Source organism: Sminthopsis crassicaudata, chromosome 6 (genome assembly GCF_048593235.1).
Source record: "Sminthopsis crassicaudata isolate SCR6 chromosome 6, ASM4859323v1, whole genome shotgun sequence".
In the NCBI taxonomy this organism is placed as follows: Eukaryota; Metazoa; Chordata; class Mammalia; order Dasyuromorphia; family Dasyuridae; genus Sminthopsis; species Sminthopsis crassicaudata.
The window spans coordinates 238,370,112-238,442,200 of record NC_133622.1 but is presented as its reverse complement, the minus strand read 5'-3'; the positions used below and the strand labels follow the sequence as shown (position 1 = coordinate 238,442,200).

Sequence of the window (72,089 nt, the reverse complement as noted above, 5' to 3'; positions counted from 1 at the left end):
AAGTACAAATCACTTGCATGCCATGATATCATTTCCCTGATATAATGGTCCTCTTTGAGAATAAAGCCCAAACAATAACAACACAATCACAATGAGCAGAATACTTCTGATAATAGTAATATAAGTGGTAAGAGATGCAGTAAATGATTTTCTGCAGATTTTTTTGCATCTTAGGATTCTACATGAGCCCCAATAAAACAAATTCAGGGATATTCTTATATGCCATCTGACCTTTACACAAATGTTCAATTTAGTTATAAATTCCAGATGTCTTAAGTACAAATAGATGCTTCTAAATGTAGGTGCCTGCTGATGATTTCAAGCATTTTAATTGTAGTGATTCCTTTTTATAATAAACCTATGAAACAGTCAAGAAGACATATGTTGTGGTGTCTACTTCACATAAATGCATAAAAATCAATATTGCAACAAGCATTTATTAAACAAATATGTGATAGATAGTGGAGACACAAAGATAAATTATTATCTGCCTTTGAAAAGATTACATTCCATAGGAGGAGACAACATATAAATATACACAAAATATTTAAATAATATATATAATATATATACATATATGTATATGTATTTATATATGTATGCTAATTTTATGCAAAAGGAATCAGCAGCTGCTTTTGCAAGGAAATGAAACCCAACTAGTATATTATGACATGACAAGGGGATGGTGTTATAATTTTATTAATTAAAAGAATATAATTTATTTGAAGGAATTGCTTCTGACTTATAAGAATAATATGTCTTTTTTATAATAGAAGTCAATGGAATAATATGATTTGTGTTCTAGAAATTTGCTTTGTAATCTTGTTAAAAGCCTTTATTTTTATGAACTAGAATAACTATTTTCAGGCATTTTACAAGAGATGTTTATATGGTATTTTCACTTCTAAGTAAATTTAATTTACCTTATATTTACCTTTGATTTCTATTTATTTTCTAGTGATCTTTTAGGTACAAGATTTAAAAGACTGCCTATAAGTTTGCTTATGTCTCAGTCCTGTCAACATTTTATCCTTAAATGAAATAAAAAAATGTGGATATGAATGAGCTTATTAATTATTCCTTATTAGGAAATATAACCATTTATGCTTCTATAAAATCTACCAAACCAAACCAATTAAGCATTACTAAAATTTGGATTAGATAAATTAGTTGCCAATACATGGAGATAGGTTGCTTTGGTGGCAAGCTTTTTTTTTTTTTTTTTTATGGTAGAAATGCTCAACCATTCTGGAAAGAAATTGTGAGTTATACCTCAAAGTTATTACATTGCTCAAACCTCCAGCACCCAGCTACAGTACTATTAGGCATATCCTTCAAATAGATTGTATACCAGTAAATCACAAGAGAGAAATCCCCAAATTTCCAGTTAGAAACTTCTTTCCATGAAATTAATTTGAAATATGTGCAAATTAGTATTATTTCATTACAGGTAATATGTATGCAACAAAACAATTAACTATTTTTTAAAAATGCAATCAATCTACTAATAATAGGACCATAGATTTACATTTTAAGACAATTCAGGAATCAATTCTAATCAATTACATCATGGAATATATGTTTTAGAGTACTTTAAATTTTGCTACACAAAAAAATAAACACTTAATTATGTATAATAACCATAAATAGGTAAAGCAAATATTATTCTCATTGTAGAGATGAGAAAACTGGAAAGATTAATTAATTTTACTGTGGAGACACATTAAGGCAGAATGGTGATCTACTGGGTTACCACTTGAGTAGTATATTACAATGGAAATTCATGAAGTTATAGGATCTATATATCCTGTACCAGATAGGCTATAGAGATGCCCTACAGTTCACAAATTCTGTGAATTTGTTTGTAATAAAAGTCCTGGTTTTAAACTCAGATCATAATTCTTTTTAATGTTTTGCATTTGCATCATTCTTTTTTCATCATTTTAGATTTGTCTGACTCTTTGTTACCCCATTCAAGTTTTCTTGCCAAAAATACCAGAGCAAATTTACCATTTCTTTCTCCAGCTTTATTTATAGATGAAGAAACTGAGATAAACAGGGTTAAATAACTTTCCAGAGTCACACAACTAGTAAGTGCCAAGGCCAGATTGGAACCCAATAAGCTGAACTTGCTGACTACAGACCAGGCACTTTATCCACTTAAGACCTAGTTGTCTTATGTTGCTATTGGCAAATACTTTAAGTTGTCTGAATGTCAGTTTATTCTCTGACGGAGTTATTCATACTCCACTTTATTACTCAATTTTAGTGCTATGTTATGGTAAGGAATTTTTTGAAAAGACAGCTAAGAAGTGGCAGGGTCAGGAATTAACCCATAGTCCTCTGACTCTAAGTATATTATTTTGTTATTGTCATTGTCATTGTTGTAGTTGTTGTTGTTGCTTTTCCTATTATAACATTTCTCAATCTTTCACAGAGTTGTGGAACATCACATTCCTTTCAAATTTATATGTACCTGAAAGGAAATCTGGGTTTTATAGAATTCTGTTTGATCACTTGTACAATATTTACATACAATACCAAAAAGACTCTGAGGCATGACTATGCTGTGTAACTGGTGAGATCTCTTTCTTCAAATTTGGTAGAAAGAAAGACTTATGCCTACTGAAAAATAAGCTTCAAAAAGAGCCACAAAAACAAAATATATTTATTTTTAATGCTTGAATACCATTTGTTGTAATCCATCAACTAACTGCTGAGTCTATGATGTACACATAAGCTCCCTTCCTGTTCTAACACTCTTTTGTTTGGAAAGTACGCAGAAACCAATAAGGTATTTTTCTTTTGGACCCAAGAAATATACTAATCTACACTCAAGAATACAAATAGAATGACATACAAAGGAATGACTATCTCTTAGATTCTAATGCAAAATGCTGATAAAGCACTTTTGACAAAGTGTTCGGGAATAAAACTAAAGATATACAATGGTTAAAAAACAGTAACAGCAAGTGAACACTTATTGTGTTGAAAAAGGTTATGTAATCTATTCTAGGCAATCTTGATTTTAATGTTGCCAAGAGAGCATATTGCTATATAATTTGTTTTTCCCAATAGTAAAAATGAGAGGAAGCCCCAGACTAGATTTCCAAATGATGCTAATGTACCTGCTGCCATTGTAAATTTCCAGATATAGTAAAGGAAAACATACAAAATTTAGTCATATCAAAAATAATGAATAGATATATTTCTTCCTACCATCAAAAATATTCCCAAGAAATTCTATTTATCTGCACATAGGAATGAAGCATGAACTCATTCCCTTCACTCTTTACCTACCTTTATTCTCAGATGAGAAAGTTGAAAAAATATAGTTTCAGAAATGTTTTGAAAGAATATTACACTCCCACTCCCACACACACCTAATAAACTTTTGAACATAAATGTGTACTGAAGGAAGAGAAACATTATTAGATAATGAAGAGGGAAAAATATTAACTTTTAGCTTGCCATCAAACTCTTCTCAAAAGAAAGGATCTACTTTTTCAAATGCCTGTGATCTGAAAGAATGCCTGCTCTTTTTAAAGCATCAGACTCTCTCTTAATCATCTCCTCCCTCATTTTCCTCCTTTTCTTCAGTCCCTGATTAAAAGTATTTCTTCTCTTTTCAAAAGCTAGCCCTTCTGCTTCATCTCTTGATTATACCCTCTCCCATTTCCTCTGGAAGTTTGATGCCTTAATTATTTTTCCATTTTTTTTTTCTTCTCTTCAATTTATCTTTAGAATTAGTTTCTTCATTCCATTGGAAGATATATTTGAGACTCTTATTAATAAACAAACAAAAAAAAAGCACTTGGAGACTTCATTTATTCAAATTATTTCCTTAAAACTTTCTTACTCTGTATAGCTAAAATTTCTAAGGAATCTTGTTTGTATGGGTTTCCCTCCTTTTTTCATCATCTACTATTCTGAAAAATAGTTATTGGTATCATCAGTCAGCTAAGACTCAAGTGTTGGTTATCAACATATTTTAACTTCTAAATGTGTTTTTTTCCTTCACTCATTCTAATTTATTTTCCAGCTTTTAGTATAGTTTACATAGTTTTATAGTTTAGTTATAGTTTTTAGTACAGTTTAGTATACTTCTCCTCTATTAACTTAATGTCTGTGACATTGATCTTCTTGTTTTCTTCTGACCTAGACTATTTTGTGACATTGATCATTCTTGGTTCTCTTCACATATTCTTGCTCTACATTCCTACAACATGATTCTTCTTTTCTCCACTGTATGTACATTGTAAAAATGCTTGATCTGGGACTCTCCTCTCCTCTCTCTAAAACCTCTCCTGAGTATTTCAACAAGTTTTTATCATTTAAATTATCATCTTAAAATTGCTACTCCAAAATATGTGTAATCAAATTCCTCTTTTGAATTTTAATTTATTATTATGATATGTTTGCTGGAAACCTCTAATTTGAAGTACTATAGCCATTTGAAATTCAACTTCCTAAAAATAAAATACATGTTTTCCCAAAATTTTCCTGATTCAAACTTTTATTTTATTAAAGTCATCATCATCGTCTCTCCAATAATAAAAGATTTATATCTTTAGAATCATTTTCAGTTTGCTCTTGCCCCTCACCACTATTATCAAATCCATTGTTAAATTGATGTCTAAGTTCACAATATCTCTTCTATCTTTCTCCTATTATTTCATTTTTACAATATATAGGAAAATTCATATCTTCATCACTTTCTTGCATTATTGGGAGTAACATTCTAATTAAGCTATGCTTCCTGCTCTTCACTTTTCCAATCCATTTTCACATAACTATAAATCACAGATGGCTATACCATCATCTACTAAAAAATCTTCAAGGGTATCATTAATATTGATGTAGAAAAATATAACACAACACAATAACCACAATAAAAATATCTACACATTATTATTCTTAAGATATTTACTATACTTGTACTTCTGGTTTAAAAAAAAGCATCCTAGTTATCTCCTTTAAATGACTTTCCATCACTATGCTTCATGCCTTTGGCTAAGAAGTTCCATATAGTAGAAATATACTCTCTTTTCGTGTCTGGTTCATTAAAATGCCTACCTTTTTCAAATCAAATTAAACATTTCTTTTTTTAGGTCTTATTAGATCTTTCCTCCTTATGTTTTTGGACATCTTTCTTTCTAGATATTTTTTTTTTTGCATTTTTGTAGACATTTTGTACTTATTTACATTTTAATTGGTAGTCTTCTAAACAAAATATGAGATCTTTAAGGTCATGTACTGTTTGATTTATAATTTTTCTATTCCTAGCATAATTCCTTAGAAAGAGAAGGCATAGTTTGAATATGCATTGTTTTATTTATTAAGAAATATGTATCTATAAGCTTCTCAGATTTCCCCTGTTCTAAATCTTAGTTTTGGACATGTGACAAGAATCAATTCTTCCATAAAATGATGGAATTCATTCAAGTTGTGAGCTCCAATTATTTTCCATCCTTTTTTCCCCAAAGTTCCTTTAGAAAAAAAAAAAATTCTGTTTCATATAAAAGAGCACATTTTTAATCATTTTTTTTTTTTAAATCTAGGGATATTTTAAGAATATTTCACTACCCCCTCAGGTTTTCAGGTAATTCTCTATCTCCATTATAAGAATGATCTGGGACTAATATGCATTAAGTTGGTAAAATATTTTAGAAAATATTTATGTGTTTTCAAGTTAATGATTTTATCCTGTGATAAGCCAATTTAGAAAAAAGCTTCTGATTATATTCATGCTAAGTAAGCACTTTATTTGGGTGGAAAGACCATAGGACAAGGAAATAAATGGTTTTGGCTAATAGTTCTTACTCTGTTGTGAATTAGCTATTTATCCTGTGGGCCACTCAACTGCCATAGGCCTAAGTTTCCCCAGTTATATAACCATAATAGGAATAGTAATATTTATATTTTCTTGTATTAAGAGCTGTTTTGATTAAACTATCAATGTAAACAAGAAAAATATATTAGAATTTGCCTCTGGCAAATGACCCTCCAGACATTAGAACCATTAAAATTTTGGTGAGGTCTGCCACAAAGATCTCTGGCTCATTATTCTGAGAACTGCAATATAAAACTCATTTACTTCTGAGGAAAGGCCCTCAATATTCCCAGTAAAATGACTTAGGCTAAAAATGTATTTTTTTTTTTAATTTTATACAGAAAACATTTGTTATCAAATGTAGTCAAACTCATATTTTCTACAAGTGCTTATAAAAGTTTTTTTTTTTTTTTTTTTTTTTTTAATAGTCTTTCTTTTCATGGCTTAGAAGTACTAAACACTCAATTTTTTCTCTTTGGATTCACATGATATACAAATTTCATACTACTAGTGTCAGGGTCTAGATTTGCTCCTTTATTGCATGATACTATATAACTTATAACACTTAGTTTTTTGTTGTTTTATTTCTCGCTTCTGTTTTTCCTTTTGAACTTTGTAATTGGTCAAACATTTTTGTCAATTATGGGTTCTTTCTCAATGGCTAATTATGAGAATGCACTTTTTCCAAGAGTTTCAATCTAGTACTAGTCCCTGTTAGATCTGCCCATGCTACCTTAAGTGGATACTGTTTATGGCATTTAGTGCATCCCTTCCTGCAGGTCTAAATGTGGTCCAATGGCCTTTAAAATTCCCTAATAGTCCTTTTTCTGTCTTTTCACAACCCATGTTTTCCCTTTTATATGGAAACAGTTTCTGCGTTGGATATCTTCCAAAGAAATGATGAACAAACCATGGGAGATAGAACAGATTCCTCAGAGTACTTTCATTTTTTTGTTTGTTTGTTTTTAATTCAAGGAAAAATTATAATTAAATCTATAAAATTCAGTTATAACTTTATAATTATAACTGCAGAAGAATTAAAACTTTGTCTAATTTAAGTCTCATTACTAACAAGGAAACTGAGGCCCAGTAATTTATTTTCCCATTTTAACAAAAGCAGGGAAGTGGATAGAGCACCAGCCTTGAATTCAGGAGAACTGGAGTTCAAATCTGGGCTCAGATACTTAACACTTCCTAGCTGTGTGACCCTGGGCAAGTCACTTAACCACAGCCTCAGGAAAAAAGAAAAAAAAAAAGCAGTAAACATCTCTGGAATAATTTGAAAATAGAACTTGACCCTTGACAGTGAGTGTTCCTCTACTGTATCATAAGACATATGCTGTTTCTATAAATATATCCTTTATATGAAACAAAACATTCATGCATGTATATGTTTAGTATTATACTCATTGGTCTGATGCTCATTATTATTGTATTTATATTTTTGTTGAAGTTGTTGGAAATAGTACATTAAACATGAGATTTCAATGGTACAGAAACTACTACTAAAGAAATATTTATATTAGAGTAGTGCATGAGTAACTCAAGAGTTTAGTTCGATGTCATACATGGTGTATGGGTCAAAACCAGCACTTGAGTTCGCATCTTCTTCCTACTGAAGTGGATTTTTCTTCTCAAAATATCCATGCTGGCTTTTACATCATTAAAGGCAAAAATGTAATCATTATGTCCTACTGACTCCAATTAATATGTACCTGGAATTTGGAATGAAATAAGTTCAAGTAAATAAAGAAATAATATCATTTATTCAGTAAGAAAGTATATTCCCACAAAAACCCTCCCCATCTATAATCAGTTCTCAACACCACATTTGATATCTGTTATAGATTATAATTGTATTGTTTTTGTAATCATTAGACCCATTTCTTGTGAAAAAAATGCCCCAGCACAAAATGAATAGCAGTTTTCCTAAGGAGTTTATAGTTCCCTTAGAGTAATGTTTTCATCAAAGTCAGCTTTGGGAAACAAAAGTGATGATAAAATAAATGTTTGTATATTGATTGATTGATAGAAAAGATGTTCTTTCTCTTCCTTAGCCATCTTCCCTCCCAGAAAACAAAACTGAAGTATGAAATATCTTTTTATGTTTCCCTTGGAGGCCATCAATGTATAATTGAATCATTTGTTCTGTTCTTGAGTTTCTTCATGGCATTCTTCATCTCCTTATTTCTCAGGGTGTAGATTAAGGGGTTCAACATGGGAGTGATAATAGCAAAAACTACAGTCATCGTTTTATCAATAGAGAAGGTACGGACAGGTCTGACATACATGAAAATACAAGGAACAAAGAATAGGACAACAACTGTAATGTGGGACAAGCAGGTAGAAAGAGCTTTGCGTTGGCTTTCCAGACTATGGGTCTTCAGGGAGCGTAGGATGACTCCATAGGAGATGAGCAACATTGTAAAGATGACAACACAGATAGCTCCTCCATTAGCAACCACTGAGAGTCCAATGATATAGGTATTAGTACAGGCAAGTTCTAATAAGGGGTACATGTCACATATGAAATGGTCAATGACATTAGGGCCACAAAAGGGCAGCCGTAAAATTAAAAGGAGCTGAACCACTGAATGAATGAAACCTCCAATCCAGGCTACAACCAGCAATAGAATACATACACGGCGTCTCATGATAACTAAGTAATACAAGGGCTTACAGATGGCCACATAGCGGTCATAAGCCATTACCACCAAGAGGAAGACCTCTGAACCACCAAAAAAATGGGCAATGAAAAGCTGGCTCATGCACGCTTTGAACGAAATGGTCTTCTTCTCATAGAGCAAGTCTATGATCATTTTGGGGGAAATAGCTGTGGAATAGACAGCATCCATAAGAGATAAATATGCAAGGAAGAAGTACATGGGGGATTCCAAGGACTGACTGGAAATCACTGTTACCATAATCAAAAGGTTGCCCCCAAGAGTTATAATGTAGATTACTAAGAAGATAACAAATAATACTTTCTGAATATCAGGATTCTCAGTGAGTCCTAGGAGGACAAATTCAGTCACATTGTTCTTGCTTTCCATATTTTTTTCTTTCTTTCTCTAATGTATGAATTCAAAAGTCAAAATTGATTTACCTATAAATAAAATATGATTACCATTTAATTAGTTTTAGAATTGAGGAACAAATGATCAGCTTTAAAAAGTGGTCTTTCATCTAACTATTTTGTTTTCACAACAATCTTTTGGAACAGGAAAGTTAGTGAATGGAAAAATAAGGCATAGCAATGTAAACCCATTTTCCATGTTCAGATGATGACTAACAAGTATTAGGAAAAGTAGGTGGGACTATTTACCCTGGGATGATGATTGTGGTTCTAAACTTCAGGAAAGAAATTCCGCTGGTTCTTTAAATCATAAGTTCTGAGCCAGGAAATTAGCAATAGGAAGCACAAGGAACATTTTTTTTAGAGATATATGTTCCTTTACAAAAAAGCCATCACAGATATGAGAGATATTTTGATCCAAAGTGTTCTTTGCATCATTATATAGCACACACACATTTCCAAGCTAGTCAATGTCATTCAGATGAATGTATTCATGAATAATTTCATATACAGTATCATTACACTTGTTGTTAATTAACAACATGACTAATATTGATAAGACAGATGTAATAGTCTTTTAATTCTCATTGTCAGTCAATATTAACTATAAAATAATTATAAAATTTAAATGATCAGAAAATATATAATCCAAACAAGTTTATCATAATACTAATGCTAATCACCACAAAATACTAATAAACGTTAGCAGCAATGATAATAATTCTAATGAAATTTTATACTATTATGGTATTGAGGTGATCCTATGTACTTGAAGGTTTTTCCCACAGGAAAGTCAAGAAAGTAAGAAAACTTAGAACATGGAGTTTAGGACTGATTAATTGTATGCTATTTCATGGTGAACCATTAAGGATTGGTAAAATTCTACCCACTCAATTTTATTTTACGAAGTTATAAAAAGGAATGTTATTTGCATTAGTGAATGGAGCACCTACAAAGAATGCTGCTGATGTGCAAAAGTCAGCAAAACTTACAATAATAATATAATATTTTATAAATTGCAAAATGCTATCCTAAAATTAGCTATGCCAAATTTATTTCAACATTCTATAAAATATATCATGAATTTAATGAGATCAAAGTCCAACATCTCTTCATACATAACTTAATGAAATGTATTAGCCCCTGAAATAAATGTTACTAAATGTATGCACATGTGATATGTGATATCAGCAAATATTTATACAGAAGGATTGAAAATATCTATAATATACAAATATATGCTATTTCAAAATGTCATCAACCTCCACATATAAACACAAACATTTACACAAATATAGATTTATGTGCATACATGCATGTGCACATGTATGTATATATATGTAATATATCTAGATACATTCATTTATTCATATGATTGTGGTTCTGTCAAGTAAATTTAAATGAAATCCCAAATTTAAAATTATATTAAAAGATTAAATGATTAAAGGATTAATTAAAAGATCTCCAGACAAAATTATTGGACAAAATTCCCTCAGTAAAATTGCACACAACATAGAGAATGATAAGAAGTATGTCATCATACCATGCACTTATTATTGTGCTCACTTACCTCATGGGTAGGAGATGATAATGAAGTTTTTGTTTTTGTCCAATATTCCACTCTTCCCACCTGTCTCTTCCAAGATCTTTATTAAGATGAGAGGTAAACATCTACAATTTTCTTAAGTATTTAGTTGTCTGACTTTTTCATTTAAAATATACATCATAGAATCCTCTTCCAGATCTTTGGTTGTCTTCATTTTCTCCAGAAAGCATTTGACTTAAAACTTTATGTGCCTCTGTCTTATTTTCCTTCTAGACTATATTTTCTTAGTAAACAATTTGTTTTTTTTTACATAAGCTTTATACCTCTAATAATATATCTCACAACCTACTGATTTTTTCAAAAATCTCTTTTCTTTTTATGGTATCAGTTTCTCCTGCAAGTAATATTCTTTATTCATTCTATTAAATTATATAAAATAAAAATCTATCTTCATTCTATTACCCAATATCTTCTCACTAATAATGATAAATTGAATTTGCATATTAGTATGTTATATGTTATATATAATATTTTACAGGGCAGTGAAGTAAAACAGAGGATAAAGTACTAAATATGGAATTTTCATGAGCTTAACTCTAGCCTCAGAACCTTACTAGTTCCATGACTCTGAGTAAATCACTTAATTCTTTTTTAATTCAGTAAAACAAGGTGAAGAAAGAAGTAGGAAGGCACCCCAATATGTTTGCTAGAAGAACCACAAATAGAGTCACTTTGAAGTGACTGAACAACAACTATTTCTTAGGCTTTTGGTTTTTCAATAAATCTACATCCATCATATTAAAAGGGGATTATTTAAGTGTATTAGAAATTTATCAGCTCTGGAATTAAAGGAGAATTGAATAACTGTAATCATACCAAACCCTCTATAATCTGTTGCAAATAAGATTTTCTAGTCTTAAATGTAAATAAATGCAACTAGAATAAACAGATAAACATATGAACAAACAAGAAAAATTATTCAGAATTAATAAAAAAAAAACCCATATATATTTGTATATGTATAATTTGTGAATGACTTAGGAATATATATATATATATATATATATATATATATATATATATATATATATATATATATATATATATGTAATTTATGAATGACATTTTTCACTCACACTTTAATTTTTGAAATTAAAATAAATATTTTCTTACTTTTGCATAATAGAATAAAAAAATACTCAAAATAAAAATGTGGAAAAAATTCAAGACCTGTGAATGATGGCTAATTCTTAAGTGCCCATATTTTAGCTTTTTCCAATTCTAACTTATTCAAATTACATCCAAACACATATAAAGAAAAAATTAAATTATAAAATCATGTTAAAGTAAATTTGAAATATGTACAATTATATCAATAGTGAATGATTTTGTACAATAAAATAACAGTGAGTTATTTTATATTTATTCATAAATTTATTACCTGAAATATATTCCTCTCTCTTGAGAGCTCAGCTATTTGGTCCTGTTTTTGTCTTGGATATCAATACCTTGTCCTTGAACCAAACCACCCTGAAAGTAGAAAACACTTTTTAGTGAACAGAGTACTTCAGGATCCAATCCCAGCCAGCCAATTTCAGCCATCAGAATCAGAGAAGAGATTTTAAAATATAAATGTTATAAAAAGCCTACCTGGATCTTAGCAAGTTCCTATTTTCTCAATTTCTATCTCTCAACTCTTTCAGGAAGTTGTTTGTCCTTGAATGGTAGAAGGGATTCCATTAAAGTGCAGAAATCAAAAGGAGGCCCAACCAGTATAATGCATAGAGAGTTGAATTGAAGAGATATATAGCAACAACAATGCTTTTCATTGAGTCATTCAAATTGCATATTCTTTTTTTAATTAAATTTGCTCCAGGGAAAAGGGACTTTCCACATAGACCTTCATGTCTCCAGAGATGTTCCAGAACTAATTATAAAACCATGGTCAAGAAATATTCCTGATGCATGGGCAGAATGGGGAGAGTATCCTAATTCCTAGAGAACAGGACAATAATTAAAGGTGTGATTTATACATAAAAAGGCTATCTATTTATGTACCAAAAATTCACATTTCCTTAAAACTATACACACAATGTATGTGTATGTGTATGTATATTGTATATATATATATTGTATAGACACACTTTTATTTACTTTTCAAAAGAAGCTTATCACTTTCCAATTTTTAAATGCTACTTTTGAAAATTAATATTGTAGAAGTAAAGGATGTATCTGGGAAAGTAATAATAGGTACAAGTAATGAGAGAAAGGAAAGGGGGAACCCCATTTGTAGGCACAAAGATTCCATGAGGTGCATTGTTCCCTGTAAATGAATTTACAGGCCCGAAAACCTAGATTAATAAATAAAAGTTTTATTGTAGAAATTTGGAAGTAAAGTTCAGTTAGAAAGATGCCAGGGCCAGAAGTGGCTGCTGGGTGGGCAGGAACCCTTACATGGCCAGAAGGATACCATGTATTGGGGGGAAGGGCTCCTGCCAAGAGAGAGCTCCGGCTTGGCTCTTTTATACCTAAAAGAGGTTTTGTGGGTGGTACCCCAAGTTCTTGGTGGGCTTTTCAGTTAGCTCAGATCTAGTGGGGGCTGGGGAAGCTGAGCTGATAGTGGGGGCCGGGCCCAGATATTCAAAAGGGTGCTTTTGACCAGGATTTGTGAATCAAGGTCATGCAGGAGGGTTGGGCAATCAGAACGGAATCTTAAAGGGACCTCAACCCCCATCACAAGTGGTAAAGTTCTTTTTTATTCCAAAATACTTTGCTGTTTATTTATGAACCTGAACAGTTGCTATAGGACTATAAAGAGTACATCTCTTCAATATGAATATAAATTCCAAGCTGTATTTCTTAGTCCATTAAAATCAGTTTTTCTAGATACTTTTGAATGACAAAGGGTAGTTCAGTAGCCTAATGATTACTGTCTTCACATAATGCTTCAATATCAGTCTTGATCAATTCTTGTTACTCCTCAACACAGACTTCTCAGTAAGAGAATAGGAAAGCTCCTCCTACATCCTTCCTCTTTTCATCTAGACAAGGAACACATACACTCACACATATGCATCTTCTTTATTGGGGAATTTTTAGGATTAGTTTCATTAACCTTTCAAGTTTTCTTTTTATTATCAATTTGTGGACTATTCCATACTGTAGAATACTCAAGTTTGTCAACTTGTATCTAATGTGCTACTGTGCTAGGCCTGGAGTCAGGAAAACTTCAGCTCAAATTTGGCCTGTTACTTATTAGCTAGAAAAAGACCAAATTTAAAAAGGCCAATCAAATACTAAACTTGAAATTCTAAAATTAAAGAGAGAAATTAATAATATTGAAATTAAAAAAACCTATTGAATTAATAAATAAAACTAAGAGTTGTTTTTTTTTTTTTTTTTTTTTTTTTTTCTAAAATAGATAAACCTTTAGTATTTTGCATTCACTTGCCTTTGTATGTATTATTTCTTCCCAGTATAATTTAAATCCGTTAAAGGTTTAAGGTCAAGGATTTTTTTTTCCATCTTGTGTCTTTATATGCAGAGAAGCTAGCAACACCCTTAGAATATATCAGATCCTAAACAATTTGTAGCTCTTTTATATTTTATCTAATTTAGATTAGTATTATGATAAAGTTTGTTTAATGAGGATTTTCCCATTTTTCTCATGTATTAAGGTCTTTTGTATCTTATTTTTGTCTTTCAACATGTTAACCTTCTTTCCCAGATTTCTGTTTTCTCCATTTTGATAAATTTGATGACTCCTCAACTTCCTGTAAGTGATGGTTATGAGTGTTAAAATAAAAGATAAAGGACCATTTCAATAGATGCGATCTAAAATGATACTGGGAAAATACTGTTGACATTTTCAAAGTAGTTCCAAACCCTGTTTGTAATCCACCTAAATATATCATTCAACTCATGTCTTCCATATCTCACCTCCATTTTATGTCTACTGTGTTTACAAAATGCAGTGTTACTATGTCTGAATTATTTCATTGTAAAGTTCTTGTTGTCTCTCAATTAGAATCCTTCTCTGGGAAGAGATTTATTTTCTGTATAATCTTTTCTCTGTGAGCGTGTTTCTTGGGAGCTCTGAATCTCCTCCAGCTCTTGTCCTTCCCCAATCCAGACTGCTTTTTCCAGGCCCAATGTTGTCTTCTTTTATCCTCCCAGAGAATGGGCATGTGAGAACTCAGGGGCTTGTGGGAACTCCTTCAACCAATGAACTTGCTCCCTTTAAAGATTGTGTAAACTCCTTTTCAGAAATCCTTTTTAAAGGTATAAACTTCTTTAAATGTAACATGTAAGGTGTAAAGGTGTAAACTCCTTTTCAGAAGTCTAAAGGTATAAACTCCTAAAGGTGTGAACTCTGAGCTAGAGAATTGTTTAGACAACTGAGTTCTCACCTTGTAATCCTAATATTTCATCACTGGATGTTTTATACCACAAATTACTTCAATCAGCTAAATGCATTTCCTTCACAAAATCAATACAACACATACTATGTAGTAGACAATGTTGACTTCAATCTATCTGTCTCTTAGAAAACTGAAAAATTTTCTTCAACTATTAGAAATTCAATTCTCAGCACAAGTGTTTTTTATGCTACTGTCATGCATATTAATATCCACTTGACATTATTCAGTGAATTTCTTATCTTAAAGCATTCTTTGACTCCATAATTTTCTCATGACATTTTTTACTTCTTCATTCCTCAATGTGTAGATTAGGGGATTTAACATTGGAGTTATTGTATAAAGCACAGCCATGGCCTTATCAATGGGAAAAGTGGTCATAGGCCATAGATATGCAAACATACATGGCACAAAGAACAAAATGACCAGGGCAATGTGGGATGCACAATTTCAAAGAGCTTTGTGCTGCCCTTCTGAACTCTGTGTTTTCAGGGAATTCAGTATGATGATATAAGATGTGAGAAGCATGAAAAAAATTAGTATGCACATTATCCCACCACTAGTAGCAACAAAAATCCCAAAGGGATGGATTTCAGCACAAGGGAATTTCAGCAAAGGAAAGAAATCACAAAGAAAATGGTCAATAACATTGGGATCACAGAAAGATAGCCAGATAATGAATAGAATCAGTATTATGGCATGAACAAAGTCTCCCATCCAAGTCAATTCCACCAAAAGACTACACACTGAGCTGTTCATGATAGTTTTATATATATATATATATATATACATATATATATATATATATATATATATATATATATATATATATATATATATATATATATATATGTATATATATATATATATATATGTATATATATATATATATGTATATATATATATATATGTATATATGTATATATGTATATATGTATATATATATATATATACACATATATATATGTATATATATATATATTTTTTTTTTTCATATAAAACAGGATAAGGAGATGTAAGTAAATATACTTATAGCAACTTGCAACAGCCAATTTAAAGAAGAATTTTACTCAATAGATTTTGAACTCTATATATAGCTAAATGTTGATTCAGGTAAAGAGTTGGAATGGGAGAAGTCCAAATGAGAAGTGAACCAATTAGCATCCTTCTTTCCAGTGAGTTTATAGAAATGTTAATTAAAATAGTATCTATAACCCCAAAAAGAAATTTTTAGCTTTAAAAGAGAGACACACAGAGAGAAAAACAGACAGAGAAACAGAGACAGAGAGAATATGAAACTACTGCACGTCTGAGATTTTATCATCTTCTTACCTAATCATTCCAAATCTCCAAATAGCCCTATCTTAAGGCTTGGCCTTCTCTGGAACCATGTGTAAGAAATCATTGACAAAATGGATAATTTACAAAACTACCAAACCAGAGAATTCACATGATTTGATACCAGAAAATACAAGATATGTTTGTAAAGTAGGTAAATTCAGGGTAATTGGTACTTTGAATCTAACAATGGGATTCATGCATATGAAATCTGCTTGAATACAGCATTCTAAATCCTTTCTTCAGAACATCAATATTCACTTTGGAGATGTTTTTTCCTCCTATGGCTGGAGCTTTCTTTCTCATTCTTCCTTCCTTTGAAGACAGGATAGGAGTTAAGAAACACAGGAAGTCGCTTTATAATTGGTAGAAGGACACTTCCTTTATGGATAACTTTTGTGCACCTTGCAGACTCTCCATATCTTTCTCCTCTCAATGCAAAGATTTATTTTTTGTTCACTTCAGGTACTTTGAGAACTTGGTGATGCAATGGGCACAGAATTACTCGTTAGGAATTTTGCCAAAGTTGCAGCAAAATTGTTTCATCCTCTTGCCAACATTGCTATAAATAAAGAATAAAACTTATGTCTTGCTCCTAAGGGGGGAAAAAAAAAAAAAAAGGAAATTCCTTTTAAATTTGGCTCAGAATTGTTTGAGTCAAATGTTGATGAAAGGGGAAGGCAAGTTGATTATCAATGTCATTATCACAGCTAGGATCAGATAGACTGAAGTTTTTTCAACTGTGAGTCTTGTCACCATTTGAGGTCACATATCTGAATGTGTGTCATGAAATGGATTAGTTACCAGTAAATATTGATTTACATGTCTCATATATACCGACTCAAATTTCTAGATAAAATTTTCTAGGACAAAAAGGGCTTGCAACTGGCAAAAGTTTAAGAAGTCTTGAGGCAGATGATGTATGCTCATGGTAGGATCATTCTCTTCACAACACCTGAGAGGAAATTCATACTTTCAATCCAAATGTCATTACACTTAAAGGAAAATGGAGCTTACAAAAATAATTCAGATGGTATAAAGTAGGAAAAAATATTGAGGGAGACAAATGTAGAACTCTGAAATTTGTGAAAGATATGTGTGTCATTAATAAGTCAAGTGTTTATAAATAAAATGACAGATAGGTAGGTAGGTAGAAAGATACATACATACATACATACATAATTGTGTGTGTTTATGTTACAATAGAAATTAAGGTAAACTAAAGTGCAGAATTCTGAAGAAAATTTATTATTTAGGATAAGAGTAGCCAATTAATTTAATTAACAGCCTTTCTGGATAACCAAAGATTTTCAATGAAGACTGACTGCATCTTTGGTAACAACTGAAAGAAAAAAAAAGTTCAAGGAATATAGGCCTGTCATTTTCTAATTGTCTATTGTTGATACAGTCAGAATTAAGATAATGTCATCTAGACCACAGCTTCTGAGTACCCATAATCACAACCAAGCTATGATTGGACTCTCAGTTGATGGAATTAGCCTTGGGCAATGGCATTTGCTAAAATAGTTTAAATGATGAGATTTGATTTGACTTTTTATCTAAAGTCTCTCTGCAATCTGGATGATGGGTAGGCTTATAAAGGCAGAGGTAATTTCAAACCAAAAGCTTGACCTTTGGGCTAGTGTCTCTGGAATACTGGTAGTGGGGGAATTTTAGGAAAGACTAGCATCTCTGCTGTAAGGACTTGCCAATCTTTTTTTCAGGGCTGCTCATCCATCTTTGATATTCACTTGTCGCCTAACTCATTTTTGTCTCCAAAAAGCTGTATTATGTGCAGTGGTTACCCTCTAGCAAACTGTATCAACAGATAGGCTAAAGCAGTTTGAGGGGAACCAACAGGCCTCAAATAATTTGTTAAGTGAGAGGGATATCTACCTCAAGCATATGAAGACTTTTCTCAGTGGAAAAAGTGGATGAGAACAATATGTTCCAATAGCAATGAAGGCAGGTAAAACAGGCACATAGAGTGTTTAGAGCATGTTCAGGCACTAAAGATTCTAAGGTCATCCACTGCATTCTGGGTCATGACAGTTATCCTGACTTTTGTCTTGCCATTGGGATTCCATGACTCAGGAAGGAAGAGTGAGGTTGATGACTTTGTGTAACTTTGCTACACTTAAATCCAATTCACACATGTCAGGACAATTCTCCATGATGCCATTCATTTGTCCTCTTTGAAAATGAAAGATAAGCAGCATGCATACAGGCACATATGTATTTATATGTATAGATGGATATTAAGATTAGAAGGGGTTAAACATGAGTTATATTTCTATATCATCTCTATCTCTATTTCTAGCTCTATTATCCACTTCCATAATATCTATTATAACTGGGTATGTATTTACAAGGATTATATAGCTATCAATAGAAATAGATATAGATCCAGATAACAGAGGCAGATGAACCTGGAAATATATTTGTACTACCACTTATAAATCATTGTTGTATTGTGTTGTGTTGAGTGGTAGCCCAAGAATGACAAAACATTAGCCATTTAAATAATCTCCAAACTGTTTTGTTATCTAAAATTTTCTCTGATTTATTACTTTATTTTTACAAGGTAACTCTTTTTCATAATAATAGTTTTTTTTTAATTTTCAAAATATATACAAAGATAGTTTTCAACATTCTCCCCTGCAAAATCTTGTATTCCAAATGTTTTCTTCCTCTCTTCCCTCCCCATCCCTTCCCCTAGTCAACAAATAATCCAATATATGTTAAGCAAGTGCAATTCTTCTATACACATTTCCATCTTTATCATGCTGCACAAGAAAAATAAGATCAAAAAGGTGGAAAAATAAAAAGGAGAACAAAAAGAAGACAAACAACACAAAAGATGAAAATGCTATGTGCTGAAACACATATGGATACAGATGGCTCTCTCCATCATGTCTATTGGAACTGACCTGAATAACCTCACTGTTGAAATGACTTACATTCAATCTCTGATTTATTTATGAAGAAACTTCACATAAATCTAGATAAAGTGTCTCGAATGGTAGCCTCAGTGTTGAAAATTCAGATAACCAGGGATTCCTTTTTGATGCCATATCTAAGAGTTTCTGCTTAGATTTTTCTAAGTTATTGTGGAAGCATTTATATTTGAATGTCCAGATAGACAGAAAAAGAACATGTGTATATATGTTTATTTTAAATCATGTCTGTATGTCATGTACAAAAATAAAATACCTTATAGAATTAGGGGAACTAGAAAGGACTAAACTAGGGGAGCTATATTGTTCTAAGCTGTGAAATTATAGATAAAGAAATTGAAATTCATGAAGTTGACTGTTTTCCTTGACTTTGTTTTACAAAAATAACATTTGAATTTCAACTCATGTCTTTTGATTCCAAAGTTGCCTTTCATTCCATTATACTATGCAAGATTTCAAACATTTCAACTGGCTTCATTGACATTTAAGCATTTATTCAGTTGTTTCAGTTTTTACAACTTTCTGTGATACCATTAGGTATGCAAAGATACTGAAATGATCTGCTATTTCTTTCTCCAGATCTTTTTATACATAGATCATTGTAAGAAGAGTGTACAAATCTATGAAACATGAAGGTAATGTTTTGGTGAGGTCTGCCTCAAAGATCTCTGGCTCATTATCCTGAGAACTGCAACATAAAACTCATTTACTTCAGAGGAAAGGCCCTCAGTATTCCCAGTGGAATGACTTAGGCTAAAAAAGGTCATTCATATATATATATATATATATATATATATATATATATATATATATATATATATATATATATATACACATATACATACATACATATATACATATATGTTTATATATACACACACATATATATACATACATACATATATGTTTATATATATATATGTATATATATATATATATGTATATATATATATATATATATATATATATATATATATATATATATATATACACATATATATATAGCTAAAATACAGAAAACATTTGTTACCAAATGTAGTCAAACTCATATTTTCTACAAGGAGGTATACGAGTCTTTTTGTCTTTTTTATTATAGTCCTTCTTTTCATGGCTTAGAAGTACTAAACACTCAATTTTTTCTCTTTGGATTCACATGATATATAAATTTCATACCGCTAGTGTCAGGGTCTAGATTTGCTTCTTTATTGTATGATACTATAACTTATAACACTTCCTTTTTTTGTTCTTTTATTTCTAGATTCTGTTTTTCCTTTTGAACTCTGTAATTGGTCAAACATTTTTGTCAATTATAGGTTCCTTCTCAATGGCTAATTATGAGAATGCACTTTTTCCAAGAGTTTCAATCTAGTACTGGACCCTGTTAGATCTGTTGCATGCTGCCTTAAATAGATATTGTTTGTGGTCTTTAGTGCATCCCTTCCTGCAGGTCTAAATGTGGTTCAATGGCTTTTAAAATTCCCTGATAGCCCTTTTTCTCTTTTCACGATCCATGTTTTCCCTTTTATATGAAAACAGTTTCTGCATTGTGTATCTTCCAAAGGAATGATGAACAAATCATGGGAGATAGAACAGATTCATCAGAGTACTTTCATTTTTTTTTTAATTCAAGGATAAATTATAATTTAATCTATTATATTCAGTTATAACTTTATAATTATAACTGCAGGAGAATTAAAACATTGTCTAATATAAGTCTCATTACAAACAAGGAAACTGAGGCCCAGTAATTTATTTTCCCATGTGAACAAAAGAAGTAAACATCCCTGTAATAATTTTAAAATAGGACTTGACCCTCGACAGTGAGTGTTCCTCTACTATATCATAAGACATATGCTATTTGTATAAATATATCCTTTATATAAAACAAAACATTCAAGCATTTATATGTTTAGTATTACACTCATTGGTCTGATGCTCATCATTATTGTATTTATATTTTTGTTGAAGTTGTTGGAAATGGTACATTAAACATTGGATTTCAATGGTACAGAAACTACTATTAAAGAAATCTTTATATTAGAGAAGTGCATGAGTAACTCAAAAATTTAGTTCAATGTCACACACAGTGTATGGGTCAAATACAGCACTTCAGCTCGCATCTTCTTCCTACTGAAGTAGATTTTTCTTCTCACAATATCCATGCTGGCTTTTACATCATTAAAGGCAAAAATATAATCATCTGTCCTACTGACTCCAATTAATATGTACCTAGAATTTGGAATGTAATATGTTCAAGTCAACAAAGAAATAATTTCATTTATTCAGTAAGAAAGTTTATTCCCACAAAAGCCTTCCCCATCTATAATCAGTTCTTAACACCATGTTTGATATCTGTTACAGATAAAAAAAAAATGTTTTTATATTGATTGATTGATAGAAAAGATGTTTTCTTCATTAGCCACCTTCCCTCCCAGACAACAAGACTTAAGTATGAAATATCTTTTTGTGTTTCCCTTGGAGGCCATCAATGTATAATTGAGTCCTTTGTTCTGTTCTTGAGTTTCTTCATGGCATTCTTCATCTCCTTATTTCTCAGGGTGTAAATTAAGGGGTTCAACATGGGAGTGATAATAGTAAAAATTACAGTCATCGTTTTATCAATAGAGAAGGTACGGACAGGTCTGACATACATGAAAATACAAGGAACAAAGAATAGGACAACAACTGTAATGTGGGACATGCAGGTAGAAAGAGCTTTGCGTTGGCTTTCCAGACTATGGGTCTTCAGGGAGCGTAGGATGACTCCATAGGAGATGAGCAACATTGTAAAGATGACAACACAGATAGCTCCTCCATTAGCAACCACTGAGAGTCCAATGATATAGGTATTAGTACAGGCAAGTTCTAATAAGGGGTACATGTCACATATGAAATGATCAATGACGTTAGGGCCACAAAAGGGCAACCGTAAAATTAAAAGGAGCTGAACCACTGAATGAATGAAACCTCCAATCCAGGCTACAACCAGCAATAGAACACATACACGGCGTCTCATGATAACTAAGTAATACAAGGGCTTACAGATGGCCACATAGCGGTCATAAGCCATTACCACCAAGAGGAAGACCTCTGAACCACCAAAAAGGTGTTCAATGAAAAGTTGGCTCATGCAAGCTTGGAATGAAATGGTCTTCTTTTCATAGAGCAAGTCTATGATCATTTTGGGGGAAACAGCTGTGGAATAGACAGCATCCATAAGAGATAAATATGCAAGGAAGAAGTACATGGGGGATCCCAAGGACTGACTGGAAATCACTGTAACCACAATCAAAAGGTTGCCCCCAAGAGTTATAATGTAGATTACTAAGAAGACAACAAATAATACTTTCTGAATATCAGGATTCTCAGTGAATCCTAGGAGGACAAATTCAGTCACATTGTTCTTGCTTTCCATATTTTTTTTCTTTCTTTCTCTAATGTATGAATTCAAAAGTCAAAATTGATTTACCTATAAATAAAAATATGATTACCATTTAATTAGTGTTAGAATTGAGGAACAAATGATCAGCTTTAAAAAGTGGTCTTTCATCTAACTATTTTGTTTTCACAACAATCTTTTGGAACTGGAATGATATTTTCCATGTTCTGATGATGACCAACAAGTATTAGGAAAAGTAGGTGGGACTATTTACCCTGGGATGATGATTGTGGTTCTAAAGTTCATAGAGCCAGAAAGAAATTCCTCTGGTTCTTTAAATCATAAGTTCTGAGCCAGGAAATAAGCAATAGGAAGCACAAGGAACATCTTTTTTGGGATATATTTTCCTTCACAAAAAAGCCTCACAGATATGAGAGATATTTTGATCCAAAGTGTTCTTTGCATCCTTATATAGCACACACACATTCCCAAGCTAGTCACTGTCATTCAGAGATGTCTTTGGAATGTATTCATGAATAATTTCATATACAGTATCATTACACTTATTAATTAACAACATGACTAATATTGATAAAGACAGATGTAATAGTCTTTTACTTCTCACTGTCAGTCAATATTAACTATAAAATAATTATAAAATTTAAATGACCAAAAATATATAACCCAAACAATTTTATCATAATACTATTATAATACTAATGCTAATCACCACAAAATACTAATTTACATTAGCAGCAATAATAATTACTCTAATGAAATCTTACACTATTATAGTATCAAAGTGATCCTATGTACTTGAAGGTTTTTTCCCACAGAATATAACCTTTGAGAAGTCAAGAAAGCAAGAAAACTTAGAATATGGAGTTTAGGATTGACTAATTTTATGCTATCTCATGGTGAACCATTAAGGATTGGTAAAATTCTATCCACTCAATTTTATTTTAGGAAATTATAAAAAGGAATGTTATTTGCATCAGCAAATGGAGCACCTACAAAGGATGCTGCTGATGTGCAAAAGTCAGCAAAACTTACAATAATTATATAATATTTTATAATTTGCAAAATGCTTTTCTAGAATTAGCTATGCCAAATTTATCTTAAAAATTCTATAAAATATGATTTCATGAATTTAATGAGATCAAAGTCCAACATCTCTTCATATATAACTTACTGAAAAATATTAGCCTTTCAAATAAATGTTACTAAATGTATGCACATATATGTGATATCAGCAACTATTTATACAGAAAGATTTAAAATATCTATAATATACAAATGTGTGCTCTTTCAAAATGTCATTAACCTCCACATATAAACACAAACATATTCACAAATATAGATTTATGTGCATACATGCATGTGCACATGTATGTATGTTTATATACCTATGTAATATATCTAGATACATTCATTTATTCATATGATTGTGGTTCTGTCAAGTAAATTTAAATGAAATCCCAAATTTAAAATTATATTAAAAGACTTAATGATTAAAAGATTGATTAAAAGAGCTCCAGACAAAACTATTGGACAAAATTCCTTCAGTAAAATTGCACACAACATAGAAAATAATAAGACGTGTGTCATCATACCATGCACTTATTATTATGCTCACTTACCTCTTGGGTAGGAGATGACAATGAAGTTTTTGTTTTTGTCCAGTATTCCACTCTTGCCACCTCTCTTCCAAGATCTTTATTAAGATGAGAGGTAAACATCTACAATTTTCTTAAGTATCCAGTTGCCTGACTTTTTCATTTAAAATATACATCATAGAATCCTCTTCCAGATCTTTGGTTGTCTTCATTTTCTCCAGAAAGCATGTGACTTAAAACTTTATGTGCCTCTGTCTTATTTTCCTTCTAGACTATATTTTCTTAGTAAACAATTTTTTTTTTTTTAACATAAACTTTATACCTCTAATAATATATCTCACAATCTACTGATTTTTTTCAAAAATCTCTTTTCTTTTTATGGTATCAGTTTCTCCTGCAAGTAATTTTCTTTATTCATTCTATTAAATTATATAAAATAAAACTCTATCTTCATTCTATTACACAATATCTTCTCACCAATAATGATAAATTTAATTTGCATGTTAGTATGTTATATGTTATATATAATATTTTATAGGGCAGTGAAGCAAAACAGAAGATAAAGTACTAAATTTGGAATTAGTAAGGATTGAGAATTTTCATGAGCTTAACTCTGGCCTCAGAACCTTACTAATTCCATGACTTGAGTAAATCACTTAATTCTTTTTAATTCAGTAATACAAGGTGAAGAAAGGAATAGCAAGGCACTCCAATATGTTTCCTAGAAGAACCACAAATAAAGTCACTTTGAAGTGACTGAACAACAAACTATTTCATGGGTTTTTAGTTTTTCAATAAATCTACATCCATTGGGGATTATTTAAGTGTATTAGAAATTTATCAGCTCTGAAATTAAAGGAGAAGTGAATAACTGTAGTCATACCAAATCCTCTATAATCCATTGCAAATAGGATTTTCTAGTCTTAAATGTAAATAAATGCAACTAGGATAAACAGATAAACATATGAACAAATAAGAAAAAATTTAGGAGTATATATATATATATATATATATATATATATATATATATATATATATAATTTATGAATGACATTTTTCACTCACAATTTAACTTTTGAAATTAAAATAAATATTTTCTTATTTTTGCATAATAGAATAAAAAACATATTCAAAATAAAAATGTGTAAAAAATTCAAGACCTGTGAATGATGGTCCATATTTTAGCTTTTTCTAATTCTAACTTATTCAAATTACATCCAAACACATATAAAGAAAAAAGTAAATTATAAATTCATGTTAAAGTAAATTTGAAGTATGTGCAATTATGTGAACAGTGAGTTATTTTATACAATATTATTCATAAATGTATTACCTGAAATATTTTCCTCTCTCTTGAGAGCTCAGCTATTTGGTCCTGTTTTTGTCTTGGATATCAATACCTTGTCCTTGAACCAAACCACCCTGAAAGTAGAAAAAACTTTTTAGTGAACAGAGTACTTCAGGATCCCATCCCAGCCAGCCAATTTCAGCCATCAGAATCAGAGAAGATAATTTAAAATATAAATGTTATAAAAGGCCTACCTGGATCTTAATAAGTTCCTATTTTCTCAATTTCTATCTCTCAACTCTTTCAGGAAGTTGTTTGTCCCTGAATGGTAGAAGGGATTCCATTAAAGTGCAGAAATCAAAAGGAGGCCCAACCAGTATAATGCATAGAGAGATGAATTGAAGAGATATATAGCAACAACGATGCTTTTCATTGAGCCATTCAAATTGCATCTTCTTTTTTTAATTAAATTTGCTCCAGGGAAAAGGGACTTTCCACATAGACCTTCATGTATATCAAACCTCTCCAGAGATGTTCCAGAGCTAATTATAAAACCATGGTCAAGAAATATTCCTCTGTTTGTAACCCACCTAAATATATCATTCAACTCATATCTTCCATATCTCACCTCTATTTTATGTTTATTGTGTTTACAAAATGCAGTGTTACTATGTCTGAAATATTTCATCACTGGAACTTTTACACTACAAATTATTTCAATCAGCTAAATGCATTTCCTTCACAAAATCAATACAACACATACTATGTAGTAGACAATGTTGACTCCACTCTATCTATCAATCTATTGGAAAACTGAAAAACTTTCTTCAACTATTAGAAATTCAATTCTCAGCACAAGTGTTTTTTATGCTACTATCATGCATATTAATATCCACTTGACATTATTCTATGAATTTCTTATCTTAAAGCATTCTTTGGTTCCATAATTTTCTCATGGCATTTTTTACTTCTTCATTCCTTGTTGCGTGCTGTCGTCTCTAGAAGCTGCTGGATCGCTCTCTGGGAAGAGATCTGCTGTGTCTACTCAAATCTCTCCGTCAGATTCTTCTTCCTGTAGTGAACCGTTGTCTCCAGGCAGTTGCTGTTAACTCTTGTCCTTAGAAGTGACTTCCCTTCCTGCAGAGAGCTCCGTCAGGCCTGATGTAATGCAGAGAGTCTTCTTCTTTCTCTGAGAGTCCTCTCTTTTATTCTCCCAGAGAATGGGCGTGGGATAATGCAAGGGCTTCTGGGAAGAACCACCCCAGCCAATGAGCTTGCCCCCTCTTATCAAGTCAACCTGAGTTCTCACCTTGTAATTGTCCAGAAAACCTGAATTCTCACCTTGTCACCCTCCAGACAACCTGAGTTCTCACTTAGTAATCCTAACATCTCCCCCTTTCTTTTGATTTAGAACATAGGACAGTCATGACCTTGAAACATAAATCCATCAATATGGGAAGTATTACAGATAATTACATAAATGACCTTGAAACATAAATCCATCAATATGGGAAGTATTACAGATAATTACATGAATTACATAAGCACATAGTAACATAGTAACATAACACATGCTAGAAGTATATAACATAATCATAAATTGAAAATTTATAAATGTCCATAAGTCCATTGTCCATTAGTCTCATCTTGTGTGAGGAAGTCCAATGGCTCTTTCAGTGTCAGATGTTTCTTAGATCTTCTCCTTTATTTTGAGATCTTTCTCTTTTTCTGTCTCTCTCTGATGGACAAGGCGAATATGACTCGTTGGCACCCATCTGATTCCTTCTCCTGGTGAAGAAATACAAGCAAACCCTCTCCCCCAGGCAGTTAACCTATCTGGTCCCTTCCATTCACCACTTTCTGGATCTCTCCACATCACCTGGCGATTATCTAAGGACAGTGGAGATGCTCTCACTGGACACTGCCCTTCTGGTGGGTTATAAAACCTGTCTGCTGGAGCCAGTGCATCTTTGTCAAAAATTAGAAAATTAATGGTATAGAGAACTAAATTTAGAAGTTCCCTAGGGCTACCTGTGGCTCCCCCTTTCTTTTGTTTTTGGAGGAGTGTCTTAATATCTCTGTTTCTTCTCTCTACTATTGCCTGCCCTTGAGGATTAAAGGGTATGCCCGTGGTATGTAAAATCTTATACTGTGCACAAAAGTGTGTAAAATGTTTGGACGTATATGCAGGTCCATTGTCTGTTTTTATTGCTTGTGGCACACCCATAATTGCAAAAGCTTGTATAAGGAATTCAGTGACCACTCGGGCTGTCTCTTTTGCTGCTGGCATTGCAAATGTGAATCCTGAAAAGGTGTCTACCACAACATGAATAAAAGATAGACGACCAAAAGATTTATAATGGGTCACATCCATTTGCCAGATTTCATTGGGTCTCAAACCACGAGGATTCTTCCCTGGAGGGAGTGTAGGAGCGTGGAAAGGAAGACAAGCTGTACAGCTTTTTACTATGCTCCTAGCTTCCTCTCTTGTGATTCCAAATTGTAAACGTAAAGCTCGAGCAGCCTGATGATATTTAGAATGAGATTCTTGTGCTTCCTGAAATAAAGGACTACTGGCTAACATGGTTAGAAGGCTATCTGCCTTTGAATTTCCATCAAAAATGGGACCTGGAAGTCCACTATGTGAGTGGACATGCAAGATATAAATCTTGCCTGGATGTTTTCTCACTTGCTCTTGAAGTTCCTTAAAGAGCTGATAAATATTGGAGGCTGCAAATTTTATTTGGGCTGTGGCAATTCTTTGTACTACACCTACTGAATAGGCTGAATCAGTAATTATATTTACGTCTCCTGGGTAATAAGTGAGAGCTAGCATGATAGCAAATAATTCATTCTGTTGAGTGGATTGAAAAGGAGTCCTGATTACTCTCTTTATGGTTAAATCATGAGAGTATATGGCACAAATATTTTCTTTGGAGGCATCTGTAAAGATTGTTGGTCCTTTAAGAGGAACCTTAGAAACCTTTTCTTCAAAAATCCATCGCCAATTATGTAGTAGCCGGGTAATCTTTAATGGAGATCCATGTGCAAAATTTGGAGCGGTGGCCAATAAAATTTGCCATTCTGGGATGTTCTCACAGCATACATTAATCTGTGCGTTAGTATAGAATGTGTATATTTTTTCAGGACTTATCCCAGATAATTGTGTTACTCTCTTAATAGCCTTTAATAAAATCCTAGCCACAAGCACTGGGTAAGGTGTAAGGCTTTGTTCTGGTTGTGCTGGGAGGTTCACCCACTCAATCACTCTGTCTTCTTGATGAAGGACTGCTGTGGGTGCCTCTTTTGTAGCAAAAACTGATATTTCCAAGGGTTTTTGAGTGACTCTTTCAACCACATTGGATAAAGCCAGTTCAACTTCTCTCAAAGCCTTTTGTGCTTCTTTTGTAAGCTGGCGTGGTGAATTTAAAGCACTGTCTCCCCTTAAAATATCATATAGTGGTTGCAATTGACAGGTAGTCAAGCCTAGCACGGGACGCATCCATTGGATATCTCCTATCAATTTCTGGAAGTCATTTAAGGTGTTTAGCTTCTCTGTTCTTAAGGAGAGTTTTTGTACTGTAAGCACCTTAGGATATACTTCATATCCTAAATATTGAAAAGGAGCATGTCTTTGAATTTTTTCTGTAGCTATATGCAGTTTGTAGTACTTTAATGTTTCCATGGTCCTTTGTAGACATGCCTCTAACATTTGTTCCTCAGGTGCACATCCCAAAATATCATCCATATAATGTAACAATATTACTTTTGGAAAGGCTTTTCTTACTGGAGCAAGAGCAGCTGCAACATACATTTGGCACATAGTAGGGCTGTTTTTCATTCCCTGTGGCAAAACTGTCCATTCATATCTTTTATAAGGCTCAGCCAAATTAACACTAGGCACTGAAAAAGCAAATCTTTTCATATCCTCCTTATCTAGAGGAATAGAATAGAAACAATCCTTAATGTCTATAACCCATAGAGGCCATTCTCTTGGCAACTGAGTAGGAGATGGAAGTCCAGGCTGAAGAGTTCCCATAGTTTCCATCTGTTCATTTACTCTTCTTAGATCAGTTATCATCCTCCATTTTCCAGATTTCTTTTTCACCACAAATACTGGGGAATTCCAAGGACTTAGAGAAGGCCGCAAGTGTCCTTGGTCAAGTTGTTCTTGCACTATGTCTAATAAGGCCTGAATTTTATCACTTCTTAAGGGCCACTGTTCTACCCACACTGGTGAATCAGTTTTCCACTGAATAGGAACTGGTGAAAGTGCAGGTAGGCCTTCAACAGCAGCCCTGCCTAAAAAGCCGAAGTGCTTATTTGTAATCCTATCTGCTGTAAAATGTCTCTTCCCCACAGATTGATGGGGATTTTTTCAACCACAAAAGGAGTAAAAGCTCCTGTTTCTCCTTCAAATACCCATCTCAAAGGCCTAGCACTAACTTCTGCTGCTATTGATCCTCCCACCCCAGACATATAGGTGTCTGCTTTAATCTTTGGCCAGTGACCGGGCCAATTGGCACCTCTAATAACTGTACGATCTGCACCCGTGTCTACCAATCCTTCAAATGGTATTCCGTTTATATAAATAGTAAGCATAGGTCGGTCAGCTGTCACAGCTGCTGTCCAATATATTCCTGGATTTTGTTCATTGGAGTCAAAATCTAGGCGACTATCACTAGATTGCTTATTAGGGGTCCGTAACAATAAGCCTGATGCTACTACTTCTCCTGGTTGATAAATCACACGTTGTCTGCCTGTGTTAGTGACTGGGATATTAGATACACGTTCTCCAGTCTCCCACATCAGTGTATGGATGGACACTGTTTTGTAGGCACTCTCAGAAGGTGAAATGGTCAAGCCTACTGTGCCTGGAGGCAAAGGATCCATAGGCTCAACAGGAACAGATTTCACTTCTCCAGGGAGTATCTCGGTAGTCTCTACTGCACACAACTCTATTTTTCCTAATTTCAATCCCTTTCTTCCATCTGATTGCCTTTTGGCTGATTGATCGTGTCTTAAAATTCTCTGGATGTAACCTCGGCTGCCATCATGCCCCACTTGGGGGGCTGAAGCTGGGCCCCACCTGTCATTTCCCTGTGTCAATCTACATTCGGAGGCCCAGTGGAGGCCCTTGTGACATTTTGGACATGGAGTTTTAGGTCTTCTCTCACCCTGTCTTCTCACTGTATCTCCATATCTACACTGAGCTCTTAGATGCCCAATTTTTCCACATTGAAAACATCGCCGAGTTTCTCTAGAAGGCCCTTGCCAGGAGGGACCCTGTCTTTCCACATTCATCATTGTCCCGGTGTAAAAAGCATTTGTTCCCACTGTAGCACAGCGTCTTATGATCTCCTCTAAAGGAGCATCTTTGTCTAATCCCCATATAATTCTTTTGCAAATCTCATTGGCATTTTCCTTAGCCAGATGTCTGGTCATTATTTCTGTAGCTGAATTTTCTCCAATAGTTCTTTTGACAGCAGTTTGCAAACGTCCCACAAAATCTGCAAAAGGTTCATTGGGACCTTGCTGTATTTTAGTGAAAGCCTCTCCACGATCTTTCTGTCCAGGAAGGACACCCCAAGCTTTTATTGCAGCCTTAGCAATTTGTTCATATATTGTCATGGTGTAATTAATCTGTTCCGAATTCTCTCCATATCGACCTTCACCAGCCAAGTGCTCAAAAGTGAATTGTGTGTTAACTCCTATTTCCAAATTGCATCTGACTTGAATTTTACATAATTCATGAAATTCCGCAAGCCATAATAAATTTTCTCCAGGTTCCAGGCATATCCTTGCTATGGATTTCCAATCATTCGGGGTTAGGACTTCATAAGACAAACCATCTAGTAACATTTTGACATAAGCTGATGTAGTCCCATAAAGGGTACAACCTTTTTTCAAATCCTTAATTTTATTCAAATCTAAAGGTGCATATCTTCTCATTTTATGACCTACAGAATCAATATTTTCAATCACAGGATATGCATGTATAAAATCACTTATATCCTGTCCTTCTCTCTTAGCTTTAACCAATGCTTTTTCTAATCTTGTCATAGGCTTAGGCTTCTTCACAGGCAATTCTGTTTGTGTTTCTGCCTCTTCCCCTCTTTCTTCCTCCATCTCTGAAGGTGGGGTTGATGTGGGCCTGTCAATAATCTGTTCTCTAGGCAGGGTTGAAGCTTCTTCAAGAGAATCATACCATAATTCCTCATTTAAATCCTCTTGCTCTAGGGAAAGATCTTGATCTTTCCTTTTTTCCTCACACTTCCTCCTCTGTTCATTTTTAGAACTTTTCCTTCTCCTACAACTTGCTTGATAGTTTAAGGCTAATTGAACTATGTTGTAGATATAAAATACTTCTGCAGAAATTGAACGAGGCCCATTTTTTGCTTGAAATTCTTTCATTTCATATCCCACTAGCTTCCATTTATCTACATCTATCTTTTCTTCCTCTAAGAACCAAGGGGATGTGCGTCTTAATGCAGCCAAGAGTTTAGCAATCTGTACCCAGGTTACAAGTAAACTCTGCTCCTCAATTATCTTGATTATACTCTCTATAGTACCACTCCTGAATGGAGCTGAGGTTGCGTCTGGGGCTGAGGTTGAGTCGGCTGAGGTCCAGGGATTGAATATAGCTAACATCTGCCCCATTTCAGCTATAAGAGATTCCTGGTTTAGCCCTTAACAAGTTAAGTTCCTTATTTATCTATTAGCACGCTCACTTAATCTTTAACAAAGTTTCCTCGTTACTCACGGTTCTGGGTCAGAGAGACTGAGATCTAGATTGGAAGCTTTTCCACTGGAATCAGGACTGTGTCTGTCCCTGTTCGGGCGCCAAATTGCAAAGGTCTGGACTAGCTCTTCTTGTCAGGATAAGCAAATGTCCTTGCCCCACGTGTGGACGCCAATTGTTGCGTGCTGTCGTCTCTAGAAGCTGCTGGATCGCTCTCTGGGAAGAGATCTGCTGTGTCTACTCAAATCTCTCCGTCAGATTCTTCTTCCTGTAGTGAACCGTTGTCTCCAGGCAGTTGCTGTTAACTCTTGTCCTTAGAAGTGACTTCCCTTCCTGCAGAGAGCTCCGTCAGGCCTGATGTAATGCAGAGAGTCTTCTTCTTTCTCTGAGAGTCCTCTCTTTTATTCTCCCAGAGAATGGGCGTGGGATAATGCAAGGGCTTCTGGGAAGAACCACCCCAGCCAATGAGCTTGCCCCCTCTTATCAAGTCAACCTGAGTTCTCACCTTGTAATTGTCCAGAAAACCTGAATTCTCACCTTGTCACCCTCCAGACAACCTGAGTTCTCACTTAGTAATCCTAACAATTCCTCAATATGTAGATTAAGGGATTTAACATTGGAGTTATTGTATAAAACACAGCCATGGGCTTATCAATGGGAAAAGTGGTCATAGGCCATAGATATGCAAACATACATGGCACAAAGAACAAAATGACCAGGGCAATGTGGGACACACAAGTTGAAAGAGCTTTGCGCTGCCCTTCTGAGCTATGTTTTTTCAGGGAGTTCAAAAAGATGATATAAGATGTGAGAAGCATGAAAAAAATTAGTATGCACATTATCCCACTATTGGCAGCAACCAAAATCCCAATGGGATGGATCTCAACACAAGAGAATTTCAACAAAGGAAAGACATCACAAAGAAAATGGTCAATAACATTGGGACCACAGAAAGGTAACCAAATGATGAATAGAATCAATGTTATGGCATGAACAAAGCCTCCCATCCAAGCTAATCCCACCAAAAGAATACATACTGATCTATTCATAATGGTTAAGTAATGCAGGGGTTTACAAATGGCCACATACCTATCATGGGCCATCACCATTAGGAGGATGATCTTAGCCCCAACAAACAAATGTTCTACAAAGAGCTGGGTCATGCATGCATTGAAAGATATTGTTTTCCTATCAGTGAATGAATCAATTATCATTGTGGGGCTCATGGAAGAAGAATAACAACTATCTAACAAGGACAAGTAAGAAAGGTGCACATAGAGGAGCTTAGAGTCTGACTGACTGCAATGGTAATGACAATCAGTAGATTTCCCACCAAGGTCAACAGGTAGATGAGTAAAAATACCACAAAAAACATTTTCTGCATCTCTGGATTCTGTGTGAGACCTAGAAGAATGAATTCAGTTACAATGTTTGCACCATCCATCTTTACAGTTTTGAAGATGTCATATAGGCGAAAGTTGGTTCAACTGCAAAGACAAAAATAGCTATGATATATATTGAATTACACAGCTAGGTAAGACAATCCAAAGTATAGAATTTCAATCAAATTGAGAGCTAATTAAGTAAACACTATACTTCACAAGACACCCTTCTGCACCATTCCTAAATAGAGCCATTCAGTTTGTTGGTCATTGTTTTTATTTTGTTTTGTTTTGTTTTGTTTTTTTTATGATCTTCATTCAATGAAAGGGTATCTGTTTCCTTATAAAGATCACATTCCAAATGGAAATTACATAATCTCTGTTATGTCTATATTTGTTTGTAGAAGATAATTTTTTAAAAATGGAAAACATAAAAGAAAGAAAAAAAGTTGCTCTCAAAATTCCACTAGTGGATAAGTGGGAAGTAAAGGAATAAGTTTCTAAAACTCTAATTTCAGCTTTATATGCAACTCTAGTTTTATAACTTAATTTACATAAATTCCTTGGCTTTTTGTCCAGTGGATAAATCATCTAAACATTTACCATTCCAATCTATTAAGTGAAGAAATTAGACATCAGCCAAATGAATTTTGAACTGAAAGGATGCCTCTATTTTGAATTGGAGAAACAATGTAACATCATTGAGCCTAATTCCCTCAATTTACAGAAAAGGAAATTGAGAGGCCAAGAAATGGTATGACTCTTCAAAAAATACAAAGGTATATATAGGAAATCAAAATTTGTAACCAAGTCTTCTGACCCCAAATCCAACATTGTGTACCATTGTTGTCTGTCATCATTGAATGAGATGAGGTGAGATCTTTCAAGACAGTTGTGAAAATTGAGTAAGGCTTCATCTACTTCAGAGTTCGAGTAGGCCTGAAGGACTCTGAAGGGCATTGCCTTCCCCTCCTATGACATCTCCCTATTTCATCCAAATATGGGCAACTATGTACTTATTGGTCAAGTTCAATTTCATGGGTAGATCTCGCGTTTAGAATGTAAGACTCTCAGCCAATGAGGATGAGGGTCAGTGGTGGGAGGGGGCGTTTTGCGTTAGGGATTAAAGGGGCTGTCCTGCCCACAGGAGGCGCTTCCTCTCTTCGATAGTCTACTCGAAGAGTGGGACGCCCTTCTCGCGAGAATGTGCAATAAACTTTGCTTTTCTCTAGAGCTCTCTCCAGCTTTTTTATTAAATGGTGACCCTTCACCATTTCCGTACCACACATCATTCATTTGAAAATGAACTATATATTCATTTTATTTTTCACATCTTTTTAAAAAATTACTAATATATTTTGATTTATATCACAGGTATTTTAGAATATATATATTTCTCATCCACCCAAAAAAACATAGATTATTTTAAGAGAAAAGTGAAAATAATAAAAAATATAATGAGTTTGCAGTATACACATTACAGTTTTAAATATATATATCCACTATCTAGTTCAACAAATTTTATAGCAAGATATATTATCACCTTTTCTCTCTGTCTCTGTCTCTTTCTCATTTGCACAGAAACACACATAATCAAACATACAAAAACAAATTTATTACAAGGGAGTTATGATACAATTAATAATATAATGTTAGAATGCAAGGGAATTTGGTGTTTTTCCATCCCAATATAAATGTTAAAAATAAATAAATTTATTTCCCCAAATAAACTGATGATTAGGTAAAACATGTCGAAAACATTTTTTAAATCAAGATTAATTTTAAGCAACAAAATAAATTTCAAATGTTCCTAATATTTTGTTTTTGTCTCCAAACTTATCTGCATTTATACCTCAAATGAAAGGTTATTTCAGCATATTTGTTTAGGTATTCCCTATTATGGAAAGTTTATAACTTTTTTGCAGACTAGTAAACTCACACACACACACACACACATAATTGTCTAAAGTATCTCATTACCCAATGACAAGTTCTGATAAAAATTCCCTGAAAATCAACTTTTACTACTCATTAATGCCTTGCTAAGCATCTCAAGCCCTTAGGATATAAAATTATGCTAGACTGCTTACTCTTTGGGCAAAACTTACAAGAAGGTTGTCTTTATCTCAATGTCAACACATGGATATGCATTAGGATTCTTACAGGGTGCTAAGTTACTGGAATTGATATAATTATCTAATTTAGCATGGTACTTAACAATTCTCTAGTTCAGAATTCAAACTTTTCACACCTTTAAGAGAGCATACTTTTAAGGAGCTCCCACAAGCCCAGGGAGTACCCACAAGCCCATTCTCTGGGAGCATATAAGGAGCCAAGATTCAGGGAGGAGGAGTCAAGATTTTATTCCCCCATCTACCTTAATGCTGGCTGGAGGCTTTGGATTCAGAGGGAGCTAGAGGCTGAAGCTGGCTGGAGACATTCTGACAAGAGCTCATCAGGAACCAAGGAGAGAGATAGGCCTCTATTAAAGCTCTATTAAAGGACCCCAGGAAAAGATTCAAGCCAGATTTTAACTCCTGGCTGCCTCTAAGAAAGCTAGCCTAGCCCCAAGTGAAGGAGACAAGACTTGAAGGAGAAAATAAAGGATCTGTAGATAAGATTTGGAAAGAGACAGTAAAGGACTTTTAACTCCTGGCTGCATTTTGGGATTACTGAACTGAACTGAAAGGAAGGCTGCCTCCAGAAGATCCCCAAGAAATCTATCCCCGAGAAATGATTTACAATTTAGAGAACTGAAGAACATCACAGATATGGGAACAGTTGAGGAGAAAAAACTTGTGAATAAATAGTTTTCATAAAAACAGGATAAGGAGATATAAGTAAATATGCTTATAGCAACTGCCAACAACCAATTTAGAGAATTCTGCTCAATAGATTTTGAACTATATATATATATAGCATTAAATATTGATTCAGGTAGAGAGTTAGAGTGGGAGAAATCCAGATGAGAAGTATCCCAATTAGCATCCTTCTTTCCAGTGAGTTTATAGAAATGTTCATCTAAATAGTATCTATAACCCCAAAAATTATAAAAGAGAGACACATAGAGAGAAACACAGAGAGACAGAGAAACAAAGACAGAGAGAGAATATGAAACTTCTTCATGTCTGAGATCTCATCACCTTCTTACCTAATCATTCCAAATCTCCAAATAGCCCTATCTTAAGGCTTGGCCTTCTCTGGAACCATGTGTAAGAAATCATTGACAAAATGGATAATTTACAAAACTACCAAACCAGAGAATTCACATGATTTGATACCAGAAAATACAAGATATGTTTGTAAAGTAGGTAAATTCAGGGTAATTGGTACTTTGAATCTAACCATGGGATTCATGCATATGAAATCTGCTTGAATACAGCATTCTAAATCCTTTCTTCAGAACATCAATATTCACTTTGGAGATGTTTTTTCCTCCTATGGCTGGAGCTTTCTTTCTCATTCTTCCTTCCTTTGAAGACAGGATAGGAGTTAAGAAACACAGGAAGTCCCTTTATAATTGGTAGAAGGACACTTCCTTTATGGATAACTTTTGTGCACCTTGCAGACTCTCCATATCTTTCTCCTCTCAATGCAAAGATTTATTTTTTGTTCACTTCAGGCACTTTGAGAACTTGGTGATGCAATGGGCACAGAATTCCTCAGAGAATGCATAATTACTCCTGTTAGGAATTTTGCCAAAATTGCAGCAAAATTGTTTCATCCTCTTGCCAACATTGCTATAAATAAAGAATAAAATTTATGTCTTGCTCCTGATGAGAGAAAGGAAAGGGGAACCCTGTTGGTCGGCACAAAGATAGTGAGAAAATCCCATGAGGTGCAGTGTCCCCTTAAATGAATTTACAGGCCTGAAAACCTAGATTGATAAATAAAAGGTTTATTTTAGAAATTTGGGAGTAAAGTTCACTTAGAAAGATGCCAGGGCCAAAAGTGGCCACTGGGCGGGCAGGAACCCTTACATGGCCGGAAAGATACCATGTGTTGGAGGGAAGGGCTCCTGCAAAGAGAGAGCTCAAGCTTGTCCATTTTATACCTAAAAGAAGATTGTGGGCGGTGCCAAGTTCTTGGTGGGCTTTTCAGATAAGGAAGAAACTGTTTGGGTGGCCTGAGAAAACCCAAGCCAGTTTAGATCCTGTGGGGGCTGGGCCTGGATATTCAAAAGGGTGCTTTTTGAGCAGGATTTGTGAATCAAAGGTCAGCCATGGGGGTTGGGAAATCAGAAAGGAATCTTAAAGGGACCTCAACCCCTATCTCTCCTAAGGAAAAACAAAAACAAAAACAAAAACAAAAAACCTTCAGTGCCTCTCTTTCCCCTTAAGATAAAATATAATCTTCTCTGACATGTAAATCCCTTTTAAATTTGGCTCAGAATTGTTTGGGTCAAACCTTATCCAAGTCAAGTGTTTATAAATAAAATGACATATAGGTAGGTAGATAGAAAGATACATACATACATACATACATAGTTGTGTGTATATATATATATATATATATATATATATATATATATTACAATAGAAATTAAAATAAACTAAAGGGCAGAATTCTGAATAAAATTTATTAGTTAGGATTTATTACTAAGGATAATTTATTAGTTAGATTATTAATAGTAACCAATTAATTTAATTAACAGCCTTTCTGGATGACCAGTCTTCAATGAAGACTGACTGCATCTTTGGTAACAATTGAGAGAAAAAAAAATTTCAAGGAACATAGGCCTGTCATCTTCTAATTGTCTATTGCTGATAGTCAGAATTAAGCTAATGTCCTTCAGACCACAGCTTCTGAGGCCCCATAATCACAACCAAGCTATGATTGGACTCTCAATTGATAGAATTAGCCTTGGGCAATGGCATTTGCTAAAATAGTTTAAATGATGAGATTTGATTTGACTTTTTATCTAAAGTCTCTCTATCCTTTGGATCTTGGATAGGGTTATAAAGGCAGAGGTAATTTCAAGCAAAAGCTTGACCTTTGGGCTAGTGTCTCTGGAATACTGGTAGTGGGGGAATTTTAGGAAAGACTAACATCTCTGTTGTAAGGACTTGCCAATCTTTTTTGAGCTGCTCATCCATCTTTGATATTCACTTGTTTCCTAACTCTCATTTTTGGCTCCAAAAAGCTGTATTATGTGCAATGTTCACCCTCTAGCAAACTGTCTCAACAGATGGGCTAAACCAATGTGAGGGGAACCAAATACCTCAAATAATTTGTTGTGAGAGGGATATCTACCTCAAGCATATGAAGACTTTTCTCAGTGGAAAAAGTGGATGAGAACAATATGTTCCAATGGCAATGAAGGCAGGTAAAACAGGCACATAGAGTGTTTAGAGCATGTTCAGGCACTAAAGATTCTAAGGTCATCCACTGCATTCTGGGTCATGACAGTTATCCTGCCATTGGGATTCCATGACTCAGGAAGGAAGAGTGAAGTTGATGACTTTGTGTAACTTTGCTACACTTAAATCCAATTCACATATGTCAGGAAAATTCTCCATGATGCCATCCATTTGTCCTCTTTGAAAATGAAAGATAAACAGCATGCATACAGACATATATGTATTTATATGTATATGTGGGTATTAAGATTAAAAGGGGTTAAACATCTCTATCTCTATTTCTAGCTCTATTATCCACTTCCATAATATCTATTATAACTGGGTATGTATCTACAAGGATTACATAGATATCAATAGAAATAATTATAGATCCAGATAATAGAGACAGATGAACCTGGAAATATATTTGTACTACCACCTATAAATCATTGTTGTATTGTGTTGTGTTGTGTTGAGTGGTAGCCCAAGAATGACAAAACATTAGCCATTTAAATAATCTCCAAACTGTTTTGTTCTCTAAAATTTTCTCTGATTTATTACTTTATTTTTACAAGGTAATTCTTTTTTATAATAATAGTTTTTTTTTAATTTTCAAACTACATGCAAAGATAGTTTTCAACATTCACCCCCTGCAAAATCTTGTATTCCAAATGTTTTCTTCCTCTCTTCCCTCCCCATCCCTTCCCCTAGTCAACAAATAATCCAATATATGTTAAGCAAGTGTAATTCTTCTATACATATTTCCATCTTTATCATGCTGCACAAGAAAAATATCAAAAATGGAAAAACATGATAAAGAAAACAAAAAGACAAACAACACAAAAGATGAAAGTGCTATGTTCTGAAACACATTCAGTTACCACAGGTCTCTCTCTGGATGCAGATGGCTCTCTCCATCACAAGTCTATTGGAATTGACCTCACTGTTGAAATGAGTCACATTCATTCTCTGATTTATTTATGAAGAAACTTCACACAAAATCTAGATAAAGTGTCTCGAATGGTAGCCTCAGTGTTGAAAATTCAGATAACCAGGGATTCCTTTTTGATGCCATATCTAAGAGTTTCTGCTTGGATTTTTCTAAGTTATTGTGGAGGCATTTATATTTGAATGTCCAGATAAATAGAAAAAAGAATATTTGTGTATATGTTTATTTTAAATCATGGCTGTATGTCATGTACAAAAATAGAATACCTTTTAGAATTAGGGGAACTAGACAGGACTAAACTAGGGGAGCCATATAGTTCAAAAGTGTAAAATTACAGAGAAAGAAATTGAAACTCATGAAATTGACTTTGTTTTCCTTGACTTTGTTTTACAAAAATAACAAATGCGTAGAATTTGAACCCATGTCTTTTGATTCCAAAGTTGGCATTCATTCCATTATACTATGCAAGATTTCAAACATTTCAACTGTCTTCATTGACATTTAAGCATTTGTTCAGTTGTTTACAACTTTTGTGATACCATACCTTTGCAAAGAAATTGAAATGATTTGCTATTTCTTTCTCCAGCTCTTTTTATACATAGATCATAGTAAGAAGAGTGTACAAACCTATGAAACATGAAGGTAATGACAAACATATAGTGAATACATATATGTGTGGAAATATACACACAGAAACATACTTATTGTATATTTGACATACATACATTTGTATATGTATGCATTTGTTTGTGCTCACATAGGTGTGTATGTGCTGATTCAAACCAAATGAGTGCGTGGAAGAAGTCACCTATAGAAAATGTATGTGGCCAAGGCACAAAGGTTTATGGGCATACATGAAGGGAACAAATGTGGAATTGTATTCTCTTCACATAGAAAACATGTGTAGCTGTAGTGCAGTCATGGAAGTACAATTTAGAAATCTGGTAATGCATAGTTATAAATTCTTTAATAATATCATTTGCTTTGCTCTCTCCTGAACATGTACACTTCATCAGACATACAGTTTCTGTCAGCGATGTTCTGTTATTCTCATTATCTCTTCCTTGAAGTACTTTATCTATATTTGTTACTTGGCATTGCTTTATTGAGTTGAAGGCAAAAAGATTACCTGCAAGCCATTTCAGAGATCATCTTTTAGGTGAAGGACAAGAGAGCTTCTTGCTGATAAGGAACACCTGAAAGTCCTTTAGTCTATCAGGCAATGAATCACAAGACTGAGGTACAGTAACAAAAAGAACAGGGATGAGGAAAGAAAATAGGAAAAGCAGGAAGGAGGAAAGGAAGATAAACAAGTCAGAAAACATATATACAAAGTGAATATTAAATGAAAATTTCCCCCAAACACATTAATTATGGAAAATTTCATTCTACTCGATATTTTTCACCACATACCTGCTCTCTGAATTTGTTTCATGCATAAACACACACACACACACACACACACACACACACACCAAACAATAGATGATAAAAAAGATATAATTATAATCAGATATAGTGATAGAAATGGATTGAAAGGGTGAAGATACTTCTTTTTTCCTTTACAAGTATAGCTGTATATTTTTATTAATTATAACTGTTTTTATCTAAATTTCTTTCTATATAAATGTTTATCTTTTGATTTATCTATCTGCTTCTTTTCATCTGTCTATCCATCTATTTTTTTTTTTTTTTTTTGTATCTACTTATATCACCCATATCACTTATTAATTGGTCAAGGAAAGATAGAGTGAAAGACACAGGTGCAGATAGAAATAATGAAAAGAACATCCTGAATTAGAATAATTAATAAGTTTGTGCCAGATTTAAGAAAAAGAAGAATAAGCTGAACATAGTATAGTTGTTACACAGTGCTTCTAACTCTGATAAGATTTTGGCTATTGAAAAAGACTACTGTTTCATATTAACATTCATCATATACTCTGAAATCACGAATTCTAGAGCAACACTACATGAAAAGAAACAAGAAAGAAGGTATTCCAAATAAAAATGAAAAGATGTATGTGTGGAGCATGCCACAAATATGAGTCTCATGTAAGTGAACAAAAGAAAAAAACAAGGAAATGAATAACAAGAAAATATATTGAACATGCATGAAACTAGAACAGATGCACTTTTTAATTATCGTATGGATAAACCAAATGTTAAAAAAGATGATAGTACAGTTTCTGTTGTATTGAATGAGTTATCTATAAATCAATTACAAAAGGACTTAAAAATAATAACACAAATTAATGATGTTATTGAAAACATTTTTGAAGGTAAGACGATTTCATATAACAACAATATTATCATTATTGTAATATTGACAACTTGAAAATAATATTTAGCTTAATAAAGTTCAAATCACACAGAGCTTTCATGTATGTATATAATTTAATATATTAAACACATATATTTGTATTTATATTTTGTTAGGATTACTAGGTGAATTCTCACCTTGTCATTGTCCAGACCACCTGAGTTCTCACCTAGTAATCCTTACTATTGTCATTGTCCAGACCACCTGAGTTCTCACCTAGTAATCCTAACCTAGTAATTACTAGGATTACTAGGTGAGAACTCAGGTGGTCTGGACAATGACAAAGTGAGAATTCACCTAGTAATCCTAACAATATTTTACATTTTCCCCAAGACATTCATTCACTATTCAAACCATAATATCCCTAGATGCAAATGTAATATAACATTATGGTTAGCTTTTATAAAACAGTATATGTTAACACTATATATGAAGCCAGTAGACATACATATAGAACTTGTAGCAGTGAAATTTTTATCAACAAAGACTACATATATATTTATGGGTGCATATTCACTCTAGCTACCTATACTCTATTATATATTATGTTATATATTATAATCTATCTAGCTTTATGTTCCTTTCCAAAATACCTATTGATCCTCCACAAATAAATCATGTAAATAATGAATTCCTATGATTTCCTATAATTGAACACATCTCCACTTGAACACTATCATTCGTAGCCTATCCTTTGGGTCAACAGAGTCCTTTTACCTTAAACATAACCCCTATTAAAGAAGAATAGATAATTTTCCAATAAATAATGATGCTTTTAAAGAAATTATTTTGTCAAAACAATCCAGATGGTGAGGTATCAAGTAAGGACACAAGTGATAAGAAAGTCATTTCCTTCTGTATTTATTTAACAACCATATTTGTGAGCTATTATTATACTTGTTTTCCCTACTATCACTGCTACCACTATGATCTGTACCATCTTATCCAGCTCTATTATGTGGAAAAGAGAAAACAATAACAAAGGAAGACAATTCCAAATCTAAGAATATCCAGACTAGATAATCAATGAAGATCATGTAAAGTGATTATCAAAATGGTGAAGCACATCATTGCAGATGTTTTAATAACATCTATAAAAATATCCATTTAGAATTGTTTTAGTGATCTGAAATATACAATAGGAACTGACAAATACACAGAGTACAAACTGAGATTTCATCATTCTTGTAAGAAGTATCTAATAGTATGAACTCAAATGATTTCTTGAATACATTCATTCAAATATAATTTTGATCCCCAAAATTGTTAGCATCAAGCTTCCAGTAGATATATACAACTTAAATATTCATAATGTTCAAGCAATTTTAAATAGTTTTCCAAGTATAGAAATCTGGATGGAAGGCTCAAACTTTGTGGAAATAGAACAACTTACAAAAATTTTCCAGTTACCCTTATTGATTTTGGAGGAGTACTAAGATTGATTTAAATGAGATAATTATTAGAATGGTTTTACATGAACAAAAATAGTTATACAACTTCAAAAATCTGTAATATTTTAAAACAACTCTGAGCTATCACTCACCTCTCAGGTTAGCTAAGATGACAAGAAAAGATAATGATAAATTCTGGAGGGGATGTAGGAAAAGTGGGACACTAATGTTGTTGCTGGAGTTGTGAAATGATCCAAACATTCTGGAGAGCAATCTGGATTTATGCTCAAAGAGCTGTACTATAGGACTATTTATATGAATGAAAAAAAAATAGAATTATTTTTGTTACTATTATTAATAAATGTAATAATTATAAAGGTTAGGAAAAGTCAAATATTTCATAAAGTGTCACAGGTAAATTAAGCTTAGCTCTTTTATAGTATAACTCTAAAAGTTCATCTACTGTGCCATGCTACATTTCTTTTTTGAAAAAAATATAGAAAATAAACATTAATGAATAATTAAATTATTGTTATTATTTAATATCACTATTCGAAAAATTGTGTCATATTTCATTTTAAAAGATCAGGTCACTTTTTTTGAATGTTTAGGATGTATAGGTATGTGTGTGTGTGTGTGTGTGTGTGTGTGTGTGTGTGTTGGTACATACACACAAACATACAATTTCAAGTTAAAACAAAACACTCCTATGTTCCCAGATTTATATCACATTTTAAGATTTGAGATATCATTTTAAAATGATAAAATTAAATACTACATGTGAAACTGCTTGGTTTACATTGAAAATATAGAGCAATAATAAATTCAAATTAACAAAGAAATTGATTTGATTTTCTCCTTCTTTAGAAGATTACTGTCATAGCACAAACATATTATATAACATATCAATTCCCATCATTAAATGTAGTGGGGCAATATTATTCACAACATTATCCTTTTACCTTTTTTAGAAGAGCTAATTGCTCCTAAAGTGTTAATTGATTTAAATTACATTTTCCTAATGAATCATGACTATATATATATATATATATATATATATTTCAGACTAACTTTTTGTGCATATCTTCTCACCACCCATTGAGAAGACAAGAAATTAAAAGAAAATTAAAAGTTCATTAAAAGAAAATAAAAATATGCCACAATCTGCAGTTAAAATCACCATTTATATATCTGTATATAGTTTACCATTTTTCAATCAAAACATTTTGTTTAAAAAAAAAAAAAACAGTTCCAACAACAAGAACAAAAATGGGTGTTTTTTTCTTCAGATATTTAGGATCTGCTTTTCTAGCTTAAAAAAAAAAAGGATTTTTAGGAATTTAACAATCATTTATCATCTCTTTTCTAAAACATCATTGGTTAACTAGACCAACCATTACCTTGCTGCTGAACAAAACTTTTCTGTTCCAAAGCTTCTTCATGGCATTTTTCATCTCTGTATTTCTCAGGGTATAGATTAGAGGGTTCAGCATAGGAGTGATGATAGTATAAAATACAGTTAGAGATTTATCAATGGGGAAGGTACAAACAGGTCTAACATACATGAAAATACAAGGAACAAAGAAGCAGACAACAACTGTGATGTGGGAGATGCAAGTAGAAAGGGCTTTTTGTCGACCTTCCAGACTTTGAGCCTTTAAAGAATGTAGAATAACCCCATAAGAGAGAAGCAATAAGAAAAAGATAATTGTACATATTGCTCCTCCATTGGCAACTACTGAGATGCCAGTTATATAGGTATCTGTACAGGAAAGTTCCAATAAAGGATACATATCACAAATGAAGTGATCAATTATATTAGGCCCACAAAATGGGAGCCTAATAATAAAAAGGAGTTGAACTAATGAATGCATGAAACCGCCAATCCAGGATACCACCAACAGCAGAACACACACATGCCATCTCATAATGACTAAGTAATACAAGGGTTTACAGATGGCTACATAGCGATCATAGGCCATAAAAATGAGGAGGAAAACTTCAGCACCACCAAATAGGTGTTCCAAGAAGAGCTGGACCATGCAAGCTTGGAAAGAAATGGTTGCCTTTTCATTAAGCATGTCTAAAGTCATTTTAGGGACAATGACAGTGGAATAGGTGAAATCCATAAAAGACAAGAAGGCAAGAAAGAAGTACATAGGGGAATTCAAGCTCTTACTTCCAATAACAGTTATAATAATCAGGTTATTGCCCACCAGAGTTAAAATGTAGATAATTAAGAATATAAAAAATAGAATTTTTTGTACCTCAGGGTTCTGGGAAAGCCCCAGGAGGACAAACTCAGTTACATTGTTCCTGTTTTCCATGTGTGTGTGGTTTTGGGGGAAAATGGGGGAAATTAAGAGTTTATTGGATATAACATGAGACTTGTAGTTATGAGAGTCTCGAGTTCAGTTTCAATATCTGACCCTTTTTAGGGATGATCTGTTTAATGTTTATGGGCTTCACTTCCCTTTACAGAATACTGATCATAATAATGAAGCATTAATTGCTTTTCTGAGCTTATGGGGTAGGGGGAAGAAATGATGAATATTCTATCTTCAAATTTTAATTTCACATATAAAAGTTGATTAATCTTCTGTACCTTGGCAGCAGTCAGATTTTACCTATAAAGATAATTATGAAGCATAAATATTTTATTCATCACAGTTCATATAATTTTCATTTCTCAATCTATCTCTCCCTTCTATATGTCATTCCCCAAATGATAATCAAAGAACATGAACAGTCAATGTTCAGATGACAAAATTAAAACCATCTATAATCATATGAAGAAATTTTCTGAATCACTATTGATTAGAGAGATAGGCTAAGATAACAGGAAAAGAAAATGATAAATGCTAGAAAGCATGTAGGAAAACTGGGACACTAATGCACAGTTGGTGAAGTTGTGAAATGGTCCAACCATTCTGGAGAGCAATCTAGAACTATGACCACAGAGCTATCAAATTTTGCACACCCTTTGACTCAGCAGTGCCACTACTTTGTCTATATCTCAAGGAAATGATAAAGAAGGGGGAAAATCTACATGTGCCAAAATGCTTGTAGCAACATTTTTGTGGTAGCAAAGAATTGGAAAATGAGCAAATGTCCATCAATTGGAGAATGGCTGAATAAGTTGTAAATATGAAGATAATAGAATATTATTGTTCTATAAAAAATGATGAACAAGCTGATTTTAGAAAATCCTGGAAAGATTTACATGAACTGATGCTGAACAAAACAAACAGAACCAGGAATACATTGTAAACAATAATAGCAAGAATGTGCAATGATCAACTATGAAAGAGTTGGTTTTTCTCAGTGGTTTATTTATCCAAAACGATCCCAATAGACTTTGGACAGAAAACGCATTCTACCTCCAGAAAAAAGAGCTATGGAGATTGAATGTAAATCAACACATACTATGTTCCCTTCTTTTTTTCTGTTTTTTTATTTCTCTCCTATGGTTTTCCCCTTTTGTTCAGATTTTTCTCTCCCAACATGATTCATAATGTATTCTATTAGAAATAAATAATTTTTTAATAAATTATATATATATATATATGTATATACAGGTGTATATATATACATATATATCTACATCTATATCTATATCTATCTCTCTCTCTCTCTCTATATATCCCTCCCTTGAAAGTTTATGAAATGTCTTGCCCATAGTTTCTCTTCTTTGTAATAAAGGAAAGAAGACCAAAATTCCTAAACATTTTGTGATAATTTTCTCATTATAATTTTTTTATCAATTGTTCTATTTACATTGTTGCTATCACTATGAAGATAATTTTCAATGTTATCTCTATTTTGCTCTACTTTAATTAAATATAAAAAAGCTAATGCTCATCTAAAATCTAGATATTCATGTTTTCTAATAGTACACATTCTTTAATATTTAAGAATTCCCCAATAAATGGACTTCAAAATTGTTTTTACATTTTGCTATTACAAAAATTACTTTAATGAATATTTTGGTGCATAAATGACTTTTTACTGCAGTTTTTTTAGGTGATTCCTTGGAAATGTATTTTCCCATTGATGGTGGAATATGCCTTTTAGTTAATTTTTGAATATAGAAACTTTTAAACTAAGGAATGAATGCCTTCTAAGATTCCCAAAAACATTTCCACTATAGTATATTTTTTTCTCATAAAGGAAGACAATACTTGGTAATGATTCCACATGGAAAAAGAAGCTAATCCACAGAAATGTAAGACTATGATCGAAGGTACTTTTAGTCAATAGCCTAAACTATATCACTAAAACTCTATTCTGAAACCAAAAGCATATGCCATTTTCTGAGTATTTTCCTATGCCTTCTCTTAATGCTTTTCTAGATTTTTTTGCAAAGATAATCACTTCACCGTAGATAATTCTGTAAATTCTGTCCTGTGTATTTTACATTTTAAAATAATTTGGTGAATAATCTGTTTCTTCATTTATATTTTTAACTACTTATATTAAAAATGATCATGTAAAATTATAAACACTTGGAATTCTTGGTAATGATTTAATTCTTTATTTTGATAAAATGATTTTTTCCTACTTCTCAAGTGATAAAATATTCATTCAGATGAGCATCTACTCTATAATCTTAAAGCAAAATATACTTTGGGATAAAATCAGAAATGTTAATGACTTTTATAAATACATTACCTCTCCATGAAGTCAACTGTTCCGTGGATTAAAATCAGATATGTTTTCCTTAGTACTGAAAGATGTCAGCTTAGTGCAATGAAAACTCTATTTACCACCCTGCATTCTATTTTCATCTCAGAGATAGAAAAGTCCATGGTTAATTCATTTTAGTTTAAAAAGTCCACATGAGTCTAATTTTTCTCAAATTTCTTATCCAATTCTTTCACATAAGTACATTTTTCCTAACAGTTGCACTTCTTTGTTTAGTTGATTCCATGTGAGTCCATGGATTTAGTGATGATGTATATATTTTAATGACAAAGGAATATTTTATCCATATTTAAGAAAAATACCATCCTGAGTCTGAGAGTCCTTCTAATACTGGTTTTTTAACTCCTCCTTTAATTAAATCATTTGAGGAATCTGCCCAGAAATCAAAGGTAGTCAACAAAATCATTTAAATTAATATCTCAGGAGATATCTCAGAATTAATAACTTTTAATTGCATAGTCAAGAAAGAAAAAATAGTCTGAAGAAGAAAGCAGTAGAGACATTTGCAAAAGAAACTATTTCCTTATATACTAGGGCTATTAAGAGATTTTATGTGCTTTCTTTAAAGTTGCACCAAATGACAGTGAAAGACTAGGTATTCTAATCTCATAAATAGGTAATTTTCTACAGAATTTAGTCAACACGAAAAATAATGTATCCATCATAAACATATGGATAAATTAATTTTTCTGACAGGTCCTATAGAAAGAAAGAAAGTACAATTATTATTACTATATTTATTAACTTTAAAAAATTTATACTACTTATTACTGGAAATAAATCTATGCTAAGCTTCATATTTTGCATATATTTTAGAAGTCAAAACTTTTCTAGGACATGAATATTAGAGAATGGTTAATAGACGGTAGTTGGATAAGAAGTAAATGTTTTATTGGATTTAGACAAGAAATGTAGAGATGTGAAATTTAAAAAAATATATTTTATTATTGTCTTACATAAAAATACAATTTTCAACTATTAAAGGAGAGAATTGCCCAGACAACCTGAGTTCTCACCTTGTAATCCTAACACCTACCCCTTTTTTTTGATTTAGAACACAGGGTGGTCATGACCTTGAAACATAAATCCATCAATATGGGAGGCATTACACGTCATTACATAGATTACATAAACACATAGTAACATAATACATGCTAGAAATATGTAACAAATAACATGATCAAATTATCATAAATTGAGAATTTATAAATGTCCATAAGTCCATTGTCCATTAGTCTCATCTTGTGTTAGGAAATCCAATGATTCCTGCTGGTTTTAAAGTTCTTTAACAGTCCTCTTATTTGCCATGCTCTTTTAGTGTCAGATGTTTCTTAGATTTCCCCTTTGTTTTGTGGTCTTTCTCTTTTTTTGTCTCTCTCTAGGTGCTTGTTGCCACCCATCTGTTTTCTTCTTCATCTGTTTCCTTTTGTTGGTTAAAATACAAGCAAACCCTGTCTCCCAGGCAGTTAACCTAACTAATTTCCTTCTCTTTACCACTTTCTAAATCTCTTCTCATCATCTGGCAATTACATTAGAGTTGTTTGCACTGGACAAAGCCCTGTTGGTTTAAAAGGCCTGTATTTTCCCCAAGTTTAATCCATTTCTGTAGACTGATTGCTTTTTTTGGCTGATTTATCAGATGATCCCTTTCTTCCATGGGATTACTTTTTGGCAGATAGATCACATCAGAGTCCAGACCTTCTAAAGGCTTTTTGGGTGTAACCTCAGTTGCAATCCTGCCCCACCTATCCTTTGATTGATATCTTGAAGCTGGGCTCCACTTCTCATTTCCCTGGGTCAATCTGCATTCTGAGGCCCAGTGGAAGCCTTTGTGACATTTTGGACATAGGGTTTTAGGTGTTCTCTCACCCTGTCTTCTCAGTCTCTCTCCATATCTACTTTGAGCTCTTAGATGTCCAATTTCTCCACATTGGAAACATCAACGAATTTCTCTAGAAGTCCTTTTCATGTTCATCATAGTCTTGGTATAAAAAGCATGTGTTCCTACTTTGCCCCCATTGCCAGTGAGTTTCTGCCTTCCTCTCACTTACAGAATCCATTCTGGGGAAACAACACATTTCTGTTCCTGCTTGATGGGATGCACTGGCTGAAGCAGCAGCAGCCAGCTGTGCTTGTTGGGCTGCTTGCTGCATCTGGCGCCATTCTTGCCGAGTCAGTTCTGCTTGCTGCTGGCGAGCTTTGGCAAATAATTCCTTTTGTTGTCTTAGTAGTTCTTCTTCAGGAATGCCAAGGTTTTCCAAAGGAGAGTTGGCCTTTCTTCTTTTTAGAGCTACCGTTTTGCATTCTTGTAAGACTTCTTTCACTTCACTGATATAGGAGTCAAAGCCCAAACTTGCTAGAGCTTGTATGACATGATCTGAAGAGATGTTCTTCTTTTTGGATTTGTTGCAGATCTCGTTGGCCTCGGAAGAGATGAGGTGGATGAATTCAGTGCAGCAGTTCACCACCAGTTCCCGGGCATCACTGGCCACCCGGACATTGGGGAGAGTCTCTTTGATCATCTTATTGATAGCAGCTCTGGGGATAGTAAGATCATCATCTTTGCCTGATGAAGAAGCCATCTTCTTCTCTCTACCTTCCTTCTGGCTTTTAAAAATTCCCTGGCCTGCAGAGACCAGAGAATCTTCCTCACAAGATGGCACTGAAGCATGCTGCGGGGACACAAGCCCAAAGAGTCGGATGTGAGTGTGTGTACACACTGTGCACCCCTGTAAGGGGTGACTTGATATAGTGAACACGGAAGAGAGAGGGAAGGAGCCAGGTGTGGTCCGGGTAGTGGAACAGTTCAGCACCACCACCCCCAAGTCTCCTCCTTAGGGGGGGCGGGCTTGTCTCCACAGGTCCAGTCCCCAGAGCCCTAGAGCTATCCGGAGCCTGGACTGGCCTCTGCACCGGGCAGACACCCCACACGACACCCCACGCAACACCCCACTCAGGGGCTCGGCTCTAGAGAACTGGAGCTGCTGCTGCCGCCGCCACTGCTACTGCCACCAAACTATTCTTTGAGCACTGGCACCAATGCCATGGAGGAAGCAGGAGCAGGAGGATGTTAGGATTACAAGGTTTGAACTTAGGTTGTTTGGGCAATTCTCTAGCTCAGAATTCCCTGACTAGCTCCTAGGAAGGGCCCAGAATAAGTCCTGGCCCCACCTTGGGCGCCAAAAATGTAAAGGCCCTGTTTTCTCTTCAATTATAATCCTTCTCTGAGAGGAGATCTCTTTTCTGTAAAAACTTCTCCTCTGTGAGCAGGTTTCTTGGGAGTTCAGAATCTCCTCCAGCTCCTGTCCTTCCCCAATCCAGAGTGCTTGTCCTAGCCCAATATAGCCTCTTTTATCCTCCCAGAGAATGGACCTCTGAGAACTCCCACAGCCAATGAACTTGCTCCTTTTAAAGGTGTAAACTCCTTGAAATATGTAAATTCCTCTGAATGTGCAAACTCCTCTTCAGAAGTCCAAAGGTATGAACTCCCCTTAAAGGTGTGAATTCTGAGTTCGAGAATTACCTTGACAACCTGAGTTCTCACCTTGTAATCCTGACACTTTTCCATTAAAACAAATTTCTTTTTGGAATTCTTTTTAGGTCAAAGGGTATGCATGGTTTTATAGGCCTTTGGTCATATTTCCAAGTTTCTCTACAGAATGGTGAAATCAGTTCATAACTTACACAGTTCGTTAATGCTTCAATTTTCCCACATCCCCTGCCAAATTTTTCTTTTCTTATTTTTTTATCCTATTAGCCAGTCTAATGTATAGGATATATCACTATTGTTTTAATTTTCTTTTCTCCAATCAATAATGATTTAGAGTGTTTTTATTTATCTTTTCTGGTTATACATATATATTCATTTTAATACTTTTTTATGAATCATGTTGAGAGAAAAACCAGAACAAAAAATTAGAGAAGAAAAAGGAAAAAAAAAAAGGAGCATAGCATGTGTTGATTTACATTCAGTCTCCATATTTCTCTCTCTGGCTATAGATGGTGTTTTTCAATCAAAGTTTATTGGAATTGCCTGGGAACATTGAACCCTTGAGAAGAACCAAGTCTTTTATACTTGATCACACAATCTCCCAGTTACTGTGTACAATGTATTCCTAGTTCTTCTTGTTTTGCTCAGCTTCAGTTCATTATATTTTTATAGAACAATAATAGTTTATTACTTTCAGATACCATTCCCAATTGATGGACATCTACTTATTTTCCAATTCTTTTCCACATATCCATACTCTCCCCTCATTTATGATTTCCTTAGATTATAGACTCAGTGACAATGCTGGATTAAAACATATGCGCAATTTTATAGTCCTTTGGGCATAATTCCAAATTGCTTTCCACAATGGTTAGATTATTTCACAATTCCACTAGTAATGTATTAGTGCCCTAGTTTCCCACATCCCCTACAACATTCATCATTATCTTTTCCTGTTATTTTAGCCAATCTGAGAAGTGTGAAGTAGTACTATAGAGGGGTCTTAATTTGCATTTCTCTAATCAATAGTGATTTAGAGGTTTGTTTTTTTTTTGTTGTTGTTGTTGTCGTTTTTTTTTATGACTATAAATTGCTTTAATTCCCATCATGTGAATAATCTGAATATTGTCTGTTCATATCCTTTGACAATTTATCTGTTGGGGAATTTGTATTTTATGAAGTTGACACAATTCTTTATGCAGTTTAGAAATGAAGCCTTTATCTTTTTATATGACTATGTGCATCTGAATGCTTCATCTGAGAATGTTTTAAGTTATCAATTGTGAAATGGCTCTTTTTTTTTTTTAATTTGACTCATTTTTTTATATTTGAGAGGTTATGTCTTAGAAAAACTTGATTCAATTCCCCCCCACAAGAATGATGGCTAACTATATTTCATTCCATACTATCCTCCCCCATTATTCCATGATTTCTCTTCTTTTTACCCTATCCATCCTCATAAATGTTAAGCTTCTAACTACTGCTTCCTCCAAACCTTTCCCTTATATCTTCCCTTTCTCCTATATCTTTCCTCTCCTAATTTCCTGTAGAGTAAGATAAATTTCTGCATCTAATTGAGTGTATACATTATTTCCTCTTTGAGTCACTTTTGATAGAGTTGAAGGATCCTCCACTTTCTCCTCCACTATAAAAGCTCTTTCATGCTTCTTTTATGAGATACTTTACCTTAATTTACCTTATTTTGCCTCTCTTTTTCTTCCAGTACCCTCTTCTTTCTCATTCATAATCTATTTTTAGATATCCCATCATTTTCAACTCATATCTGTACCCTCTGTCTATATATACTCCAACTGCCCTAATAATGGGAACATTTTTATAAATTAAAATAGCATCTTCCCATTTGTAATGTAAACAGTATAACCTTATTAAATCTTTTTCCTGTTTACATTTTGATGTTTTTCTTGTTTTTTAAAGTCAAAATTTCTATACAGCTTTGCTCTTTTCTTTAGGAATGTTTGATAGTCCCCTATTTCATGAGCATCCATTTTATCCCTGAAAGATTATGCTCAGTTTCTATGTCCTCTGGAATATAATTTCCCAAACATTTTAATCATTAAGTGCAGAAGCAGCTAAATCCAAGGTTAACCAGACAATGGATTCCTGATCCTTAATTTACTTCTTTCTGACTGCTTGTAATAGTTTTCTCCTTTATCAGTTTGCTCTGAAATAATATTCCTTAAAGTTTTTATTTTGGGATCTCTTTCAAGATATCATAAGTGGATTCTTTCTATTTCTATTTCACATTCTACTTCTAGAATATCAGGGCTATCTTCCTTAATAATTCCTTGAAAGATGATGTCTAATCTTATTTTTATTATCACTTTTAGGTAACATAATTTTAAAATTATTTCTTTGGGATCTATTTTCCAGATAAGTTGTTTTTTTTTTCCTATGGAATGTGTCTTATCTTTTTCATTATGTTGCTTTTGTTTTATTATTTCTTAATATCTCATAGAATCACTAGCTTTCACTCCCTCAATTCTCATTTTTTAAAAATTCTTTTCTATAATGAGTTGGTGAACTTTGTTCTTCATTTTTACTTTTTAAGGAAATCTTTTCTTCAGTTAATTTTTGTACCTGTTTCCATTTGTCCAATTCTGCTTTTCATGATGTTCTTCTTTTTACTTTTTTGGTACACCTTTTTACCATTTGGTCTTTTGTGTTTTTAAGGTATTATTTTCTTCAAGATTTTTTGCCTCCTTTTCTAAGCTGTTGACTCTTCCACCCCCCCATAATTTTCTTATATCAAAATAATTTCTTTTCCCAATTTTCTCTTTGTTTTTATGCAGATGAAATTATATTAACATGTATCCAACTGTTCTTTACTTCTTAAATTGTTCTTTAGTTCTCTACTTCACAACATTTTTATTTTATTCTTCCCCCTCTTCATCCTCTCCACCATCCCCAAGCAGACTATAGTTAAAAAGAATATATTTATGTATGCATATGTAGATATATGCATACACATACATGTACACACACCCCCAGCACACACAGACACATACATTCACATATATCTTTTCTATCTGTGATGACTTTTAAAGAAAAATTCTGCTCCTTAGCTTGCCTTGCTATTACTTGACTTCCCCCCACCTATGGATCCTTCCCTTGATGTGATGACTGTGTTACCACCCTGGATAGCTTAGAATCAGCCAGAGTCAGGATAAGCAAAAGTCCTTGGTCTATATTCTTGGTCTTTAGCAGTAGAAGTGAAGTGAATGGATGTGCAGGATCTCCTGGACCTGACCTCTTCATCTCCTGCTCAGAAGTAACTCTGGCTAGTCTTACTCCACTCCTTAGTCCCTCCTACAATTATGTGTATTCACCAAATAATTGGACCAGCACAGAATAGTGGGAAGAGCCATTTTTCCAAGCATATTCTTAAAGAGTATTGTCCAATCGGTAATTAGCCTTAAGTGCTTGGTTGAACAACTTCAGTGCATTAATTCAAGAGTTTCAGCCCTTTACACCTTGACTTCCTCCTGAACCCTTTGCTTTTTCTTTCACCAACCCCTCCCCCTTTATTTCTTTATAGATTTTGGAGGTTGCTATACCCTTGTGAAATATGTAGAGTTGCCTATTTAATCCATTCCCAATGTGAGTAGTTTTCAGAACTAGAATCCTCCTCCCCACTCTAATGCCACTTTGTCTGTATTGCTTCTGCACCTCATTCATATAACAAAATCTCTATTTTTATTTCAAGTTTGCCCCAGTCTTTTTTTTGAGTTATCCTATTGCTGATGTCAGTCTTAAGCATATGATATACGTTTCTCATGTATAAAAACAAAAACAAAACAAAACAATTTGTCCATGTTCAGTTCCTTGGAATTGATCTTTGATATTGGATTAAATTTTTGATCATGTTAGAATTTGGTTGATAGAAAGTCCTAAAAATCTGAAAGTTCTCTGAATGTCCATTTTTGCTTATTCAATATTAGAGAGGTTTATTGGATATGACATTTTTGGCTTACAAGACTTTCTTTTCATTGTGGGTAGATATGATTCTAGGACCTGTGGAGTTTATCGAGGCTGCTAATGAGTCCTGTGCAATGCAATTGTAGCTCCTGCATATTTGGATTATTTTTTTTTTCTTGTTTCTTAAAAATTTTTCTTTGATTTGGGGTTTCAAAATTTGGCAATAATATTCCTATGTGTTATCAACAAAGGATCTCTTTGAGGTGCTGATCAGTGATTTTTTTTTTTTTTCTATTTCTATTTTTCTTCCATTTACTATCTATCCAGGACATATTTCTTAGATTATTTCTTGTATTATTGTGTGAAGGTCCTTTTTTGTTTGTTTGTTTGTTTGTTTACAACTTTCAGGGAATCCAATTAGTTTTATTCTTTCTCTTCTTGATATTTCTCCAGATCTATAATTTTTCTTATATGATGCTTCACATCATTTTTTATATTTCTTGGACTCTCATAGCTTCACTGGCTTCCCCTTGCCTAATTCTAATTTTCAAAGAGCTATTTTCACCTTTGAAACTTTGTATCTCCTTTTCTAGCTAGTTAACTTTTTTTTTTCATAATCTTGTTTTTCTTGATTTTTTTTTTTTTTTTTTTTAGTTTTTCTTCAATGTCTCTCATTTGATTTTTAAATTCTTTTTTGAGTTCTTCTATAAATTCTTTCTAAGCAGAGAGTCATTTAAAATTGTTCATTGGAATAGAATAATTTTTCTACTTCAGTGTCTTCTGAAAATGAACCCCATCTTTCCTGTTCCCACAGTAAACTGATATGGTTGGGTTCTTTCTTCTTTGATGGTTCATTTTTTTTTTTTTAATTCATTTTCACAAATTATCCCCTCCCTCCCTCCACTCCCTCCCCCCGATGACAGGCAATTCCATACATTTTACATGTGTTACAATATAACCTAGATACAATATATGTGTGTAAATACCATTTTCTTTTTGCACATTAATTATTAGCTTCCGAAGGTATAAGTAACCTGGGTAGATAGACAGTAGTGCTAACAATTTACATTCACTTCCCAGTGTTCCTTCTCTGGGTGTAGTTATTTCTGTCCATCATTGATCAACTGGAAGTGAGTTGGATCTTCTTTATGTTGAAGACCTCCACCTCCATCAGAACACATCCTCACACAGTATTGCTGTTGAAGTGTACAGCGATCTTCCGGTTCTGCTCATCTCACACAGCAACAGTTGATGTAAGTCTCTCCTAGCTTCTCTGTATTCCTCCTGCTGGTCATTTCTTACAGAGCAATAATATTCCATAACCTTCATATACAATAATTTACCCAATCATTTGCCAATTGATGGACATCCATTCAACTTCCAGTCTCTAGCTCCAACAAAAAGAGCTGCCACAAACATTTTGGCACATACAGGTCCGTCCCTTTCCACTCTTTAGTATTTCTTTGGGATATAATCCTAATAACAGCAATGCTGGGTCAAAGGGTATGCACAGTTTGACAACTTCTCGGGCATAGTTCCAAATTGCTCTCCAGAATGGCTGGATTCTTTTACAACTCCACCAACAATGTATCAGTGTCCCTTTGCTGGTTCATTTTTAAAAAATAAAAGATATTAGTAGAAGCACCTCTAAACATAGGTGCCTCTAGTTTCAGTTCAGCTCTCTCCTCCCACCTGGAAGCCCTCCAAAAGAACTCCACCATCCTGCAGGTTCCCACAGCCTAGAAGTGTCTCTTCACTATTGCCCTGCATTCACCATGTGTGCTGGTTCCTTCTCACTCAGGACCCAATCTCTGCTTCCAGCTATATTTGCACTTTCTGTGGGTTAACACCCAGCCTAGGGTCTTTCTTCAGATTTTTTCAGGTTATACCCAGAAGACACTTGTTCTTCCCCTAGTCTTCTTAATTTTTCACCAGAACTTGTTCACCCTGAGGTGCAATTTTTTTTTTTTTTTTTTTTTTTTTTTTTTTTTTTTTTTTTTTGTAATGGGAAATCTGGAGAGCTTGAAATTTACCAACCTATCCCACCATCTTCCCAGAATCCTCTTCTCTCTTCTGATCTTTAGAATCCTTTTTGAGCACTTCTGTCATCTAAGAACAATTCACATTTATCTTTGAGGCTTTGGGTGTAGGAACTTTGATTTTGTTGTCTTCTGAATGTGTGTTTTGATCTTGTGTCAACATAACTTTCTGTACTCAGAATTATCTTATGTTCTTTGCTCCTTTTTCAACTTATTTTCTAACCTCACTTTTTACTGAACTAGGAGTCTTTTTACAAAATGAAAGGCACACTGTCCCAAGCTTCAAGGATTTTGTGCAGTTGTTTTATGGGACTTCTAATGACATTGATTTTTTCAGTATTTCCAAGTACTCTGATGTAAGGAGAGGTGTGTTCCCTCCTCTTCTGGTTTGTGTTCCCATCTCTGAGTGCTTACAAGCACTCTTCTGTCTTAGAACTATGAACATGGTCAGTACTCCACTACAACTCCAAAGTCTAGTAAACTACTCTTTCTCCTTACTCTGGAACTACCAGTCAAGACTGCAATCCACATCTGAATATTTTTTCCCCAAAGCCAAAAGAGATCTTTCTAATCTCCTTCTGACCAGTTGTTTGATAGCACTACTTCCTTACTGTCTATGGGATGAGAGTTGTAGAAGCAGTTGCTGGCTCTTACTGATTCAATTATTCCCAAGGCCTGTTTCTACTTTGCTGGGACCACATGTATCCTGGTGCAGTTTAACTCCCCTCTCACCCTGGTGCAACAGAATTTCCCTACCAACCATCTAAATTGTCTTGGATTTGATGTTTCATTCACTCCATCCTTTGCAGGTTGTCCCTCTCCAAATTTTGTTTTAGGGCATGATTTAAAGGTTTTCGGAGAGAGATTTTGGAAAGGGTTAAGACAAGTTTTTGTCTTCCCTCTGCAACCTTGGCTCCACCCCCTTATTTTGAATAGAAAAAAACCTCTGAAAATTGAACAACAATGAACAGGCCTTTTGAAGTCATGAAACTGGAGGCACCTATATTTAGAGGTGCTTACATTAATATCTTTATTGATTTATTGATTTATTGATTTATTGATCTATTGATTTATTTATTCCTTTTTCCAAATTATCCCCTCCCTCCCTCCACTCCCTCCCCCTGATGGCAGGTAATCCCATACATTTTACATGTGTTACAATATAACCTTACACTAATATCTTTTATTAAAAAAAAAAAAATCAACCAGCAAAGAAGAAAGAACCCAACCATACCAGTTTATTGTGGGAACAGGGAAAATGGGGTTTATTTTCAGAGGAGGACACTGAAGTAAAAAATGTTTCTACTCCAATGAATAATTTTAAATGACTCCCTGCCTAGAAAGAATTTATCGAAGAACTCAAAAAAAAATTCATGCATTTATATGCACAGTTTGAATGGCTGGATGTATTCACAATTCCACCAACAATGTATCAGTGTGCCAGTTTTCCCACTTCTCCATTGATATCTGTGTAGTGGTATCTCAGAATTGTCTTAATTTGCATTTCTCTAATTAATAATGGAAGTCATTATTTTTGAAAGCAGTGGATTAGCCTGTAGGGATTAGATGCTCTTATGTGAAAAAAAAAATGTATGACAAGCATAGGAAATTAATCTGAAGAGATTGTCTCATATTTTATAAGTACATTATAAAATTTGTCTAACATTATTAGAGTAAAGAATGCTTAAAAATGAAAATATTTTCTTCACATTTTTCCTTTTCTTTCTTTCCTTTTTTTTATCACCATTATCTTCTTAACTAGCTGCTAGTGCTTTCCTCCAAAAATATTCTATATCTGTTTTATGTATTCTTTACAAGATGAAAAAGCCTAAAAATCATAAAATTACATTAAAAGAGACAGAAAAAGCCTTTGAGATAACACAATATTCATTTGTATTTAAAACACTGGGAAACATAGGTATCAGTGGAACCTTTCTCAAAATGACAAATAGCATATATTTGAAGCAAAACTAAAGCATATAAAAATCGCTATTCAATATCATTAGTAACAGAGATGAACCAGAGCTCTGGTTTTCCTAATAAGAAGGATGGATGGAGAAAGGATTTCTGTTATCATCACTATGATTCAACATTGAACCAAAAATATGAATTATAATAATAACTAAATAAAAGTATATGGCAAAAAGGACACAAAATTATCCATCTTTATGAATGATATAATGGTATATTTAGAATATCCTAGACAATTAAGATAATTTTTTTTAAAATTTTTTATTTTATTTTATAATTATAACATTTTTTGACAGTACATATGCATGGGTAATTTTTTACAACATTATCCCTTGCACTTACTTCTATTCAGATTTTTTCCCTTCCTCCCACAACCCCCTCCCCCAGATGGCAAGCTGTCTTATATATGTTAAATATATTACAGTATAATTTAGATACAATATATGTGTGTAGAACCGAATTTTTTGTTGCACAGGAAGAATTGGATTCAGAAGGTAGAAATAACAGTTTACATTCATTTCCCGGTGTTCCTTTTCTGGATGTAGCTGGTTCTGTCCATCATTAATCAATTGGAATTGGATTAGCTCTTCTCTATGTTGAAGATATCCACTTCCATCAGCATATATCCTCGTACAGTATCATTGTTGAAGTGTATAATGATCTTCTGGTTCTGCTCGTTTCACTGAGCAAAGATAATTTTCTTATAAAATTTAGCAAAATGTGAAAATAGAAAACAAGTCCATCCAAATCATCAATTTCTATATATTAGCAAGAAGAATCAATGGAAGAGATAAAAGAAAAATTCCATTTAGAATAATAGGAAACAATATGAAATACTAGGGTTGTCGATCTGCAAGACAAGTCCCAGCAATATTTGAAGACAATTATAAAACTTTTCATACAGATAAGCCAGATCTAAAAAACTGAAGAAATATTAATAGCTCATAGATAGGCTGATTCAAAATAATAAAAAAGAATATTGTGTTCAAGTTAGTTTAGTAATTCAATGCTATAGCAAGTGACTACTATGGACTTATTTTATAGCAAAATTCATATGAAAGAGCAAGAAGATGACATATCAAAGGAACTGATGAGGAAAATATAAGTGAAGACCTAGCAGTACCAGATTCCAACCTAATTACAAAATGGTAATCGTAAAAATAATCTGCAATTTGCTAAAAAGAGAGTGGTAGATCAATTGAATAGATTAGGGATACAAAAGTAGTCTTGTGTTTGATAAACTGATAGATCCAGATTTTGGAATAAATACTCACTATTTGACTTTTTTCTCCCAAAAACTAAAAAGAAAAATAAATAAATAAATATTTTTTAAAAATCTTAGCGAAAGATTAACATAAATAGCGAAAGTCTAACATAAATTTATAATTTGAAAAAATGGAAATTTGTGTGATCATAGATATTTTAGTTCCTTTCATCTTTAATCATTTTAATGTCATTATTATGTGTTTTCAATTTTTAAGGAGTTATTTATTGAAATGTGAAAAATCCTAAGTTATTATTGTCTCAAATAATTTCTAAAGCACCTTCAAGGACAAATTCAACAAATATTTTCAAAGTACAAGAGTGGGCTAAAATAATTTTATTTTTGTTTTTGTTTTTGTGAATAGGTATAGATAGATATAGATGTAGATATGTCTGTGTTTACATATATATATATATTTATATTTATGTATGTATATACTTATATGAATATACACAATATAAATATATGAATGCATATGTGTGTATACTATGTTTAATATGTATAAAGAAGGAGAAAAAGAAGCAGAGGACATAATATGTTCTTTTCCTCCTGTTCTACAATTTGCCTTGATATAGTGGCATGTATCAATAAAAACAGAAAATCAATGTGATAAATTATTCTTAGATAGTTTAATTTGGAGCCAAGAAATTTCTATTGTAATCAATAGTCATATAAGGAAATATCCTTAACCTCTTAAAACACATATTTCTTCATGTGCAATATGGAGATAATGATATTTGGACTGCTTTATTCATAGATTTTTTTTTTTTTTTTTTGAAGATATAGATCCTCATTGGTGCTCTGCCAAGCATTTCAGAATCTTTTTGTGTGAAATTATGTGATGGATCTTTCATTTCCTTTGCAAGTCTTTGAGCCCACACCTCTTAATGCTTCCAAAACCTTTCAAAACCCATATCAAAACATTCATTTTTGTAAGTCTGTCTGTTTGGTGTCTTGTTAGTATCTTTTCCCCTTCAAATTACATAAAATACATTTTCTATCTTTTTTTCCCCCCGTAGATTCCATCTTCCCAGTAGAAAAGTGAATTTGTTAAGGTTAAGGATAGTGTATTTTGCTTTTTCTTTTGGATGTATGAGGGTGTGTGTGTATGTGTGTGTGTGTGTTTGTGTGTGTGTGTGTGTGTGTGTGTGTGTATTTGCTTGGTGATCCAAGAGCTATGGACTTAGGCTAAAATAACTGACTTCAAATTAAGACTCACACAATTACTGACTATATAACATTGTACAAAACAGCTAAATTTCATATGTCTCCATTCTCTTATTTATAAAATATGTATTATAATAATTTATCTGTAGTCTAAGATTCCTGTGAAGATAAAATAATATATTTTAAAAATACTTTGCTAACTTTAAAATGCTATAATAATGCTTATTACTATTGTTCTTATTATATTTATTTATTTTTTATTTCTTGATCAGAAAATAGTGTTATTTCTTTAGAAATTGATAAATACTGATTGAATTCGACTAAACTGACATGAAATGAATTGGTATATGGAAAAAAAATGATGGATATTTTTGTAATGGTTTACCTGACCTAGAAGTCTAGGCAGGGTTGACTTAATTAGTATTGTGTTGTTAATTAGGTATGAGCTAAGATTTATTTTGGGTTTAGATGAGTTTTGGGCTTAATATATAATATAGATAAATGGGGGTGAAGTACTTTAGATAAGCTTGCATCTGACTTTAAAGAATTTAGAGAGAGGTTCCTATTCAGGCTTTAGCTGGAACTGGATTTGAGAGGTGTATCACAGACTGAAGTGTCAGTCATACTTTAAATCAGGAGTCAGAAATGAGTTGTTTTATACTGGAGGGAGCAGTTTTCAAAGGTGGCTAGGTAGAAAAGTGTAGACAGTTCTGGGTCTGGAGTGAGGAAAGTTCATTTTCTTGAGTTCAAATCTGTCCTAAAATATTAACTAGTTGTGTGACCCTGATCACTTAATTATGTTTGCCTCAATTGCCCCATCTGTAAAATTAACTAAAGAAGAAAAGGGCAAACTACTCTGTGACTGGCATGTAGAGAAAAAAACAAACAAACAAACAAACAAACATAGACACACTAGTGCATGGTTGGTGGAGTTGTGAAATGATCCAAGCCTTCTGGAACATAATATGGAACTCTACTAAAAGGACTATAAAATTCTTCATACTCTTTGACACAAGGGTGCTACTACTAAATCTGAATCTCAAGGAGAATTTTAAAAGATGTGTAAACAAAAATACTTATAGCCATTCTTCACATGGCAGCAGAGAATTGGAAACTGAGGGGATGACTATCAATTTGGAGATAACTGAACAAGTTGTAGAATATGTACTATTTTGATATGGAATGATATTGTACAATAAGAAATGACAAGGAAGAGCATTCATGAAAAATCTGGAAAGATTTATATGAACTGATGCAAAGTGGAATAAGTAGAAGCTGAATTACTTTGTACAAAGTACAAATTTGTACAATGATCAACTATGAAAGACTTAGTTACTCTAATCAATACAATTATCCTAAATAGTTCTACTGGATCATAATGAAAAATGCTACCTACTTGCAGAGAAAGATCTGATGAACTCTGAATGCTAAGTGGCAGGCATTTGCACATAAATAATACATCAGTCCCACTTTCAAGAAGCTAAGGTAAGGAAATGAAATTTGACATTAAAAAAAAAAATAGGTAATATCTATAACAACTTCTGCATATCTTCCAAAAGTCACATGGTACATCCAACAATCTTTATATGTTCCATCTTTAAAAATTCATCTTATTGTGTCAATATTCTTCTAGTCAAAGCCTGTGATGGTGAATCATAGAATATGACCTCATCAGAACAATCTAATCTGAAAGTCATACAAATAATAAAAAGATACATGGGAGGTGGAGCCTGTTTCAAAAATGAATTTTAAATGAAAATTGATTAGGCAACAAAATCAATGGAGCATATAACAAAGGTGAATGATGTAGAATATTCATGGAGTAACAATGTGAAAAGAGATACACTAGCCAACTATAACATTTATAAGCTCATAATATTAAGCATCACCAAGAGAAGTATTCTATTATATAAAGGGTACAATCCTTACAGAATTCACAAAAGTCTACAATCCTACATCATAGTATTGGAATAGCAATCATAATATTTTGAATATGAAATATGATCATACAAAATAAAAATAAGTATTAGGATGAAACAAAAATAACAATTGGGATGATATTTCAGTGAGTTATCACAGTGAATAGATCTCAGGATCTATAATTAGAAAGATGTGGCTTTTGTCTAGCCTCAGACTTATTAGCTCTGTGACCTATATGTCATACAACTTCTATTTGCTTCAGTTTTTCATCTCTAAAATGGGGGTAATAACAATACATATCTCCCAAAATTGCTGTGAAGTTTAAATGACATAATAATTGCATAGTTCTTAGTACATTTCCTAGGATTGTGCTATATAAATGTTATTTATAATATATTCATCATCATCATCATCTTGCCAAGTTACAATTGCATTTATAGATTGTTTGGATAGGAGAGCATAAAAATACAGATAAACAATTTCAGCTCTTTGATTATGCAGACTCAGAATCAGTGAAAATCATCAAAGGGCATTATGGAAATAGTGAAGCAAATCCCAACAATTTTTACAAAATGTATCTATGACATAACCATTTAGGACTGTTTTTTGTAGAAGAAATATAGGCAACACACAGTGCAAATTGAGATCTCAACTTTTTTTTGGAGGAATTGACTCATTGTATGAGATCAAATAAGGCATACGGCACAATCACTGAGCCATGACTTTGATACATAAAGTGATTGGAATCAAACTTCTAGTTAAAATCATTCAATAACTCATAATGTTTAAGCCACATTGAACAATTTTTTGAGAATAGAAATCTGGACAAGTAAAATAAGACTTTGTGTAAATAGGATAAATTATATAAACTTTCATAGTTGCACTGAAGGTTATTTCCTTAAGATTATCATTGGAATAGATTTATATGTACCAAATTTTTATGTAACTCCAAATATAAAAACTGCTATATTAAAATATAGCTGTAACATAACATGTAAGACATCAAGTATAAATTAAAGTAAACAAACAAAAATAATGTATAACATCTTGTTCTGGGACTGTTTGTATCAGAAGTGAAAAAATAGAATTAGATATAATAATAACAATAATGAACTTTCAAAGATGATAAATAATCATACAGTGTCAGAAGTGATTTAAATCTAGTTATTTTATATCTATAAAACTTTATCTTCTATGACATCTTACCTTTCTTTTTGAAAAATAAAACATAAAAAGACCAATTTCCAATTTGATTATTGATATCATTATTTAACTCTTGTTACTTACAACAATTGGAATATGTTATTTCATTTTAAAAGATTGTCAAACCTTTCTCTTTTTTGCATCTTTAGGTATATACATACATACTTATCATATATGTATGTGTATATATATATATATATATATATATATACATATATATATATATATATATATATATATATATATATATATGCTTTTTTTCCAATTCTGAACAAAATACCCCTACATTCCCAGATTCTGTATCACATTATAACCCCTGAAATTCAGTTTGAAAATGAACCTGGTTAATTTATATTGAGAACTTGAAGCAGGGATAACTTCAAGGTAAAATAAATTGATTATTTTTTTTCCCTTCTCTTCTTTAGCATATAAATTAAGACATCACAAAGATATCCCATGGCATAAAAATCTCATCATTAAACATAACTGAACAATATTATTCAAAATATTATTTTTACATTATTAATAGAAAAGACAATTTCTTTTAAATATATCACTTCATTAAAAATGAATTTATCTTTCCTGATGAACCATGACATTAATTTTTAAATTCTGTTTTTACTTCCAAATTATCTTTGTCCATTCAACCTCTTCCTCCACTAATTGAAAAGGCAAGAAATACAATGCTAATTATCAATAGGAAGTCATGCTAAATATATTTCTATATTAAATATCTTGCAGAAAAAGAAGCAAAAAAATAATGAGCAAAAGATACTTCAAATTGTGATGAAAGTAAATTCATTAGATGTCAATCTGGATATGTATAGCATTTTCATCAAATCCTGATGCTCTGGAAGAAACAGTTCCAACAAGAATAAAAATAGGGTTTCTAATGCTAATGACAAAAAATCCTTTTTTCTTCACATATTCAAGACAAGTTTTTTTAGCCTCAAAAAAACAAAAACAAAAAAAAAAAAAGAAGCTTGAGGAATTTAACAATATTTTAACCTTTTCTTTTTGGAATACCATTGTTTGGCCAGGGCAACCATTACTTTACTGCTTGCTGGACATCACTTTTTCGTTCCAAAGCTTCCTCATGGCATTTTTCATCTCTGTATTTCTCAGGGAGTAGATCAAAGGGTTCAACATAGGAGTAATGACAGTATAAAAAACAGCCAGGGATTTATCAATGGGGAAGGTATAGACAGGCCTAACATACATAAAAATGCAAGGAACAAAGAAGCACACAACAACGGTGATGTGGGAAATACAAGTAGAAAGGGCTTTTTGTCGACCTTCCAGACTTTTAGCTGTCAATGAATGTAGAATGACCCCATAGGAAATAATCAATAGTAAAAAGACAGTTGTGCATATTGCTCCTCCATTGGCAACCACTGAAATGCCAATTATATAGGTATCTGTACAAGAAAGTTCCAGTAAAGGATACATGTCACAAAAGAAGTGATCCATGACATTGGGTCCACAAAATGTGAGCTTTACAATAAAAATGAGATGAAATATTGAATGCATAAAACCTCCAAACCAGGACACCACCACAAGCAGAACACATATATGCCATCTCATAATGACTAAGTAATACAAAGGCTTACAGATGGCTACATAGCGATCATAGGCCATAAAAATGAGGAGAAAAACTTCAGTGCCTCCAAAAAAATGTTCTAAGAATAGCTGGACCATGCATGCTTGGAAAGAAATGGTTGCTTTTTCTTTAAGCATATCAAGGGTCATTTTAGGGACAATGACACTGGAATAGATAGCATCTATAAAAGACAAGGAGGCAAGAAAGAAGTACATAGGGGAATTCAAGTTCTTACTTCCAAGGACAGTCATGACTATCAGGCTATTGCCCACCATAGTTAAAATGTAGATAATTAAGAATATAAAAAATAGAATTTTTTGTACCTCAGGGTTCTGGGAAAGCCCCAGGAGGACAAATTCAGTTACATTGTTCCTGTTTTCCATGTGTGTGTGGTTTTGGGGGAAAATGGGGGAAACTAAGAGTTTATTGGATATAACATGAGACTTGTAGTTATGAGAGTCTCGATTTCAGTTTCAATATCTGACCCTTTTTAGGGATGATCTGTTTAATGTTTATGGGCTTCACTTCCCTTTACAGAATACTGATCATAACAATGAAGCATTAATTGCTTTTCTGAGCTTATGGGGTAGGGGCAAGAAATGATGAATATTCTATCTTCAAAATTTAATTTCACATATAAAAGTTGATTAATCTTCTGTACTTTGGCAGCAGTCAGAATTTACCTATAAAGATAATTATGAAGCATAAATATTTTATTCATCACAGTTCATATAATTTTCATTTCTCAATCTATCTCTCCCTTCTATATGTCATTCCCCAATCGATAATCAAAGAACATGAACAGTCAATGTTCAGATGACAAAATTAAAACCATCTATAATCATATGAATAAATTTTCTGTATCACTATTGATTAGAGAGATAGGCTAAGATAACAGGAAAAGAAAATTATAAATACTAGAAAGCATGTAGGAAAACTGGGACACTAATGCACAGTTGGTGAAGTTGTGAAATGGTCCAACCATTCTGGAGAGCAATGTAGAACTATGACCACAGAGCTATCAAATTTTGCACACCCTTTTGACCACCCTTTGTGGTAGCAAAGAATTGGAAAATTAGCAAATGTCCATCAATTGGAGAATGGCTGAATAAGTTGTAAATATGAAGATAATGGAATATTATTGTTCTATAAAAAATGATGAACAAGCTGATTTTAGAAAATCCTGGAAAGATTTACATGAACTGATGCTGAACAAAACAAACAGAACCAGGAATACATTGTAAACAATAATAGCAAGAATGTGCAATGATCAACTATGAAAGAGTTGCTTTTTCTCAGTGGTTTATTTATCCAAAACGATCCCAATAGACTTTGGACAGAAAAAGCATTCTACCTCCAGAAAAAAAGAGCTATGGAGACTTAATGTAAATCAACACATACTATGTTCCCTTCTTTTTTTCTGTTTTTTTATTTCTCTCCTATGATTTTCCCCTTTTGTTAAGATTTTTCTCTCCCAACATGATGATTCATAATGTATTCTATTAGAAATAAATAAATTTTTAAAAATTATATATCATATATGTATATGCATATATAGGTGTATATATATATATATATATATATATATATATATATATATATATATATATATATATATATATATATATATATCCCTCCCTTGAAAGTTTATGAAATGTCTTGCCCATAGTTTCTCTTCTTTGTAATAAAGGAAAGAAGACCAAAATTCCTAAACATTTTGTGATAATTTTCTCATTATAATTTTTTTTTTATCAATTGTTCTATTTACATTGTTGCTATCACTATGAAGATAATTTTCAATGTTATCTCTATTTTGCTCTACTTTAATTAAATATAAAAAAGCTAATGCTCATCTAAAATCTAGATATTCATGTTTTCTAATAGTACACATTCTTTAATATTTAAGAATTCCCCAATAAATGGACTTCAAAATTGTTTTTACATTTTGCTATTACAAAAATTACTTTAATGAATATTTTGGTGCATAAATGACTTTTTACTGCAGTTTTTTTAGGTGATTCCTTGGAAATGTATTTTCCCATTGATGGTGGAATATGCCTTTTAGTTACTTTTTGAATATAGAAACTTTTAAACTAAGGAATGAATGCCTTCTAAGATTCCCAAAAACATTTCCACTATAATATATTTTTTTCTTATAAAGGAAGACAATACTTGGTAATGATTCCATATGGAAAAAGAGGCTAATCCACAGAAATGTAAGACTATGATCGAAGGTACTTTTAGTCAATAGCCTAAACTATATCACTAAAACTATTCTGAAATCAAAAGCATATGCCATTTTCTGAGTATTTTCCTAAGCCTTCTCTTAATGCTTTTCTAGATTTTTTTGCAAAGATAATCACTTCACCGTAGATAATTCTGTAAATTCTGTCCTGTGTATTTTACATTTTAAAATAATTTGGTGAATAATCTGTTTCTTCATTTATATTTTAACTACTTATATTAAAAATGATCATGTAAAATTATAAACACTTGGAATTCTTGGTAATGATTTAATTCTTTATTTTGATAAAATGATTTTTTCCTACTTCTCAAGTGATAAAATATTCATTCAGATGAGCATCTACTCTGTAATCTTAAAGCAAAATATACTTTGGGATAAAATCAGAAATGTTAATGACTTTTATAAATACATTACCTCTCCATGAAGTCAACTGTTCCGTGGATTAAAATCAGATATGTTTTCCTTAGTACTGAAAGATGTCAGCTTAGTGCAATGAAAACACTATTTGCCACCCTGCATTCTATTTTCATCTCAGAGATAGAAAAGTCCATGGTTAATTCATTTTAGTATAAAAGGCCACATGAGTCTAATTTTTCTCAAATTTCTTATCCAATTCTTTCACATAAGTCCTTTTTTCCTAACAGTTTCACTTCTTTGTTTAGTTGATTCCATGTGAGTCCATGGATTTAGTGATGATGTATATATTTTAATGACAAAGGAATATTTTATCCATATTTAAGAAAAATACCATCCTGAGTCTGAGAGTCCTTCTAATACTGGTTTTTTAACTCCTCCTTTAATTAAATCATTTGAGGAATCTGCCCAGAAATCAAAGGTAGTCAACAAAATCATTTAAATTAATATCTCAGGAGATATCTCAGAATTAATAACTTTTAATTGCATAGTCAAGAAAGAAAAAATAGTCTGAAGAAGAAAGCAGTAGAGACATTTGCAAAAGAAACTATTTCCTTACATATGAGGGCTATTAAAAGACTTTATGTGCTTTCTTTAAAGTTGCACCAAATGACAGTGAAAGACTAGGTATTCTAATCTCATAAATAGGTAATTTTCTACAGAATTTAGTCAACACAAAAAATAATGTATCCATCATAAACATATGGATAAATTAATTTTTCTGACAGGTCCTATAGAAAGAAAGAAAGTACAATTATTATTAATATATTTATTAACTTTAAAAATTTTATACTACTTATTACTGGAAATAAATCTATGCTAAGCTTCATATTTCGCATATATTTTATAAGTCAAAACTTTTCTAGGACATGAATATTAGAGAATGGTTAATAGACGGTAGTTGGATAAGAAGTAAATGTTTTATTGGATTTAGACAAGAAATGTAGAGATGTGAAATTTAAAAAAATATATTTTATTATTGTCTTACATAAAAATACAATTTTCAACTATTAAAGGAGAGAATTGCCCAGACAACCTGAGTTCTCACCTTGTAATCCTAACACCTACCCCTTTTTTTTTGATTTAGAATACAGGGTGGTCATGACCTTGAAACATAAATCCATCAATATGGGAGGCATTACACGTCATTACATAGATTACATAAACACATAGTAACATAGTAACTTAATACATGCTAGAAATATGTAACAAATAACATGATGAAATAATCATAAATTGAGAATTTATAAATGGCCATAAGTCCATTGTCCATTAGTCTCATCTTGTGTTAGAAAATCCAGTGATTCCTGCTGGTTTTAAAGTTCTTTAACAGTCCTCTTATTTGCCATGCTCTTTTAGTGTCAGATGTTTCTTAGATTTTCTCCTTTGTTTTGTGGTCTTTCTCTTTTTCTGTCTCTCTCTAGGTGCTTGTTGCCACCCATCTGTTTTCTTCTTCATCTGTTTCCTTTTGTCTGTTAAAATACAAGCAAACCCTGTCTCCCAGGCATTTAACCTATCTAATTTCCTTCTCTTTACCACTTTCTAAATCTCTTCTCATCATCTGGCAATTACATTAGAGTTGTTTGCACTGGACAAAGCCCTGTTGGTTTAAAAGGCCTGTATTTTCCCCAAGTTTAATCCATTTCTGTAGACTGATTGCTTTTTTTGGCTGATTTATCAGATGATCCCTTTCTTCCATGGGATTACTTTTTGGCAGATAGATCACATCAGAGTCCAGACCTTCTAAAGGCTTTTTGGGTGTAACCTCAGTTGCAATCCTGCTCCACCTATCCTTTGATTGATATCTTGAAGCTGGGCTCCACTTCTCATTTCCCTGGGTCAATCTGCATTCTGAGGCCCAGTGGAAACCTTTGTGACATTTTGTACATAGGGTTTTAGGTGTTCTCTCACCCTGTCTTCTCAGTCTATCTCCATATCTACTTTGAGCTCTTAGATGTCCAATTTCTCCACATTGGAAACATCAACGAATTTCTCTAGAAGTCCTTTTCATGTTCATCATAGTCTGGGTATAAAAAGCATGTGTTCCTACTTTGCCCCCATTGCCAGTGAGTTTCTGCCTTCCTCTCACTTACAGAATCCATTCTGGGGAAACAACACGTTTCTGTTCCTGCTTGATGGGATGCACTGGCTGAAGCAGCAGCAGCCAGCTGTGCTTGTTGGGCTGCTTGCTGTATCTGGCGCCATTCTTGCCGAGTCAGTTCTGCTTGCTGCTGGCGAGCTTTGGCAAATAATTCCTTTTGTTGTCTTAGTAGTTCTTCTTCAGGAATGCCAAGGTTTTCCAAAGGAGAGTTGGCCTTTCTTCTTTTTAGGGCTACCGTTTTGCATTCTTGTAAGACTTCTTTCACTTCACTGATATAGGAGTCAAAGCCCAAACTTGCTAGAGCTTGTATGACATGATCTGAAGAGATGTTCTTCTTTTTGGATTTGTTGCAGATCTCGTTGGCCTCGGAAGAGATGAGGTGGATGAATTCAGTGCAGCAGTTCACCACCAGTTCCCGGGCATCACTGGCCACCCGGACATTGGGGAGAGTCTCTTTG

The 72,089-nt window shown here is 33.1% G+C and overlaps 4 protein-coding genes and 4 pseudogenes across 4 annotated transcripts; all 8 read right to left on the bottom strand.

The window, feature by feature from the left end:
* Positions 1-7,956: 7,956 nt before the first annotated feature.
* Positions 7,957-8,886, bottom strand: LOC141547409 (olfactory receptor 4A15-like). The gene has a single exon (XM_074275843.1). It carries the CDS (start codon positions 8,884-8,886, stop codon positions 7,957-7,959), a length of 930 nt encoding a protein of 309 aa, XP_074131944.1.
* Positions 8,887-15,116: 6,230 nt separating this feature from the next.
* On the bottom strand, positions 15,117-15,632 carry LOC141547407 (olfactory receptor 4C5-like; annotated as a pseudogene).
* A 6,021-nt stretch (positions 15,633-21,653) lies between these two features.
* LOC141547406 (olfactory receptor 4A15-like) lies at positions 21,654-27,647 on the bottom strand. Its single transcript, XM_074275842.1, has 2 exons — positions 27,624-27,647; positions 21,654-22,568 (listed from the first exon to the last, which is right to left on the bottom strand). Exons 1-2 carry the CDS (start codon positions 27,645-27,647, stop codon positions 21,654-21,656), a joined length of 939 nt encoding a protein of 312 aa, XP_074131943.1.
* A 5,124-nt stretch (positions 27,648-32,771) lies between these two features.
* Positions 32,772-33,637, bottom strand: LOC141547405 (olfactory receptor 4C5-like; annotated as a pseudogene).
* An 11,313-nt stretch (positions 33,638-44,950) lies between these two features.
* LOC141545958 (olfactory receptor 4A15-like) lies at positions 44,951-45,904 on the bottom strand. Its single transcript, XM_074273405.1, has one exon. The coding sequence runs from the start codon at positions 45,902-45,904 to the stop codon at positions 44,951-44,953; it is 954 nt and encodes a 317-aa protein (XP_074129506.1).
* Positions 45,905-46,168: 264 nt separating this feature from the next.
* On the bottom strand, positions 46,169-50,863 carry LOC141547404 (protein Dr1 pseudogene; annotated as a pseudogene).
* Positions 50,864-66,324: 15,461 nt separating this feature from the next.
* LOC141546214 (olfactory receptor 4A47-like) lies at positions 66,325-67,254 on the bottom strand. Its single transcript, XM_074273902.1, has one exon. The coding sequence runs from the start codon at positions 67,252-67,254 to the stop codon at positions 66,325-66,327; it is 930 nt and encodes a 309-aa protein (XP_074130003.1).
* A 264-nt stretch (positions 67,255-67,518) lies between these two features.
* LOC141547403 (protein Dr1 pseudogene) overlaps positions 67,519-72,089 on the bottom strand; it is a 4,636-nt pseudogene continuing 65 nt past the window's right edge.

Coding starts and splice junctions, on each gene's coding strand:
- LOC141546214 (XM_074273902.1), bottom strand. CDS start 67,254: ATGGAAAACAGGAACAATGTAACTGAATTTGTCCTCCTGGGGCTTTCC.
- LOC141545958 (XM_074273405.1), bottom strand. CDS start 45,904: ATGGAAAACAGGAACAATGTAACTGAGTTTGTCCTCCTGGGGCTTTCC.
- LOC141547406 (XM_074275842.1), bottom strand. CDS start 27,647: ATGGACCTGCATATACGTCCAAAC. Junction 22,569..27,623: donor ACCTGCATATACGTCCAAAC/ATTTTACACACT, acceptor GAAAGCAAGAAC/AATGTGACTGAATTTGTCCT.
- LOC141547409 (XM_074275843.1), bottom strand. CDS start 8,886: ATGGAAAGCAAGAACAATGTGACTGAATTTGTCCTCCTAGGACTCACT.